Source organism: Carettochelys insculpta, chromosome 2 (assembly GCF_033958435.1).
Source record: "Carettochelys insculpta isolate YL-2023 chromosome 2, ASM3395843v1, whole genome shotgun sequence".
Classification (NCBI taxonomy): Eukaryota; Metazoa; Chordata; order Testudines; family Carettochelyidae; genus Carettochelys; species Carettochelys insculpta.
This window is the reverse complement of record NC_134138.1, coordinates 94,494,713-94,566,801: the sequence shown is the minus strand read 5'-3', so window position 1 is coordinate 94,566,801 and position 72,089 is coordinate 94,494,713.

Here is a 72,089-nt window from a genome sequence, read left to right as displayed (position 1 = left end):
TGCTAAGTTATTCCAGAAAAAGTGCAGGAATAGAGCAAGTTGAACTATCTGTCACAAATAATATACTTGTTATATGATGCCAGTTGAAGACTCAAGTTTGATTTTATTCAAATATATTTGTTATTCTTAAAGACTGGTTAAAAAGTTAAAATAACTGTCACATAGTAGACTATTAAAGTGTCCTCTTTGGCTAGTAATTTTTACTCATTTAAATCACATAATATTCACCTGCTCTGTTTGTTTGAATGAAGAGTTTGGGGGGTGGTTTTGTGATAAACTTTGTACTGAACGTCATAGAACTGGAAGGAACTTCAAGAGGTCATCTAGTCCAGTACCATGCATTCACAGCAAGACCAACCACCAACTAGACCACTCCTAATAGGTGTTTGTTTAATCTGCTTTTAAAATCTCCAGTGATAGAGATTTCACAATGTCCCTAGGCAACTTATTCCAGTTTTTAACCACCATGAGAGGATGTTTTCCTTAATGTGCAACTTAAATTTCCTTTGTTGTAACTAAAGCGCATTGCTTCTTGTCCTATCTTCAGAGGTTAAAGAGAACAACTTTTCTCCCTCCTCCTTGTAACAACCTTTTAAGTATTGAAAGCTATCATGTCGCCTCTCAGTATTCTCTTCTCTGGACTAAACAAACCCAGTCATTTCAATCTTCCCTCATAGTCTGAGGTTTCTAGACCTTTAATCATTCTTATTGTTCTTTGGATTTTCTCCAGTTTGCCCACATCTTTCGTGAAATATGGCATCCAGAACTCTAGTATTCCAGTTAAGGCCTAATGTCTCATGTCTTGCTTGTAATACTCCTGTTAGCACATCCCAGAATGATTTAATGATTTTTTTTGGTTTGTTTTTTGTGCAACAGTAGCAACCTGTTGACTCATCTTTAGCTTGTGGTCCACTTTGCCCCATAGATCCCTTTCTGCAGTACCCCATGAACTATGAAAAGCATGGAAAGATAAATGACTTATAGCTTGTATAGTTTTCCAAATACTAACTGCTTCACAGGAGCAATTATAGAATTATGGAATTTGTCAAACAGCTACAAAAGCAGATGATGCCATACAGATATTACATATTAGCCCACCCTAACAGTAAAAAAACGGAAGATATTCTGGAATTAGGGATAGTAGAGAAAGAAGAGGGTAGGTGGAATCTAGGCCTGGCATTCTTTGAGCTATCACAATATTTTATTCAACTGAATCAAGAAAGATAATCCAAATTTCTTCTAGTTCCTATTATTACTTTATGGCTACGTCTACACGTGAAGCCTACATCGAAGTAGCTTATTTTGATGTAGCGACATCGAAATAGGCTATTTCGATGAATAACGTCTACACGTCCTCCAGGGCTGGCAACGTCGACGTTCAACATCGACTTTGCGCAGCACCACATCGAAATAGGCGCTGCGAGGGAACGTCTACACGCCAAAGTAGCACACATTGAAATAAGGGTGCCAGGAACAGCTGAAGACAGGGTCACAGGACGGACTCAACAGCAAGCCGCTCCCTTAAAGGGCCCCTCCCAGGCACAGTTGCACTAAACAACACAAGATCCACAGAGCCGACAACTGGTTGCAGACCCTGTGCATGCAGCATGGATCCCCAGCTGCAGCAGCAGCAGCAGCCAGAAGCCCTGGGCTAAGGGCTGCTGCACACAGTGACCATAGAGCCCCGCAGGGGCTGGAGAGAGAGCGTCTCTCAACCCCTCAGCTGATGGCCACCATGGCAGACCCCGCTATTTCGATGTTACAGGACGCGGATCGTCTACACGTGCCCTACTTCGACGTTCAACTTCGAAGTAGGGCGCTATTCCCATCCCCTCATGGGGTTAGCGGCTTTGACATCTCGCCGCCTAACGGTGATGTTAACATCGAAATAGCGCCCGACACGTGTAGCCGTGATGGGCGCTATTTCGAAGTTAGTGCCGCTATTTCGAAGTAGCGTGCACGTGTAGACAGGGCTTATATGGCAAGAAGCTATTCCTTCTTTGGCAGCTAACTCAGCTAGGTCTGAATACCACTGGTCATTAATGAAGTATATTATAAGGTGCGGAATAAGATATCCCATGCTACAGGACTAACTGTTGGAGACAGAACACAAATTTGTGTTAAAATTTATGAAAGTGAATTCATGAGTTAGTTTGGGTCACTATTTCTATGCTTTTCCAAACTGCCATCAACATTTATTTAATTCAGTAATAGCTTAGCCAATTGCAGATGTAGTTATGCAAGGTTGGAAACAGGAACAAGATATCCTTTTAACTCAGGACAGATGAACAAGCAAAGAGCTCTCTCTCTCTCTTGCTCGCTCTCATGTCGAATTTGAATATAAAAGAGAGTTCCACACTCTCTCTTTGTAGGAGATCCTTAAAGCTCCTTTCCAGTAAAACACAGACGTTCAGGTCATTAACAGAATGTTCCACTGCATTAAAGTGCTGGCTGACAGGTTTGTGAAGTAGGAGCTTTTTGATGTCTGTTATGTGTCCATTCATTCTTTGTCGAAGAATGTTTACCATTTGTCCTATATACAAAGTACGTGGGCATTGTTGCCACATGATGACATATATGATGTTAGCTGAGGAACACGAGAATGTGCCCATGATTCTGTGAATCACCTGGTTAGGTCCAGTGATGGTATCTCTAGTACAGATATGTGGACAAACTTGGCAACGGGGCTTGTTGCAAGGAAACCTTTTAAAGGAGCCATTTGCAGCTTCTTAAAGCTGCCACATCCAGCTGCTATCTCTATCAATAGAGAAGCAATTACAAATTACAAATACAGTTCTCCACCTTTGATATTCATAGTAGCAGAAATATATCACTTTAAAAACTAACAAAATGATTTATTCGGTGATGAGCTTTCGTGGTACAGACCCACTTCTTCAGATCGTGGGTCTGTCCCACAAAAGCTCATCACCTAATAAATCATTCTCTTAGTCTTGAAGTCCTACATTCTGCTGCTTTGTTTGGGTGGAGTACAGACTAACACGACTAACTCTCTGTTACTATTTGATATTCATAGTCATCCCAGTCAAGCCATTAGCAGTAAATAATTTTTGCCCCACTTCTCCACCCTTTTGCCCCCTTCTGTTCTATGTAGCTGATTTGTCAGTTTTCATTCTCCTTTTTGTATATTCCCCCAGCCTCTGAGTGTGACTCACTCAGCCCCTCCAGCATCTGTGTGACCCCCAACCTCTAAGTGTGATCCCAAGCCCCCTCAGCCTTTAGTGTGACCCCTCAGCCCTTGAATGTGACTTCCCACCAACCCCTGAGTGTGACTCCCCATAGCACCCCCAGCCTCTGAGTGTGACTTCCCTCAGCCCCTGAGTGTGGAGTTTAAGCTGGGGGAGCATTCGGGGAGTGGTCTTTCCCCCGTGTAACCAACCAGGCTCGGGTTCCCCAGAAACGAGGCTGCACCCAGAAGGCAACTGCTATATTTGGTTTATTGAAAGCATGTGACACCCGCGACGGGAGCCCCGGAGACGCCGCAGTCACCAGCGGTGGAAAACCCAACGCGTCGGAGCTTCGTTTGGGGAGAGGCTCTGTAACAGGTCTCCTAACACTAGCTGATAAAGCTGAACTCATTAACATAAGATTGCCTAAAATTGCCTATGCATTCCTTATCGCTATTTCTTGTGGCCTACTGCCAGCGTAGCCTTGAAGTCTTGGCAAGCGTGTTTTGCTTGCAGTTGTTGCCATGGCAGGGTTAGTTGTTTTGCGGCTTTTCACCTTGCACAGACTGGTCTGTTTGGAATTCTCCTGAGGATTCACAGAGGGGTCAGACTGCACTCTCGACCATTACAATGTCTTTTCACACCCTACACCTCACCACAACTCAGATCAATTATAATAATAAAATAATAATTAACTACAGTAAACATAATGCTATTATTTTTTATTATTAATGTATTTCCCTGTTTCTATGAAATAACAGTTATGAATATATAAATATGAAGAAGCAAAATTTTATATTCTTGCCTCAGGCACAAAATTAGCTAGTTACGGTACTGTTTTCCCCTCTGCCTGCCCCGTTTTTTTAATTGCCTTGGGTTACCAAGTCTTTCTGAACTGTCAAAATGGGTCCCTGTCTGGAAAAGGTTGGGAACCGCTCGGTTATATGTAAACAAAGCTCTCTTCTGGCATTGGAATCTATAAAAGGGGAGTACAGGCTAATGAACTGTTTTATAATTTTGGCAGATTGTGAAGCTGAGTAGCAAATACATTGTGGGCTGGTAACTAAAGCTGCACATTTATTTCCTGTATTGCACCAATAAAGCATCTTGCACTGTTTTTGAGATGTCAGGTAAGTTACCTGGAAAGCAGACCAAAAAAGTCATGACAGAGGAGGAAGGGTCAAAAGACAAAGTGGAGTGAAGAGAAGAAATAGAAATGGAGGTGTGTTATAAGCCCTTGAGCTGGAATGCATAAAGGAAAGAGGCTGTATAAGGAAAGGAACAGCTACCACTGAACCTGGTTACTACATTTAATAACATTTAATAACACCTCTTACAATGCTTACACATGCATTCCATACAATGTACGTATTTTTCTATGTTTAGCTCCAGAGAATTAGGTATCGTAGCATTTTGTGATAAATCCATTCTCATTAATTCTTCACAAGTTAAGAAGGCAGTGGTTAGATAAGCAACGTAGTCTGCACTCTCTGAAGCAAGAAGTAACCACCTGGTAAAATGTTCATGCCCCAAATGCTCATTGGAACTGCAGAAAGCCATCCAGAACTACATCGTGCACCACACACACAAATGCATGCACGCACACACACACACACTTCAAATACAAAAATATCAGAAGACCAATTAAGGAAGGATAGGCTGTCACTGGCAAATCTTTTTATTTTTCCTCTGATTTACCTTTGAAGCAGAAGGCCTCTCTGCTACTGCTTCTCCCAGTCTCGAGGGTGTCTCTTTTGAGCATATTGTGAGGATGGCAGGATATGTACTGTTGAGCAATGTTGATGTCTGTGGTTCTAACAAGTTTACACACATTATACAACTTACATAAAATATCTTCCTACTCTATAAATATGGAACTTGGCAAATGTTGCCTATGGAGATTAACATTATGGGAGTGTTCTTTTCCCCTTGTATTTTATAGTGTAGAATTTACATGGACGGAATAGCTGCCTTTCAGTAGCAGGCTGTACCCAGTCTGTTCTCAGTTGCAGTGTTTTAGGTGTGAGAGCACCATCTCTGAAAACCAGTAAAGGATGTAGAATGCAGAAGCTTGCCTGCAACTGGGATTACTGAGCACAAGTCACCCTCTGTGCACCACTCACCACAGTGGTTTTATATAGAACATTGCACAGCAATTAAACTTGGTTATTATTACTGAAGGTTTTCAGTGATCTGGACCCAAAACAGCTGATCTTCCTTGCCAGGAACCTTCCTTGTTCCTCCTTAGCTCTGTTCCTGAGGAACAATGAAATATTGCACATTAATGGTAAAATGAACATGTACAGGAGACTGGGCTTTTTCTAGTGTCAGCTCCACACTATAAAATTCACCACTGCAGAATAGGAAAATTAGCACAAACTCCACTGCTTTCTGACTTTTAAATGAGAGTTCAGTGTTTCACACTGAGTAGTGATAACACTGAGGGACTGCGCCATCAGACTCTGTATACAAATATTAGAAATAGACTGTGTCTTTCATTGATTGATGCTTATTCATGCAGCTAAATAACAGATTTGCGACTGAGAATGAAATTACTTCTCAATTTATTAAGCAAATGTAGATAATGCTGGATTTGAACAGCATGGTAACCATGGATCATGCCATGTTTATCTGTTGATAAATATCAAGGTGAAATCCTGCTCCCATTGAGGTCAATAGGAACTGTGCCATCAACTTTAGTGGAGCCAGATTTCACCCTGGTCTCCACAGAGCAACAGCAATGAATGTAATGCCAGCCAGGTACTGGGAAGGAAGAAAGACCATAACCTATACTTTTCCCTAAACACTGCCTCAGTAGGACCTAATATTCTTTAGCAACATCAACTGTTAAGTGCTTGCTATTCTGCCTGGGAATATAACTAGAGAGGGTGTTCCTTTTTTTCCACATTCACTTGCTTGAAAAACACCAAGTAAATTGCAGTGACTTGCTCTGTGATTTATTGACTGAAAGTTGACCCAACAGACTATGACTGCTTCTGTAAGTCACTTGCTGCCCTGTAATGCACTGCCTTTTACAAAGAATGCTAATTAATATGATAGTAACTCTTTGCATACATATCCCCTTTCACCCAAGCCCTATTTCAAAATCACAGCTCTGCAACTCCTAATTTCAAAATACTATACAAGTTCCCTGAGGCTTATACAAAAAACATAAGAAAACAAAAACAAAACCCCCAATCTATTGGTACAAATAAAAATAGTTTAATGAGATGACCATTGTTTGAGTTCAAGAATTCTGATGCTAACTTGACTGTTTAATTTTCTGCCATCAAAACATGTCTACTATTTTTGTAATATAGAATAATGGGAAATATTTCAGGGCTTGTTTCTTATTCTGGTCTCCCATTTATCTAGCTAAATTGCCCAGTAAATCTGGCTCCAGTTTAGGAGAAACTATAATACCCACATATTTATTCATTTATCGCTTCAGCAATGGGAAGTGATCAAAAGATATTCTACCCTCTTGCTTTTTGCTGACTACTAATGTTCAGAAAACATCTGTTCAGCTACAGTCACAATACAGATAGCAATGGTCAGGCCCCAGATATACTATGAGTATTAGGCTGTAGAATCCTATTATTCCAGAATCTAATAAAAAGCTTACGGGCAGTCCTCAAAGATGCAAGCGTAAGCTTAAAAATATGATGACCAATAACTGATGCTGTGCAATCTCCCATAGTCTGCTGACAGCGTAAAATAGCTGACAGAGATGTGCCTGCTCTGGTTCTTCCCAACAGGTACTTTAGTCTGAAACTCAAAGATGACACTGTAAATGACAAAAATAGCTCTCACTGCTGGTCACTTCTGAGTAAACATCCAGTTAACCTGTTTATTCTGCAGTCAGAAACTCTTATCCATCCCTCCTCCTGTGCCAAAAGCAGCAGTCTATCCAGCTGTCAATGCTCCAACTTCCCTGATGAGGTTGTACAATGCAAGATATGCATTATCAATGTAAATATCTGGGACAAAATGAAAACTGGAGGTCTGGGGCACAACTTTGACAAGATACACACCAAAGACTTTGATCCTTATTGTTCCTTATTGTAGCTGTTGTTCTTAAAGATGAGACACAGCGGTGTATTCCATGTTGGCGTGTGCATCCTGCATGCTGAACCCAGAGAACTTCATCTAGCTGTGCATATAGGAGCATAAGGACCAGCATATAGGAAAGGCATCTGCCCTGTGGCCAGATCTCCTTTACTAACTACATAAGTGAGGTATCACCCTTCAATTCTTCACACTGCAAAGCAAGAGTATGAACTCTGATGCAGAGGGGATGTTTCAATGCAGAACACGAACACACTTACATAGAATACATGGTTGCATCTACTTGAAGAAGAATTCTATGGTGAAGCCTACAAACTCATGTAACCAGACGTTCCATGTATTCTAAGTCCACCCTGATGTTAGTAGACGAACATGAGAATGTGTCCATGATTCTGTGAATAACCTGGTTAGGTCCAGTGATGGTATCTCCAGAATAGATATGTGGACAAAGCTGGCAATGAGGCTTGTTGCAAGGAAAACTTCCAGGATTGGTATTATTGTGGTCTAGCCTGTGGTTGCTGGTGAGAATCCTCATAAGTTTGGGAGGTTGTCTGTAGGAGAGAACAGACCTGTCACCTAGGGCCTTCTGGAGTGTGGCATCTTGATTAAGGACAGGTTGTAGGTCTTTAATGATGCATTGCAGTGGTTTGAGTAATTTCTTTTGGAATTCCAAAGTGGGATCAGAGGAGAGAGGTCTGTAAAATGTTGTGCTGGAGAGTTGTCTGGCTGCCTCCTGTTCATAGTCTGACTTATTCATGATGACAAAAGCACCCTTTTTGTCAGCTGGTTTGATTATGTCTGGATTATAATCCAGACCATTATTTATTATAAATCCACCTTGGTGCCTAATTCAAAGGATTCAGTTTGGTAGCATTCCCATATGCAGAGACTTATCTGTTTTCCACAAGTTGTAGCAGCAAAGGTCCCTGGTGTATCAGCCAAAACAACAGCCATGACACTTGCTAAAGAACACATGGAGCCTTGACTACAAAAAATCAGTCCATTGTTTTCTTCAAAAGAGGGGCCAGTGCAGTGAGGAGGACGGACATGGGAGCAGATGGGGGTAGTGGGATGGGGAGGGTCCTATGGTGATGGTAGCTGGGGGGGGGCCTGAAAGGTGGGGAGGAGGCTCCTGGGGATATTAGGTCATTGCTCCACAGGGAGTTATGGTGACTCGTGGTAACAGGGAGGTATGAAGTAGTGGTATCCTTAACCACATTCTCCACACCCCACTGCCTTGTGGGTTATCCTGGGAAGGAGAAAGGCTAAGGGAGTAAACCCTGACAGATAATCCGGAATGGAGTCCGAAGGCAGTTCGGTGTCAACTTCTGGCACTGTCGCAGCAACTCCTGCAGCTGAGCTGGTACCAGACATGGAGGTTATCCTCTCCTTTGGACTATATCAGTAAAGCCGAGAGGGTGACACTGGTGTCTGGGCAGCCCAGAGTCTCCATAATAAGTGCCCAGGCTCGCGCCCGGAGAGGTACTCCAGCATTGCTGAACAGCATTGCATCAACACGGGAGGCAACAGATACCAGTTATAAGCTCTTGCTCGATTGGCGTAGAGAACGAGCGCCAGGGGTTGCCTTCGACGGTGGGAGAGATCCTCTCATCTCACTGGACAGTCACCGCCCAGCCAATAGGGTACTGTCCCGCCACAGTTCACCTGCCTCGCTGGGTGCGTGAGGCTTAAGGTTCTTGAACCTGACAAGTGACTGAAATTGGGCACCAGGCAAACCAATAAGAAAATCAACAAGAAATGAGAAACATCAACAATTTAAGCTTGCTTGCTGGAATGTGCAGACCATGCTGACCGGCTTGACTGAAGATCTTCAGGCCATCAGTGACACCCGAAAGACTGCTGTCATCAACGAGGAACTGAAGAGGCTCCGAGTTGATATCGCTGCACTACAAGAGACATGACTCGCAGATTCGGGATCTCTAAAGGAAAAGGACTACACCTTTTTCTGGCAGGGTAAAGCCCAAGAAGAACCCAGAAAGCATGGTGTTGGCTTTGCTGTCAGAAACACCCTCCTACAAATGGTGGAATTAGTCATGGGCGGATCAGAAAGACTTCTTCGGATCACGCTTCAAACTTGCGCCGGGCCTGTCCACCTGATCAGCGCTTATGCTCCAACCCTGTACGTCACACCAGAAGTAAAAGACAAGTTCTATGACGTGCTTAGTGCTGCTGTAGCGCAAATACCTGCTCGTGAACAACTGTACATCTTGGGTGACTTCAATGCAAGAGTTGGAGCTGATTGGGCCTCATGGCCTTCCTGCTTAGGACACTTCGGTGTGGGAAAAATGAATGACAATGGACAGCATCTCCTTGAACTGTGCACGTACCACAATCTGTGCATCACAAACACATTCTTCCAAACGAAGCCACAGCACAGAGTGTCATGGAGACACCCATGCTCGAAGCACTGGCATCAACTAGACGTGGTCATCGCTAGGCGTAATAACCTCAAAAACGTCCTTCTGACACGTAGCTATCATAGTGATGACTGTGATACAGATCACTCGCTAGTTTGCTCCAAGCTCAAGCTGAGACCCAAGAAGCTGTACTGCTCTAAACCTGCTGGAAGGCCCCGCATTGACGCCAGAAAGACAGCAAACTCGGAGAAAGCTGAAAAGTTCAGATAGACCCTCCAGGAAAAACTGCGCAGCAGCCCTCGGGGTGCCGATGCGACATCCAAATGGCAACATCTGAGGGATACAGTTTACAACACGGCCTTGTCGGTGTTTGGAAGAAGAGCTAGAAACATGAACGACTGGTTCGAAGCTAACTCCGATGAGATGATTCCAGTCATTGAAAAGAAGCGTGCTGCACTCCTGGAGTACAAACGCTCACCGAGCCAGAGTACCCAGAAAGCACTTAGAGCGGCCAGAAGAACAGTACAGCAGACAGCCAGGCACTGTGCCAACAACAACTGGCTCCAGCTATGCAGCAGCATCCAGACCTGTGCCGACTTTGGTAATCTCAGAGGAATGTACGAGGGTATGAGGAAGGCATTAGGACCCACCCAGAACAAGATGGCACCTCTGAAATCCAAATCTGGTGAAGTCATCGCTGACAAAGCCAAACACATGGAGCGCTGGGTTGAGCTCTACTCCGAGCTGTACTCACGCGAGAACATTGTGGTTGACGCAGCCCTCGATGCCGTCGAGCTCCTACCAGTAATGGACGAACTGGATCAAGAACCTACTGTGGATGAACTGAAGAGAGCCATCGACAGCATTGCAGCAGGAAAGGCCCCTGGTCAGGATGGTATACCACCAGAGGTAATCAAATGTTCCGCGGACACGCTCCTGGAACCCCTACATGAGCTACTGTGCCTGTGCTGGAAAGAGGGTGAGGTTCCACAGGATATGCACGACATTAACATTGTAAAGTATAAGAACAAAGGAGACAGAAGCGACTGCAACAACTACCGTGAAATCTCTCTCCTAAGCGTCACTGGTAAACTGTTCGCTCGCGTCATCCTTGGCAGACTCCAGAAGATTGCTGAGAGGGTGTACCCCGAATCGCAGTGCGGATTCTGTGCAGAGAGGTCTACCGTTGACATGGTCTTCTCTCTAAGGCAGCTGCAGGAGAAGTGCAGGGAGCAGAGGAAGCCAGTCTACATAGCCTTCATTGACCTGACCAAGGCCTTTGACTTGGTCAGCAGGGACGGTCTGTTCAAACTGCTCCACAAGATAGGCTGTCCTCCACGGTTACTTAAGATGATCCAGTCGTTTCACGAAGACATGAGAGGAACCATCCAATATGACGGCGCATTATCGGATGCTTTCAGAATCAGGAGCAGTGTCAAACAAGGATGCGTGCTTGCTCCGACATTGTTTGGGATCTTCTTTGCTCTCCTCCTGAAGCATGCCTTTGGATCCTCAACAGAGGGCATCTTGCTGCACACAAGATCTGATGGGAAACTGTTTAACCTTGCAAGGCTGAAAGCTAAGTCTAAGGTGCAGGAAGTCCTCATCAGAGACATGCTGTTCGCAGACGATGCTGCTGTAGTGTCTCACACAGAAGACCAGCTTCAAAAACTGCTGGATCAGTTCTCCAAAGCGTGCAAGGACTTTGGGCTTACCATCAGCCTAAAGAAGACAAACGTACTTGGTCAGGATGTTGCTGAATCCCCATCAATCAGCATTGACAACTATACGTTAGAGGTCGTCCACAAGTTTGCTTACCTCGGGTCCACCATCACTGACACCCTGTCGTTGGACACTGAGCTAAATAGGAGGATCAGAAAAGCGGCCACAACTCTGTCCAGACTCAGCAAGAGAGTGTGGAATAACAACAAGCTGTACACTCACACCAAAATGCAAGTCTACAGAGCCTGCATCCTCAGCACCCTCCTTTATGGCAGTGACACTTGGACCCTGTATGCCTGCCAGGAAAAGAGGCTGAACGTCTTCCGCTTGCGCTGCCTCAGGCGCATCCTTGGAATATCATGGAAGGACAGAGTGACCAACACCGCTGTCCTTGAGCAAGCTGGAATCCCAACCATGAACACCCTCCTCAGGCAGCGTCGGCTCCGCTGGCTTGGCCACGTCCACAGGATGAACGATGGAAGGATTCCAAAAGACATCCTGTATGGTGAACTAGCCTCTGGCAAAAGACCTCCCGGACGCCCCCAGCTGCACTACAAAGATGTCTGTAAGAGAGACCTCAGAGAGGTAGACATCAAGCTGGACAACTGGGAAGAACTAGCAGACGACCGCAGCAGATGGAGGCAGGGGTTACACAAGGGCCTTCAGAAGGGCGAGATGAGGATCAGACAGCTAGCAGAGGAGAAGCGAGCGCACAGAAAGCACACTAAGGACTTGCCAGACACCCACCACATCTGCAAGAGATGCAGCAAGGACTGTCACTCTCGTGTGGGTCTTCATAGTCACAGCAGACGCTGTAAATGAAGTCCTCAATTGAAACTGTAAAGAGCACGATCCATAGTCTGTGCAGACTGAAGGATGCCTACTTTTAAAAGCTAGAACCGTCTGGCAACAAACAAACCATTTTGTTCTGGAACAGACAAATTTAATTCCCGAACCACCAAACCTGAAAATAAAACGCACTTGCAGTTTGCACTTTAATAGGAAACATAAGATGAATGGTTAATTTGCTTTTTAGGCCAGATGAATATAGATGCACCTACAGTAAGGAAAAGAATTGTCAAAAGTGCCCTTATTGTCACAAAGACTGTGCTTGGCCTTGTGACTTTCCCCTTTGCAAGTAATATTGCTTGAGTGAGCTCCTCACTTTCTACTGCTTTAATCTGCCTGCTCTCACCCCTCCCAACAGTTCCATATCAAGCCTTTCCACTGAAACAGTGGATGGGTCTCTCTGATGATCTCATCAGCGTCAAAGATGGATCATTGCTGAGCATCACAAGCCACTCTCTTCTACAAAGAGGCTGAACCCACTGTCTCTCAAGAGCCTTCCTATCACTACTCAGTGAATCAGCAATAAGCTGTATTCCAGTTGCCTGTGTGGAATTGCAGAGCATTGCTAAGTCATTCAGCCAAACTGGTGACGCATTTTTATTTGGGCAGAAAGCCGGGTCATTGGTGGAGTCCTTTTGGGTGAGATGACTATCACTGATGGAAAGCGAGTCAGGTGGGTGAAAAGTTCATCCCGCTTCTTAATGTCATTCATATTAATTAGCCAGCACTTTTCAACAACACACGTCTTAGACCAAGAAGATGCTATGTCTTTGCCCCTGAGCCTTTGAGATGCACTTCATTATGGTTCTCTCAGGAACTACTAGTGATTTAGGGTGCCTCCATTTTTGGATGTCCTTTTGAGACACCTCAAAGGGGCCAGCTTTTCAGGAAGTGCTGAGCATCCTCACCCACTCTGAGTCACTGGCCTCCAACAGAGCTCGTGTTGTTCAACTGAAAATTGAGGCAACTAAATGCATTAGTCACCTCCTAAAATTTAAACCATGATAGTAATTTTGAAACCATTTCATTAAATTATCCAGTTCTAATGAAGGCAGTAAAACCTGATGGTAAAGCGTGAGGTAAAGTGATAGTTTGGAAGTCTGTACTGGTAGAATATTTAAAACCAGCATTTATCTTTGCCAGCTTTTGTCTCCTGTGATGCTCTATTAAAGAAAGGCTTCTGCCTCATTGATTTATCTCAGCATGTTCAGCTGGTCTTCAAATGTATGCCTGTGCTATTCCCTAGAAGCCCAGCTGTCAATTTCTGCATTCATTGCTCTACCCAACTCATTTTTATGGTCATGTTGTTCCTGTTCCAAAGCTTCCCACATTTTTCAATATTCTGTGCTAAGCAATTGCCACACTTGCCTCACCAGGGTCAACGTGATAGGTTAAATTCCCTGTTCCTTCTGCAACTCACCTGTATTCAGAGGCTGTGCTTTGGTTGGCTGACTTCCTCTATAATACTGTGTGTCTGAACCAGTGTCTCTCTTGCTTTCATAAAGAGGGCTATTACTGAGATATCTAAGCTTTTAATCTCACTCATTCTTATTACATCTCTCTCTCCTTCTCTTTCTCATTCACACACTCTTTCTTACCAAACACGTCAAGCCAATCACCACAAGACCCCAACCCTGTGGACTGCAAGCAGGAAACAAGAGCGCAATGATTTTTAATAATTAGTAGGATTGTCAATCACAGTTAACGGAAGCAATTAACCCAAAACAATTTAACTTGATTAGAAAATTAATCACATTTAATTATTGTTTTAATCACACTGTTAAATAAAATTACAAATATAAAATTAATAATGAATGTTTTTCTACATTTCCATTACAAGTCTGAATACAAAGTGTATAGGGCTTACATTATATTATTTTGGTTAAATATTCACCCTGTAACAAAATAAAAAAGAAATAGTATTCTTCAATGTACTGGAGTGCAAGCATAACTTACAAATGTACACTTTTTTTGTTTCATGACTCCTCTCAAAACCAAAACAATGTAAAATTTCAGATCCTGCAAGTCTACTCAGTCCTACTTTTTGATCAGCTAATTGCTAACACAAATAAGTTTGTTTACACTTACAGGAAATAATGCTGCCCACCTCTTCTTTACAGTGTCTTCTAAAATGGAGTGCAGGTGTTCAAATGGTACTTCTGTATTGGACATTTCAAGGGATTTTAACTGACTGATATGCTAAACATTCTATATGCCTCTTCATGCTTTGGCAACTATTCCAGAGGACATGCTTCCATGTTAACGATGCTTGTTAAAACAAACAAAAAACCACGTTGATTAAATTTGTGAGTGAACTCCTTGGGAAGAACTGTATGTCTCCTGCTCCATGGTTTTACCTGCATTCTGCCATATATTTCATGTTGTGGCAGTCTTGGGTGACTCAGCAGATGTTTTTCATTTTTAGAACACGTTCACCGCAGATTTGACATAACTCAAGAAGGTAGCAGAGTGAAATTTCTAAAATAGCTACAGCACTAGACCCAAGGTTTAAGCATCTAAAGTGCCTTTTAAAATCTGAGAGGCATATACTGTGAGAAACCTGATTTGGAAATTTCAGAACCCAAACCACCAAAAAAGAAAATCAGCCTTCTGTGGATGGTATCTGACTCGGAAGATAAAAATTAATGCATATTAGTCCACTCTGCTTTGGATGATTACAGAGCAAATCCTGTCATCAGTATGGAAGCATGTCTTCTGGAGTGGTAGCCAAAAAAAAAAAAAGAAGAGACATTCAAATGTTTAGCATGTTGATCACATAAATCCTTTGCAATGCCAGTGACAACAAACACCATGGGTTCGTCTACACTAGCCAGCTACTTCAAAGTAGCTGGCACAATGTCGAAATAGCACGCGTTGCATCTACAGGCGCCGTGCGCTATTTCAAAATTGAAATCAATGTTAGACAGCGAGATGGTGAAATCACTATTCCTATCCAAAGATGGGAATAGTGCCCTACTTCGACGTTCAACATCAAACTAGGGCGTGTGTAGACGATCCGCGTCCCACTACATCGAAATAGCGGGGTCCTCCGTGGCGGCCATCAGCTGAGGGGTTGAGAGACGGTCTGTCCAGCCCCTGCAGTGTTCTATGGTCACTGCATGCAGCAGCCCTTAGCCCAGGGCTTCTGGCTGCTGCTGCTGCTGCTGCTGCTGCTGTTGCAGCTGGCGGGGGGTCCATACTGTGTGCACAGGGTCTGCAACCGGTTGTTGGCTCTGGGGACCTTGTGCTGTGCAGGCCGAGTGTGTCTGGGAGGGACCCTTTAAGGGAGAGGCTTGCTGTTGCCCCAGAAGGGCTAGTTCAGCCTGTGACCCCATCCGCAGGCTTTGCTGGCCCCTTATTTCGACAGGGAGTGCTTGTGTGTGGGGACACGCCACATTTCCTTCCGGAGCGGTTCCTTTCAATGTTCCCCATTGCTACTTCGACATTGAACGTCAATGGCACCAGCCCTGGAGGATGTGTAGACAATAAGCATCGAAGTAGCCTATTTCGATGTTCTTACTTTGAAATAGGCTACTTCAACGTAGTGTGCTAGTATAGACATAGCCCACATGAATGCATATTCTCACTTTTGGTGACACAGTACATAAGAAGAGGGCAGCATCGTCACCTGTATATGTAAGCACACTGGTTTGCTTTAGTGATTGGTCAAACAAGAAGTAAGATTGGAGTTGATCTGAGGGCTTTGAAGTTTTACCTTATTTTGTTCAACTGCAGTTAAATAAAAAAAAATTAGATTTTTAAGTTGAGCTTTCATGCTAAAGAGATGGCACTGCAATACTTATAGGAAGTGAACCGAAAAATATTTCGTTGTATCTTTTTTACAGTGAGAATATTTGTAATCAAACTTATAGAGTAAGCACTCCATGCTTTATATTCTTTGTTGTGATGGAAATCAGTATATCTATAAATGTAGAAAACAGTCAAAATATTTTAACAATAATGCCACTTAATGTAATTAAAAACTGCGATCAGTCATGATTTTTTTAATCTTGACTAATCACAATTAGTTGTGTGACAGCCTTAATAATTAGGATTTTTCGCTAAGCCACATGGTTTCCTAACTTCAAAGCAGAGTTTTTCCCTCTGAGCTAAGGACATATTAACTAGAGAACATTTGTTCTCTCTTTTATAGCAGCCATTAGTCAAATCTATCCTGGTACCCATTTTAGATATGGGCCAGCTGCATCCCAACCACCTTGGACTGATTTTGTTTTCCCTTTAGAACCCAACACTCATGCAAACTGATGATGACCCCTTCCTATTCCTTAACAACACTACCCACAAATCACGTGTTCTGCTTCACATCTGTAGTTTTTAACTTTACCTGCTTGATCAAAACAAGTTTTGGAATAAACCCACTGTGCTGACAGCATCACTGGAAGAAAAAAAAATGAACCCCCCCCCCCAGTTTTGTGCTGAATGCATCTGTTTCCTTTATGTCTGTCACTTGCTGACTCTATTGACAAAGCCATATTTCTTAATACTGGTGGCACTGCAGAGCCTACAACATTACGGAAGAATGAATAGCACTCTAGTATTTGTGCCTTATCAATAAAATTGAAAGCTGTGTTCCAGATATAAAATCTTATTTGCTAGTGAGACAGAAGAGGCAAAATGATAATAGGTCAATTTTCAAAGCTTGAGTGGTGTTTGTAGCGCAGACTGACAAAAATTAAAACCTAAAAGCTTTTACTGAGATTTATCTTACAGATAAACACCAATTTTTGGTATCGTCTCTAGATCTCAGTTAACATAAGTGGCAGATTCCATGTACCAGTTTATGGCAGAAGCTGAAATGTATGATTTTATGGAAGTTTCAGAGAGGCATCAGAAACAAGACTTGCACATGAGGTGGAAGAAACTAAGATCTACAATCAAAAAGAAGAAAGGGAAGGGGACAGGGAATAAAACAGCGTTGGTAGAAATGAATAAACTACTCCTACTGAAATTAGGCTACATCTACACTATGATATAAATTTGATTTTATTAAATTTGATTCTATAATGCTGGGTTTTATAAATTTGATTTTGCGTATCTACACATCCCCACAAGTCCCTACAAAGTCACGTTAGTGCTGCCGCACTGAATTGCCAAATATTGACTGTTGTAGCAGTGCATTGTGGGAATCTACCCCACAGTTCTCTCAGACTCATAGCATTCTGGGTTTTTTCACTGGTGCAGTATGGGAAAAAATGCCCTGGTGACAGCCAGCCCCCCGAAAATCTTTCCCACCTTTGGAGCCTTCACCACACACAAGTTTTTATTGTATCAGAGGCTAGCCACATGATATGGTTGGGTGGGGAATAGAACCTGACTTCATGATGCCTGTGGGGGAGGGGGAGCTGCGCCTGTACAAATGTGAACCGCAGAAAAGAAGTTTCTCAGCCTGTCATACAAGCACAACCCCCAACGCCTTGCTGCCATGTGGTACGGTGGGGTGGGAGCGGGCACCAGCACTGAAAAAAACCTCAGCCTGTCCTGCTATATTCTGTGCAGAGAAGAAGCCAACACTCCACGCTGGGGCTATTTTTTCATGGGTAAATGAGATCTCCATGCTGATTATAAAGAGAGAAGTTTCTTGGCCTCTCTTACAAGCATGACCCCCCACAGAGCTTCCTGGTGCCAAATTCAATTTTGTGAACTTCCTGTTACCTACTTCCTATGCACCTGGATAGCAGCAGAGATGAAAGAGGCCACAGCAGACAAGCATGAGGCATTGTGGAATATATGTGGAACACCTCTGGAGGTCAATAAAGTTGATGTAAATAATTACGTTCCCACACTAGCATTAATCTGGCCTTTTAAATTTGAACTTGGCATTACACTGACTTGCTTTGTGGGTGTTATAATATCGACCTTTGAACTCCCTAAAATCAACCTATCGGCATTCACAGTGAAGACAGTGACATTGTATAATTGAGCTAAGTGCCTTAAAATCAGCTTTATCATGTAGCGTAGATACAGACTGAACTGAAGGAATGGGTGGTAATCAAATCAGTATCTCAAATGTTTGCATACAAATGTGAGAAGTACGGGGATTAAGCAGCAAGAACGTGTGACGCTAATAAATGAGCACAGGTATGCCATAGTTGCCATCACACAGACGGTGAGAGAACGCACATGACTGGAATATTGATCTAGAAGGGCAGAGCTTTCTCAGGCAGAATAGGCAGGGAAAAAAGAGAGGAGATCTTCCTTTACATATTAGAGATGCACAACCTTGGACTGACGTTGAGCTGAAAATTGGAGACAGACTTGTTGAGTCTCCGTATAAGAATAAAAGGTGTAAAAAATAAGTGACATATCATAGTAGGGATCTATTACAGACCACCTAACCAGGAGGAAGAAGTGGGTGAGGCGTTCTTTAAACAACTAACAGAAAGCTCCAAAGCACAGGACTTGATGGTGATGGGGGACTTCAGCTATGCAGGAATCTGCTGGGAAAATAAAATAGCAGGGCATAGATTATCCAACCAGTTCTTGCAATATATAGGAGACGTTTTTTTTTTAATTCCAGGAGAAGAATGTTACAACATGGCAGGCTTTTCTAGATTTTATTCTGGTGAGTAGGGAGGATCTGGCTGAGAATTTGAAAGCGAAAAGCAGCTTGTGTGCAAGTCATCATGCAATGGTAGAGTTTGTGATTTCAAGAAATGATCAGAGGGAAAACAGCAAAGTAAATATAATGGATTTTGAGAAGACAGACTTCAGCAAACTCAAAGTCAGTAGGTAAGAGTCGACAGAGAGCAAGTCTAAAGAGGAAAAACAATTGAAGAGAGTTGGCAGTTTTTCAAAAAGATATTATTAAGGGCACAAGAGCAATCTATTCCACTGCATATTAAAGATAAGCAGTATGACAAGAGACCATCCAGGTTTAACCAAGAGAACTTGAATGATCTAAAAATCAAAATGGACTCCTACAAAAAGTGGAAACCAGGTCAAAGAATTAATATAAACAAATAACAAAAGTATCCGGGGGCAAAATTGGAAATCTGAAGGCATAAAATAAACTCATTCTAGCTAGAGACATAAAGGGTAACAAAACAATCTACAAATACATGAGAAGCAAGGGGGAGACCAAGGATAGGGTAGGCCCATTACTCAAAGAAGAAGGAGAAACAATAATAATGAATGTAGAAATGGCAGAATTGCTTAATGTCTTTAGTTTGGTTTTCCCTGAGAAAGTGGTAATTGGATGCCTAACATTATGAATCCCAGAGAAAATAGCTTCAGAAGATAAAATAGGGAAAGAAAAAAAATAAAGATTACCTAGACTAGTTAAATGTCTTCAAGTCAACAGGCCCTGATGAAATGCATTCTAGAATACTCAGGTTGCTGACTGAGGAGGTATCTGAGCCAAAAAACTATTATCTTTGAAAAGTCATGGAAGATGGGAGAGATTCTAAAAGACTGGAAAAGGACACGTAGAGTGCCCATCTATGAAAAGGGAAATAAGGATAACCCCAGGAATTACAGACCAGTCAGCTGAAATTCTGTACCATGAAAGATAATAGAGCAAACAACTAGAGAATCCATTTGCAAAGTCAGGAAGATAAGAAGGTGATAAACAACAGTCAGCATGGGTTTGTCAACAACAAATCTTGTCAAACCAACCAGACATCTTTTTTCAAAAGTGCAACAAGTTTGTGGATGGCGGGAAAGTGGAAGATGGGCCATAACTAGACTTTAGTAAGGCATTTGATACAGGCTTGCATGATATTCTCATTAACAAACTAGGGAAATACAAACTAGATTGAGCTACTATTAGGTGGGTACATAACCTGTTAGATATCCATTCCTGTTATCAATGGCTCACAGTCATACTGAAAGGGTATAACGAGTGGGATTCTATAGGGATCAATTCTGGGACTAGTTCTGTTCAATATCTTCATTAATGTTTTAGATAATAGCATTGAGATTTCACTTATAAAGTTTGTGTATGACACCAAGCTCAGAAAGATTGCAAGTGCTTTGGCAACATAACAGTTTCAAAGTATCTAATATGTTGTTACAAGGAGGAGGAAGGAAAATTATTTTCCTTTGCCTCTGCTGATTGGATAAGAAACAAAAGATACATCTACACTGGGATGCTACATCGAAGTAGCTTATTTCAAAGTAGCAACATCGAAATAAGCTACTTCAACGTGTAGCATCCACGCATCCTCTGGGGCTGGTGCCATCGATATTCAATGTTGATGTAGGAATGTGCTACATCGAAAGGGGAGCATCTACACACAAAAGCCACCCAGATGGAAATACAGGAGCTAGTAAAGCCTGCGGACGGGGTCATAGGGAGGACTAGCCCTTCCGGGTCAACGGCAACTGCTCCCTTAAAGGGCCCCTCCCAGACACACTTGGCCTGCATAGCATGAGGTTCACCGAGCCAACAACAGGTTGCAGACCCTGTGCACGCAGCATGGACCCCCAGCTGCAGCAGCAGCAGCAACAGCCAGAAGCCCTCAGAGCCATCTCTGAGGCAGGGGCCGCCCTGCTTGGCACTGTGCAGGAGTTTGCCCAGCACCTCCTGGAAGAGGAGCCCTCCTCAGGGGAAGAAGGGGCAGCCCCAGACCATCATGGGGCCTTCCAGGCCCCATCCCACGGAGTGCGCCACCGGCCATGGAGGTATCCCACCAGCGTGGAGTGGTGGGAGCGCCTGGTCCTTGAGGAGTGGGATGATGACCAGTGGCTCCAGAATTTCCGGATGAGCCAGAAGACATTCCTCAAGCTCTGCCAGTGGCTCACACCTGCCCTGCAGCACCAGGACACCCCATGCAGTGTGCCTCACCATCGAGAAACAGGTCGACATCGCTATCTGGAATTTGGCCACTTCAGACAGCTACCTATCCATAGGACATCAGTTCAGCATGGGTAAGGCCACCGTTGGAGTAGTCATCATAGAGGTAAGGAGGCCTGGGAGGGGACCTCAGGGGCGGTGGGGGGAGCGCGGGAGGTAGGGGGCTAGCCTGGCGGCAGCTCGGGGGGGCAGGCACATCTTGCAGACCCCTCAGGGGTGCTCATGTCCTCCCCACGCAGGTGGTCCATGCACTGAACACTCGGCTGCTCCACAAGCTCATGCAGCTCAGGGACCTGGATGCAGCCATCGCAGGGTTTGCTGGCATGGGGTTCCCCAACTGCTTCGGGGCACTGGACAGGACCCACATCCCCATCCATGCCCTGGAGCACAGCGGAGGACACTTCCTGAACAGGAAGGGTTACCACTCGGTGGTCCTCCAGGCCAGGGTGGACAGCCGGGGCCACTTCCAGGACATATACGTTGGCTGGCCTGGCAGCACCCACAACACCCACGTTCTTAGGAACTCAGGCCCGTGTCGCCGGCTGGATGCAGGGACCTACTTCCCCCAGAGGGACATCCCTCTGGGGGACACCACCATGACCCTCTGCCTTGTGGCGGATGCGGCCTACCCCCTCCAGCCCTGGCTTATGCGTCCCTACACAGGCCACCTCAGTGCCAGCCAGGAGGGGTTCAACACCTGCCTGAAATATGCACATCAGGTGGTCGAGCAGACTTTCGGCTGCCTTAAAGGCTGCTGCTGGTGCCTCCTCACCCACCTGGATATGGGGATCCCCAACATCCCCCAGATTGTGGGTGCATGCTGTGCACTCCACAACCTGGTGGAGAGCAAGGGGGAGGCCTTTGTGCAGGGCTGGGCTGGCACTGCCTACCCCCAGCCAGCCGCCACTCTGAGCCACCAAGCTGACCACGAGGGGATCCGGGTCCGGGAGGCCCTGTGGGCCCATTTCAACCAGGCTGTGGGGTAAGCGCCAGTGTGGCCATCCCTGGTGGGCCACTCACTGCCCCCCAACCACCCACAACATACTACTGCCCCCACACCCATACTACTGCACCCTAAGAGCACATGACATGTTTATTTTTTAAAAATAGCCCTGAAAATTATTTAAACCAACAAAAACGATGCAATATTTTAAAACAGGAACGGGGGAACTATGTACATTGGGGGGGACAGCTACTAAGGGGGGTTGGGATACAACTATGTACAATGAAGTGGGGGAACTATGTACAAAGGAAGGGGCCTGAGTGGCCCAGTCCTTGGCCCCCTTACTACTGTCCATTGCCCAGTGTGGGGGGGCATGACCCACGCCTGGGCCAGAGGCCCCGTCGGGGCTGGGTGGGTGCCGGGAGGACCAGCAGGTATGGCTGCGCTGACTCCTGAGCTCCGCAGTCCTCCTCCTCGGCAGGCTCCAGGGCAGGAGGAGGGCGGCTATGAGGGATAGCGGCTGGAGCGGTGGGGGGCGGCATGCCCTCAGTGATTCATTCCAGGGTCCTGGCAATCCGCTCAAGGGTCCTCATGAAGGACCCCCCCAGGCCTCCTGGCACCAGGCCAGCGCTCACTCCTGCAAGTGGAGGCAGCGTTCCTCCATTTGCAGGCGGCGCTCTGCCACCTCCACCTGGTGCTGAAGGACAGCAAGGAGCTGGGGGTCAGCAGCTGCCCGCAGCTGGCGCTGACAGTGGTGGGCTCATCCCAGGGCCGGTCCCTGCTCCATTGCTTGGCTGCCATGGCACGATGTCCCTGGCAGGCTGTCCAGCACGACAGACAAAGCGCCAGTGCTGTCATGGTCCTCGGATGGTGCGGCTGCGGAAAGCCGCGTCTACACGTGCCGGCTACTTCGAAGTAGCCGCGCCAACTTCAAAATAGTGCCCACCACGTCTACACGTGCTGGGCGCTATTTCGAAGTTGAAATCGACGTAAGGCGGTGAGACGTCGAAGTCGCTATCCCCAACAGGAGATGGGAATAGCGCCCTACTTTGACGTTGAATGTCGAAGTAGGGCACGTGTAGACGATCCGCATCCTGCAACATCGAAATAGCGGGGTCTGCCATGGTGGCCATCAGCTGAGGGGTTGAGAGACGCTCTCTCCAGCCCCTGCGGGGCTCTATGGTCACCGTGTGCAGCAGCCCTTAGCCCAGGGCTTCTGGCTGCTGCTGCTGCTGCTGGGGATCCATGCTGCATGCACAGGGTCTGCAACTAGTTGTCGGCTCTGTGAATCTTGTGCTGTTTAGTGCAAGTGTGTCTGGGAGGGGCCCTTTAAGGGAGCGGCTCCTGTTGCCCGGGAAGTGCTAGTCTGCCCTGTGACCCTGTCTGCAGCTGTTCCTGGCACCCTTATTTTGATGTGGGCCACTTTGGCATGTAGACACTCCCCTGCAGCGCCTACTTTGATGTGGTGCTGCCCAACATCAACGTTGAACGTCGACAGCACCAGCCCTGGAGGACGTGTAGACGCTATTCATCAAAATAGCTTATTTCGATTTCGCTACATCGAAATAAGCTATTTCAATGTAGCATTCACGTGTAGACATAGCTGAAAAGAGCAGGGAAGAGTGAAGACTGCTGTTAGTCTGGGCCCTGACCCATGGCCCACACCCCCACCCCTCTGCTGCTGGGCCCCATCCTCTGTCCCCCAGCATGGGTGTGGTGTCCCTGTGGGTGACCCCCTTCGGGGGTTCTGCTCCCCCGTACACCCAGGGTTGGGGTGTGGCACTGTCCATGGGGGGGGTGCTGACAGGCTCTGGAGGCCATGCTGCTGCTGTCCCAGGGCCATGGTCTGGCTGGGCCGTGGCAGGCCGGGGTCAGCTGTGTGTGTGGAGGGCCCTGGTCATGTCCCTTGCCCCCGCCCCTTAACCCAGGGTTGTGTGCCTGGGGGGTACATACCTGAGGGTCTGCTCCCATGGTCAGGGGACACGCGGCGGGTGGATGCCCTGAGGAGCTGTGGGAGGGGAGGTCTATGTGGAGCTCCCTGTAGCTGGAGCCCTCCTCCTCCACTATCTCAGGGGTGGGCTCCTCTGGGGGACCCTGGGGCGCAGGGCTGGCCTCCAGGCCAGACTCCAGCTCTGAGGCCTGCTGGGGCTCCTCGGCCAAGATGTCAAGGGTGGCCGGGGGGCGAACCGGGAGCCCAGGATCTCCCTGAGCTCCCTGTAAAAGGGGCAAGCGGTGGGGGCAGCCCCAGACTGGCTGGCCGTGTCCCAGGCCTGGGCGTAACCCTGCCGCAGCTCCTTGACTTTACTCCTTACATGGTCAGGAGTGCGGACAGGGTGACCCCGGGCGGCTGGGCTCTTGGCCAGCTGGGCGAATGCATCTGCGTTCCGCCGCTTGCTCCCCATTACCTGTAGAACCTCCTCCTCACCCCAAAGCCCCAACAGGTCCTGTATTTTGGAGTCCATTCAGGAGGGGCCCCACTGCCTCTTCCTCACCTGGCTGGACGGCTGGGAGCCCTGGGTCCTGCTGGGCACTGTGTCCTGGGGGTGCTCAGGGGGCTGGCTGACTGCCGTGGGGGCCTATGGAGGGTGTGCAGGGCAGCCGTGTGTCTGTGCTGCTGCCTGCACGCTCTCAGCTTCCTGCCACAGGATATCTGGGTGAGTGGTGCTTTAAGGGCTGCTGCATGCGACTACCAGAGAGCCCTGCAGGGGCTGGACAGTGCATCTCAACCCCTCAGCTGATTGCCACCATGGAGGACCCCACTATTTCAAAGTAGCGGGACACGGATTGTCTACATGCACACTACTTCAACGTTGAACATCGAAGTAGGGCGCTATTCCCATCTTCTTATGGGGGTAGCGATTTCGACGTCTCACCGCCTAATGTCAATTTCAACTTCAAAATAGTGCACGGCACATGTAAACACGACATGTGCTATTTCAATGTTGGGCCGGCTACTTCGAAATAGATGGCTACTGTAGACGTGGCTGAAGGGTTTTAAATTGCAGCCAGGGAGGTTTAGGTTAGACATTAGGAAAAAATTTCTGTCAGAGTGATTAAGCACTGGAATAAATTGCCTAGCGAGGTAGTAGAAGTCCCATCTTTGGATATATTTAAGAATCGGTTAAATAAACACCTCTCAGGTTATTTAGATGGTGCTTGGTTCTGGCATGGCTGCACGGGAATTGACGTGATGACCTCTCGAGGTCCCCTCCACTTCTGTTATTCTATGATTCTTAATTTATTCTACTGCCAACCTAAATATCATTCAATGATCCAGTTTATGGTCAATGTTACATAAACTCTCCAAAACTCTCTAAGTGATAAATGGAATACTGCTGGTCACTGGAATGTCACTGTTCCAAGTTTTTTTGACTGTAGAACAGCATTAGTGATCACAGTAATAGATATTTACACATTACTTTAAAAAATAATCAATACTTTCAGTAACTACAGATGGAACCGCTGTAGTTCAGCACTCTTTTGTCTGGCAACATCCGTAATCCGGCATGATTTTAATTAGCCAGATGTCCACTTCTCATGGTTGTGGCCAAGTTTGTTCTGGTCCCATAAAGTTTGTTTCCAGGCACCAGTCCTGGCTCTCAGTGTTCTGTGCTGTTATGTAGCTATAATTTACCCCTAAGTGTCTTCCAAGAGCCCAGTAAGCAGTGGAAGTGTTGGTAATGCTGCTAGACAATATTGATCTGCCACGGTCCCACAAATTCTCTCGTTTGGCATCGGTCGGGTGTTGAGGGTGCCAGACTAGAGAGGTTCAACCTGTACTTCAGATTGCAGGTATGAGTTTTTCAAAATGCATAGGCTCACTAACTCTTCCCTCCATATAATGTAGGTGTCCTGCTATTAGGTGCAATTGTCTTGTATAAGCAACTATACCTTGCCTCCCCACCAAAATAAGTGTCTGCATTTTTCACAGTTGTTAGCTGGACACTCTGGTATACTGGAACTACACTTCTCCCTTTGTATCTGGAGTCTTCTGTGGCAGTGGAGAGGCAGAATTTGACTTCAGAAAGGGGAATTAAATTAGGGGACACTATGTCATTTTTATGGCTTTCATTGTCTGAGTATGAGCCCTCCTGACATAAGTAATCAGTTGAAATACCATCTAATCTGCCTTCTTCACTCAGCTAATTAGAACATCTAAAAACTACAAGCAAAATGCAACTTTTTTGGTTTTCTTTTTAAATATTCTGTGGTTGTAGATCTGATGGCTTTCTTCCAAACCCAAACTTGGACCAGAACTGTATAAGCCAGACACTTGGTAATTTTTCAGCATTACAATTCACTATTAATCATGCAAGTGAGCTCTATTCCTGTAAACTTAACTCATTCATTTTCTCTTTTCAAAAGTAAGTGGTATAATGCCCTGTGACAGAGTCACTTCTAGGATCATGAAAAAATATTGCCATGCTCCCACTGAGGAGTGCAAAAAAAAAAGTTTTCAGTTGGCTGTCACCACTTTAGCTAGGGTTATTAGCTGCAGCCCCCTATTTCTACAACCACAGGCAAGTCACTGTGTGTAAACCCAAAACCATTGTCCCATGTCCGGCCTACAGCATGCAGGCAACACAAGTCAGTTCTTGTCTGTAGCTAGGCTTCTTTCACAGATCACAGCGGGCGAGCTGCCCTTTCTCCCAGTCAGCCCTCTGCTGAGCTAGATTTTGACCTTTCAATCCCTCCCTCCAAGCATGACACCAACTGCTGTATGGATGGCCAGAACTGACTGAGTCCATAACAGTACATTAATCATTTCCAGGTGAGTGTGCAGTTTCTATACCATATACCACAAGCCCAGAATAAAATGTCTTTTCTGAGATAGCAGTTATAAGTTAGTCTCAGTTTATGAACATCTTTTCAAGCCAGGGCATCTCTCCCATGCTCTTTTTCTGTGAGTCCTTCTCAAGTGTCTGACCTCTAGTTGATGTTTGATTCCTGCTTCAGAACAAAACACACTCACTTGGGAATTTAATACTAGAGTTCCAAGAAGAAAATGTTTGTGTTTTCATTCATCTTATTTCTGTATCCACTATTTCCAAAAATACACTGCTGCTGAAAGTATACTTTAAAACAAATAAAAACAAAAAAGCAGTAAAGTAGCACTTTAAAGATGAACAAAATAATTTATTAGGTGATGAGCTTTCATGGGACAGACCCACTTCTTCAGACCATAGCCATACCAGAAGTGGGTCTGTCCCACAAAAGGTCACCTAATAAATTATTTTGTTAGTCTTTAAAGTGCTACTTTACTGCTTTTTTGTTTTGATGGTATATAGACTTGCATGGCTTTCTCTCTGTTACTTTAAAACAAATAAGATATAAAAGGGAAGAAACCTCTAGCAATGCAGAGGTCACTCAACTTAACTACATACTACAGTTTGAACCTCTCTAGTTTGGCACTTTCTTGTCTGGCAATACCTATGGTCCAGCATGATTTTAATTAGCCCGATGTCCACGTATCATGGGTGTGGCCAAGTTTCCAGTGATTCTATAAAGTTTGTTTCCAGCCACCACTCCTGGCTCTCAGAGTTCTGTTCTGTTCTGTTATTTAGCTGTAATTTACCCGCAAATGTCTTCTAAGAGTCCAGTAAGCAGTAGAAGTGTTGGTAACATGCTAGACAATATTGACCTCCCGTGGCTCTGCTAATTTTCTCCTTTGGCACCAGTGAGGTCCGGAAGGTGCCCGACTAGAGAGGTTCAACTTGTAGTAAGAGTCAGGAGTAATAACAGCAAAATCAATGGAGTTATACCAGCAATAAACTGGAGTGAGATCAGAAACAAGACAGTTTGTTCTATGAAAACTTGGGAAGATTATATAAGACATAAGCAAAATGCATATTAAAAAGTGTTTGTTTCTCTAAGATCATTATTGGAGAAATAAAAATATGCTACCTGTTTAATGCGAGTAGCCCATATAATTGAAAAATACATTATATCAGATTTTCTTGAATTGACTCCCATACAAGAATGACACTACACAATTCACTGAAATCAAAATTTTGTAAAAGCCAGTCTGACTTTGAAAAAAATCTGAGTATTGTAATAAAATGCACACCTTTACTGCCTGAGGACTCATGAATAAAACACAAATATTAAGTTTCTTCACACCAGGGCCGTGTCTACACTAGCCCCAAACTTCGAAATGGCCATGCAAATGGCCATTTCGAAGTTTACTAATGAAGTGCTGAAATACATATTCAGTGCTTCATTAGCACGCGGGCAGCTGCGGCACTTCGAAATTGACGCAGCTCACTGCCGCGCAGCTCATCCTGACGGGGCTCCTTTTCGAAAGGACCCCGCCTACTTCAAAGTCCCCTTATTCCCATCAGCTCATAGGAATAAGGGGACTTCGAAGTAGGCGGGGTCCTTTCGAAAAGGAGCCCCATTGGGATGAGCCACGCGGCAGTGAGCCACGCGGCAGTGAGCCGCGTCAATTTCGAAGTGCTGCGGCCGTTCACATGCTAAAGAGGTGCTGAATATGTATTTCAGCACTTCATTAGTAAAGTTCAAAATGGCCATTTGCATGGCCATTTCGAAGTTTGGGGCTAGTGTAGACGTAGCCCAGGAGAGCAAAACCTCTGCCACTGGAAACACAACCTCAGCAAAATCATTTTCTTTTTAATATTTACCGGGCCTTGAATTGGATGTTCTTCATGAAGCACTGCAGTGCAGCAAGAAATTCCAAAGAAGCATTTTACGTATTTATTTAGGGTCTTATGTATCAATTGAATGACTATGGCTACGTCTACACGTGCAGCCAACATCAAAATAGCTTATTTCGATGTTGCGACATCGAAATAGTCTATTTCGATGAATAACGTCTACACGTCCTCCAGGGCCGGCAACGTCGATGTTCAACTTCGACGTTGCTCAGCCCAACATCGAAATAGGCGCAGCAAGGGAACGTCTACACGTCAAAGTAGCACACATCGAAATAGGGATGCCAGGCACAGCTGCAGACAGGGTCACAGGGCGGACTCAACAGTCAGCCGCTCCCTTAAAGGGCCCCTCCCAGACACAGTTGCACTAAACAACACAAGATACACAGAGCTGACAACTGGTTGCAGACCCTGTGCCTGCAGCATAGATCCCCAGCTGCCGCAGAAGCAGCCAGAAGCCATGGGCTAAGGGCTGCTGCCCACGGTGACCATAGAGCCCCGCAGGGGCTGGAGAGAGAGCATCTCTCAACCCCCCAGCTGATGGCCGCCATGGAGGACCCAGCAATTTCGACGTTGCGGGACGCGGATCGTCTACATGGTCCCTACTTCGACGTTGAACGTCGAAGTAGGGCGCTATTCCTATCTCCTCATGAGGTTAGCGACTTCGACGTCTCGCCGCCTAACGTCGAAGTTAACTTCGAAATAGCGCCCGATGCGTGTAGACGCAACGGGCGCTATTTCGAAGTTGGTGCCACTACTTCGAAGTAGCGTGCACGTGTAGACGCAGCTTAAATGGAAGAGAACCCATTTCTTAAAACCATTTCTGTACTCTTAAATTCACTAAAGGTGACAAATGTGAATTCTATCCACCCACCACAGCACCAGCACAAAAGGACAATTTGGCCACATCTGCAAGTTAGCAAAAGAACATCATCCACTATATTCTTCACCTAGAATAGCTGTCAGCAGAGAACAATCCCACTTTCAAACGACACTCTGTTAAATGCACTTGCTCTCGGGTGTGACTGGCCTTCAGTGCCCTTTTCTGGCTAAATGCAGCATTACACATATTCACTGCAGCCTCCATTTCCTCTTTCGGGAACCCAGTAATACCACTTCAGGCCCTCTTGACTCAACAATACGCCCTTAAGGCTGGTTTACTGTAAAGACTCATTGCAAACAGTTCAGAACAGAAGTCCCAAACAAACACCTGCTTCTTCTGGCTTTGGGGATTTTGCTGAGCCCTGCCCTTTGGGTCCTGTTCCTACTCCTCTCGGGGTTACCTCTCAGGCGCTGTCTCTCTCCTTATAGCAGGAGCCCCAGCTTTTCTCCTGGACCCAGGCTGTAACTTAGCCCACCGTAGGCTCTTTGCCAGCATTTCCCTTAGATGGCTTTTTAAATAATTAGTCCATAGGTACCACATGCCCATCCTCCCCTGCTGGTTTCTCGCCAGTTCTGAGGAGCAAGATGCAGTATGTGTGCAAATCCCAACCTCCCCGTTCATTCCCAGTTGGCTGGGGAACAGGAACATCCTGTCCTCTCTGCAATGGACCTGGACTCAGGACTTAAAACAGGGGTAAGGAACCTTTTTCAGGTCAGGACCACTGACCTATAGACAAATTAGTTTGCGGCCACACAAGTGAGAAGCAAAAAAAGTGGTCCCCAACTGTATGGCGCTAGGGCAATGGGGATTGGGAGGGAGGAAGGGTGCAGGAGAAGCCTGGGAATAGAAGGGTCTGGGCAAGAGGGAAGGTCCTGGATGGCCTGGGATTGGGTGCTCTGGGGTGCAGGAGCAGGCTGGTGGTGTGGGTCTAGGTGTTAGGAAGGGTGCAGGAGAGTTTGGGGTGTGGGGTTTGGAAGGGAGGGGTCAGGATGGGGTGTGGTCTGGAAGGAAGGAGGAAGGATCAGGGTCCAGGGGGTGGAGTCTGGGTGGGAAGTGGTGGAGGAGGGGGTGTGGGATCTGAGAGGGAGGGGTCAGAATGGAGGTGGGAGGGAGGATCTGGATGTGAGGGGGCACAGAAGCAGTTGAGGGGCACAGGGTCTGGGCTCCAGTGGTGCACTTACCTGCCCACCCCCAGACACACATGACTCTGCATCCCCACCCTCTGCGCCCAGGCACCACCCTCTGCGGCACGGGCTGGCCAGAATTCCAGCCAATGAGAGCAATGGTCTGAAGCCTCCAAGCAGCTGGCTGAAGCCACTGCTGCTCCCCCTACCCTTCTCCTGGGAGGGGGAACAGCAGCAAGGGGCAGCAAAGCCTCTTCCTGCCCCCGGCCCAGCCCACGGTCTGGATCCAGCCCAGGAGGCTCAGGCCTCCACACCCTCCACCCTGCCACAGGCTGGATGCTATGGAGGGAGCCCTGAGCCTTGGGGACAGAAGCCATGGTTCAGCTCTCAACCATGGGCCAGGAGTTCCCCACCCCTGACTTGAAAAATACAGTTGCAGGATTTCCTCCCTAGAATCATTAATTCCCAGGAATGTTTCCTCTCCATCCATCTCCCTCAAGTCCCTATTTTACATTAGACCTTTTAAATCCTTTGAGCACCATGTCATATGTCAGGGAGAGCTGACAACCAGGTGCTACCGGCACAAAGGGGCAGACTACCCCATCACAGAGCTATCCCACCTCACAACCTTCTTACTCAATCTATTGTGGTGAAGCTGAATGGGCCAGATTCAGGCCGTAGCCTGCTCTGGTGATAAAAACAGAAGTAGAAAGCCACTGGATTTCTCCGGCTGATGATTCCTCCAGTGCTGAGACTCCCTATCAGAGTCACTCAGCAGCTATGCCAGGCCCTTGCAATGACTGAGCAGGGCATGTGAGGCAAGGGACAGAGACGGAATTGCCTTTTGTTCCATCCATTTCCAGATCATAATACTGCCGGGAATCCACTGCTATCAGGAATAGCCTACAGCAGTCCCAGAGCCACTTAATCCACTGGAGCCAGACAGCAATGGAGAACCAGCATGCGTCTGCCCCTGCTGGAGCTGCGCAGCTCCACTGAGAAGGAGGCAGTGGCTGCGAGGAACAGGGGCAGTGTGCACAGCTGGAGGAGCTTGTCAGCTGAGGCAGGTTAATCCTGGGGTCAGGGGACAGGTCTGGGGGTAAGCCTGTGGATGGGGGTGGGATGGGGTGTAAAGCTTGGGGATGGGGGGAAGATTTGGGGCCTGAGGTGTGTAAAGCCTAGAGATGGGAGAGGTGAATCTGTGGGCCAAGAGGGGTAGAGCCTGAGAATGGCGTGGAGGATTGATGCCAATATTGCTCCTTCCTGCTTAAGAACCTATCCCCAGGCTCCGAATTTTCCTTGTCCTCATTTGCTCTGCAATCCAGGGGTGAAAGTAACTCAAACTTTCTGACTGGTACAAATCATTGTGTGTGCACTGTTCTTAAAATAGGGGTTACAAAAAGTACCGTTTGATGGCTTTTATTAAAGACTCTCTCGTATTCAGATGTATTGTGGCTCTTGAAGGATTGATTTTGTAACTGAATTTGAAAAAATTGAATCTTTGCTACTCTGGTTGCGGACTCCTGCTCTCGTGTAAGCAAACTTAAGTACGGTTTCCAGAGCAACCGCAAGTCAGCAAGCTTGCAATATACGTATATCCTGCAGGCAACTCTTGTTTCTTGCACACAGCTACAGTAAATTCTCCCAGCTACTCAATGCTGAGTCTTGGAAAGATCAGATTTTTAAATGTCATTAAATGTCAATTTTGCCACACACAAACCAATAAAAATGTTTCCATCAATAAAATTTGAAATTTACCTACAGGGAAAGTAAGAGATCTGATCAGTGCTTTTTTTTGTTCCTGTACTTGCTGGTACTGAGTACTAGCATGGGATTGTCTGGGGGGAGGGGGAGAGGAGCTGGCTGAGTACCAACACCTCTTTCTTGTTTTGGGGGTTTTTTCTTACAAAAAAGGCACTGGATATGATACTTGAGAACTTCCTGGAGCCTATTTCAGGATATTTTTAATATATTTTGAACCACGATATTGACAATTTGTGTTTTAATGGTTATAAAGTTTGAACTTTTTGAATCTCAGCACCTATTGTTATTAAGTTAAGGGCTGACCTGCAATTGTCCGATTCCCCCAAGATTTCCCACATCTGTGAAAATTTAAATGTACGTATATCGAAAAAATGCTTAAATGTAAATAATTGATATTATCCATCGAAGTTATAGAATTATACAATTGAATCCCGCTAAGCCTGCCAATGCTTCAGAATGGTTCTGCAGCTGCTTCTCTAATTTCAAGACTGTAGCAGCCAGAGACTGGCTGGACTTCCTACAGAGAAAACTCAACAATTGGATCTACACAGTTATGAATTTCCCAGGTATGTCCCTGTCCACTCTCTCAATCCTCTGTCACAGTACCAAATGGACCCTCCCTCTGGAAGACGGCCAATATAACACCAATATTTAAAAAAGGCTCTAGAGGAGATCCTGGCAATTATAGACCGATAAGTTTAACATCAGTACCAGGTAAATTAGTAGAAACACTAGTAAAGAGTAAAATTGCAAGGCACATAGAAGAGCACGAATTGTTGGGCAAAAGTCAGCATGGTTTCTGCAGAGGGAAGTCGTGTCTGTCTAATCTATTAGAATTCTTTGAAGGGGTTAATAAACATGCGGACAAGGGGCACCCAGTGGACATAATATACCTAGATTTCCAGAAAGCCTTTGACACGGTCCCACACCAAAGGCTTTTATGTAAATTAGGTGGTCATGGGATAGGAGGAAAGGTCCTTTCATGGATCGGAAATTGGTTAAAAGACAGAAAACAAAGGGTTGGAATAAATGGTAAATTTTCACAATGGAGGGGGGTAACTAGTGGTGTTCCCCAGGGCTCAGTCCTGGGACCGATCCTGTTCAACTTGTTCATCAATGATCTAGAAAATGAGGTAAGCAGTGAGGTGGCAAAGTTTGCAGATGACACCAAGTTGTTCAGGACAGTCAAAAGCAAAAGGGATTGTGAAGAACTACAAGGAGATCTCAGCAAACTGAGTGATTGGGCAGCAAAATGGCAAATGAAATTTAATGTGGGTAAGTGTAAGGTAATGCATGTTGGAAAAAATAACCCAAATTACACGTACTACATGATGGGGTCAAATTTAGCTACGACAGATCAGGAAAGGGATCTTGGAGTTATAGTGGATAGTTCTCTGAAGACATCCACGCAGTGTGCAGCGGCAGTTAGTAAGGCAAATAGGATGTTAGGAATTATTAAAAAAGGGATCGATAATAAGACAAAAGATATCATACTTCCCCTATATAAAACTATGGTACGCCCACATCTCGAGTACTGCGTGCAGATGTGGTCTCCTCACCTCAAAAAAGATATATTGGCATTAGAAAAGGTTCAGAAAAGGGCGACTAAGATGATTAGGGGCTTGGAAAGGGTCCCATATGGGGAGAGGCTAGAGAGACTGGGACTTTTCAGTTTGGAAAAGAGGCGATTGAGGGGCGATATGATAGAGGTATATAAAATCATGAATGGTGTGGAGAAAGTGAATATAGAAAAATTATTTACCTTTTCCCATAATACAAGAACTAGGGGACACCAAATGAAATTGATGGGTAGTAGGTTCAAAACTAATAAAAGGAAATTTTTCTTCACACAGCGCACAGTCAACCTGTGGAACTCCTTGCCCGAGGAGGCTGTGAAGGCCAGGACTCTATTAGGGTTTAAAAAAGAGCTTGATAAATTTTTGCAGGTCAGGTCCATAAATGGCTATTAGCCAGGGATAAAGTATGGTGCCCTAGCCTTCATAACAAGGGCAGGAGATGGATGGCAGGAGATAAATCACTTGTCTTCTGTTCTCCTTCTCTGGGGCACCTGGCATTGGCCACCGTCGGCAGATGGGATGCTGGGCTTGATGGACCTTTGGTCTGACCCAGTATGGCCATTCTTATGTTCTTATGTTCTTATGTTCTCCCGCCTCCACACACACAAGGATGCACATGCTATACCTTTTCCCCTTGTAGAACAGGCCTACACAGGCTGTGTCTGTGGCCTTCTTGGCTCTTTCTAGGACAGGAGAGCTTAGCCTGAAACCATCAAAATATCAAAATTATGATCATGCTGCAAAGGACCAAACTACAGGTGCAGTCCCATTGATGCTTTGTGCCGGGAACTCCCATCAAAGGACATGAGTCATCTAAGCACAGAAGGATGTCTGGTGTGGGCCCTTCCATGGCATTCATCATTTCCTGACTTCTGTGCATGTAAAATCTCAAGCACAATATTGCACTCACACAAGGGCCAGATTCACCACCAAATGAGATTAAATAAGCGTCTTTTCACTTCTCTTGAATTTTGTATCAGTTCCCAGGGGAATACATTTCATCTTTAAAAATACGCACACACTAGCATGTAAGTAAATAGGAAGTTAGTACATCAGAGGTCTGACTTTTGCCAATATATATTTTCATATGAGCACTAATTGCTCGAATTGGTCTGAGTGGTCAAATCCTGGATTCTATACGACTGTTTTCCATTGCACGTGTTTCTCTGTCTTTGACGATGTAGGCAGTAGAAAAGCATAAATACGAAACAGACCCTCTGTAAAATCAATTATACAGTAATTCATGCATAAAAGACTTACAAACCCTCCCAAAGCAGGGATGAATAGGTATGATGGCCATAACATCTATTTAAACAAACAGAAAGACTAGATCACAGTTCTCCAGCTGCAAACAAAGGGATCTCTCCATAGCACTCTCCTCCCCACCCATTCCTGGGATCCCAAGGAGGCCAATACCTGCAGAAGCAGGTATAGTGTGATCACTGGGCAGGCCTGCATTGGCTGAAAGAGAGTCAGAAGTGGACCTTGTGACATTCAAGCTGTGGGACTGATTCTCCACTTACCTTGGTGGAATGTTATTGACATCAGTGGTAATTTTTTCAATTTCCATTAGTGCAAATATGAGGAGAATTTGACTCTTTTTCACCATACCAATGCCATGGAGATAAAGCAAAACCACAGCAATATTATTTTTCCAGGGAGACCATCTGTGATGTATCAGTGGAACCTGCAGACAGCAATCAAAGGCAGTATGCTGAGAACCCACAGCCAACAGTGAGATACAGTTCCTATGAGCAGCAGACCCCAGTCTACCAAAGGGTATCCAGGATACAAGAAGTGTAGGGTCTGGAACCCAAAACCCTGATGGAGCAAAATGAGGAAAGTGGGAGCAATGTGACCCTGAGTAATTTTCTAGAGAAAACCTTTTGCTTTCAAAATAAAAGTCTTTAAAGATATCAGTCTAAGAACTTAATATCAACTGCATTAAGAAAACACAGCAAACACTAACTTCTCCGGGTCATTTTCACTGAAGGTTTGAAAAATTTCAATTAAGGCAATACATCTGTGATATCAGTTTGAAGCTATATACTTGACTGGTAGTTGGAGCAAATTAATAAAATTTAATTTTAAACTTTCAAATTTTGTTCAAATCAGAAGTCAAAATCAACAAAAATTGAACATCATTAACTGTCCCTTACTAAGTGCTAGATACATAAAATTAACCAATGGCTAAAAATCATAGAAGGCTGCATCCAGTAAGTTCATCTGCAACAGCTTTTATTAACATTTAGACTATAGGGACATGCTGAAGTCATTTTATAACTAATTTATTCTATGTATAGCCACTTAGATTGCTGCCCATTTATAACCAGCACAGATATTTTACATTAAACCTACGTATGGCACCAATATGTGTCTTAGTCATAATATTATCATAGCCTCCAAAATCTGCATTTTCCCAGTATGAACAATGGTGTATAGAAACGGATTACAGTTATCCCTCATTATGGCTATTTCGATGAATAACGTCTACACGTCCTCCAGGGCTGGCAACGTCGATGTTCAACTTCGACGTTGCGCAGCCCAACATCGACATAGGAGCAGCGAGGGAACGTCCACACGCCAAAGTAGCACACATCGAAATAGGGATGCCAGGCACAGCTGCAGACAGGGTCACAGGGCGGACTAGCGCTTCCGGGGCAACAGCTAGCCGCTCCCTTAAAGGGCCCCTCCCAGACATACTCAGCCTGCACAGCACACGGTCTGAGAAGCCATAGGCACACAGACCCCGGGCGACGCAGTCATGGACCCCCAGCAGCAGCAGCAGCAGCAGCAGCCAGAGGTCCACCCAGCCCTCCCGGCAGGAGCAGGGCTTGCCCTGCTCCATGCCATTCGGGAGGCAGCTGAGCACCTCCTTGCTACACCGGAGGAGGAGCTGCCCCCAGGGCAGCAGGGCTCAACCCCCAACCCTCCAGCACCCCGCCCCCACCCCCGCCTCACACGCCGATGGCTGTGGAGCTACCCCACCAGCACCGACTGGTGGGAGCGGCTGGTGCTTGGGGAGTGTGACGATGACCGCTGGCTCAGGAACTTCAGAATGAGCCGGCAGACATTTCTGGAGCTGTGCCAGTGGCTCACCCCCGCACTCAGGCACCAGGACGCCGCCATGCGGCGTGCCCTCACAGTGCAGAAACGGGTCGGCATCGCTGTCTGGAAGCTGGCCACTCCCAACAGCTACCGATCCGTGGGGCAGCAGTTTGGTGTCGGCAAGGCCACCGTCGGGGCTGTCCTCATGGAGGTAAGAGAACCCACGGGGGGAGGGCAGGGCAGGGGAGGGGACGGGAGACCAGGGCAGGGCAGAGGAGGGGAGGGGAGGGCGGGGGAGGCCAGGGGAGGCCAGGGCAGGGCAGGGCCACGCACACCCTGCTCTCCCCTCATTGGTGCTGTCCCATGTGCTTTCTCTGCAGGTTGTGCGTGCCATCAACGCCATGCTCCTGCACAGGCTCATGAGGCTGGGGGACCCAGATGCCACCATCGCAGCCTTTGCCACCCTGGGCTTCCCCAACTGCTTCGGGGCTCTGGATGGGACTCACATCCCCATCCGCGCCCCGCATCACAGTGGAGGACAATACCTCAATCGCAAGGGCTACCATTCTGTGGTCCTCCAGGCCTTGGTGGACAGCCAGGGACGTTTCCAGGACATTTATGTGGGCTGGCCTGGCAGCACCCACGACGCTCGGGTTTTCCGGAACTCGGGCCTGTGCCGCCAGCTGGAGGCGGGGACCTACATCCCCCAGCAGGAGAGCCCTCTGGGGGACACCACCATGCCCCTCTGCGTCATCGCAGATGCGGCCTACCCCCTCCGGCCCTGGCTCATGCACCCCTACACGGGCCATCTCTCCGCTAGCAAGGAGCGCTTCAACCAGCGCCTGAACCACGCGCTCCAGGTGGTGGAGCGCTCATTTGGCCGCCTGAAAGGACACTGGAGATGTGTCCTGACCCGCCTGGATGCAGGCCCCAACAACATCCCCCTGATTGTGGGTGCCTGCTGCGCCCTGCACAATTTGGTGGAGAGCAAGGGGGAGGCCTTTTTCCGGGGCTGGGCTGTGGAGGCCAGCAGGGCCGACGTGGAGCCACCCGCTGCCCCCAGTCGGCAGGTGGACCCAGAAGGGACCCGGGTCCAGGAGGCCCTGCGGGCTCACTTCGATGATGAGGCCGCGGGGTGAACTCTGCCAGGCCCCCCACTGCCCGCCCCTTCCTCCACCACACTCCTGCCCCAACGCCCACACCATGGAGCACCCAACCGCACCCCCATCCCACTTTTCCTGGACAAATGACAGCACGCACTTGTGGCTGAACTTAAACTGCTTTTTCTTTGAGAACTTTTTTTTTAAACTATAAATATATAAAACAAGAACAAACTATATACAACATGTGGAACCAAAGTAATATGTACAAATAAAACAATAGTAAGAAAAAAAGTGTCCTCATTAATAAAAAGAAAACCAGGGAGGATAAAGGGGAGAACTATTTACATGGGGGGACGGGGCAAACGGGGGGCACAAAATAACAAGTTCAAACTATATACAAGGGGGGGGGCACATCCCGGGCCCCTCGCCCCTAAAGTCCGGCGCGTGGGCGATAGGGAGCCCCGCCGCGGCCGCAGCCCTGTCTGGGGCTGGCTGGGGGCGGGCCGGACCGGAAGATGTGATGCCCGGCGAGTCTCAGCTGGTTCCAGGGGTCCCTCGGTGCTCTGGCCCTCGGCGGTGGGTTGCGGGGCGACGGCGGACGGGATGGCGATGGGCGGAGCAGCTGGTGGTGTGGCTGGTGGAGCAGGCACGTCGGGCGCTGCGGCGGCTGGCGTGGCATGGGGGGCCAGGTAGTCCACCAGGCGGTTGAAAGTCTCCATGTAGGCCCCCCGTGCCTCTTGGCGCCAGGCCAGCGCCCGCTCCTGCAGCTGCAGGTGCTGCTCTGCGACCTCCAGCTGCCGACGGTGGATGGCCAGCAGCTGGGGGTCCGTCGCCGTCGGCTGGTGGTGGCGCGGGGTCCACTGTCTAGCCCGCCGTGGGGCTGGTCGGTCCTCGGCCGAGGGGCTGGCCTGGAGCGATGGTCCCGGAGGGCTCTCCGGCGCTCTCTTCCGGTCCTTCTGATGGTGCAGGTGTGGGACACAGGAGAGGAGGGGGGGAAGAAGAATGCAGACAGGCGTTAGTGTGGGCCCCGAGCCGTGGCCTTTGTCCCCCCAGCCCTGTGCTGCAGGTTCCCCATCCCCGTCCCCGGGAGATGCTGCTGTGATGGATGGGGTTCAGGGGTCCCCCTGCCCTGCACCCCGTCCCCTGGTGGGAGCGACTCTCACTTCACTCCGCAGGGTCTGACAGCAGGAGAGGTTTCTTAGGCCACAGATGCCCAGTTTCTCCCAGGAGTGACAGCACCAGCTGTCGGAAGAGACAGTCCTTCCAACCCATCCTGGGGAGAAGACCCCAAGGGGGGCCCCTCTGGGATGCAGCTTTCCCCCTCCTCAGGCTGGCTGCCTTCCAGCTCTCCCTTCCCCTAGCCTCTACCTGTGGCCCCCGCCCTCCCCCACCAATTCCAAGCCAGCTCGGCTCCTCCCTCCTCTTTGTTCAGGGCAGAGGTGTCACCTGCCAGCTGTAGCCCCACGATCATCCTTTGCTCCTGGGAGCTATTCGGCTCTTGTTGCTCATATCTAGCCTGAGTCTCCCTTTTGCACTCCCCCCACTCCATCACATGCTGCTGCTGCTGCTGTTGCTGCTGCTGCTGCTGCCGGGTGTCCCACCCCCTCCTCCCGGGGGCCTCTCGAGGTTCCGCTCCCCCCTGCCCCGGGGATGGGGCATGGCACTGTCGTGTGGGGTGGAGGGGGGGCAGGGGCTGATGCACTGCTGTGAGGGCCATGGCCCTGCTGTCCTTGGGGCCATGGCCATGTGAGCATGTGGGGGGCCCTGGACACATATCTATTACCTCCCACCCCTCAAGCCCAGGGGTGTACACCAGAGGGGGGTACATACCTGTCGGTCCACTCCCACGGTCTGGAGATCCCCGGGGGGCGGAGGCCCAGCTGCTGCTCCGGGATGGCAGGAGGAGGATCTGCAGCCCGGATTCTGCAGAGGAGGAGCCCCGCCCCTCCTCCTTCTCCTGCCACGATGTCCAGGGGGTGGGCTCCGGGGGAGGCCCCCGGGGTGCGGGGCTTACCTCCGGGGTGGACTCCGGCTGCAGGGCCTGCTGGGACTCGTCGGCCGAAGTATCAAGGGTGGCTGGAGGGGAGGAGGTGTGCCGGGGGCCCAGGATGTCCCTGAGCTCCCTGTAAAAGAGGCAAGTGATGGGGGCGGCCCCAGATCGGCTGGCCACATCCCGGGCCCGGGAGTAACCCTGCCGCAGCTCCTTCACCTTACTTCTGACGTGATCAGGAGTGTGGGCAGGGTGACCCCGGGCAGCCAGGCCGTCGGCCAGCCGAGCGAACGCATCCGCGTTCCGCCTCTTGCTCCCCATTACCTGGAGCACCTCCTCCTTGCTCCAGAGCCCCAGCAGGTCCCACAGCTCGGCCTCCGTCCAGGAGGGGCCCCGCTGCCGCTTGCCAGCCTGGCTGCCCGCCTGGCTGGGCTGGCTGCCCTGGCTCCCCTTGGGGGGGTCCCCTGGGGGCGCTGGGGGGGGCTGCCGGGCAGCCATCGCAGCTGGGTGGGTGGCTGTACTGGCTGAGGAACATGCAGGCTGGCCGCATGTCTGGGCTGCCGCCTGCACGTTCCCTCAGCTTCCTGCACAGGAAGGGAGGGGGAGGGGACCTTTAAGGGGCCGCTCCATGCGGCCACCATTGAGCTGAGGGGCTGGAGAGAGCGTCTCTCAACCCCTCAGCTGATGGCCGCCATGGAGGACCCCGCAATTTCGATGTTGCGGGACGCGCAACGACTACACGGTCCCTACTTTGACGTTGAACGTTGAAGTAGGGCGCTATTCCTATCCCCTCATGGGGTTAGCGACTTCGACGTCTCGCCGCCTAACGTCGAAGTTAACTTCGAAATAGCGCCCAACGCGTGTAGCCGTGACAGGCACTATTTCGAAGTTAGTGCCGCTACTTCGAAGTAGCATGCACATGTAGACACGGCTTATATCAGCACAACTGGTTCCCAACTTTCTGCTCATAGTCAGAAACTCGTAAGAGGGACCCTAAATTCCCATTAAAATACACTTAAAAGTCCCTGATTCCTTCCAGGTGCACCTAACTGTATAAAGGAGTGGCAGCATGTGGTGCTGCTTTTGAAAGGTAAGTGAACCTTGGGTTTGCAGTGGGGTTGGAGAGTGTTAAATGCTGGGGGGAGTTTGGGGCCATGAGTGGGAGGGAGGGTTAAAACCTGGTGGTGGGTTGGGTCCATGGGGAGCGTGGGGTGTGAAGGGTTGGCTCTGTGGGGCAGGCGGATGGGGGGCATTAAGGATGTTTCAGACTGGGTCCATGGGGCTGATTGGGGGGGTTAAGGCCATGGCAGGTTGGGCCTGTCAGAATCATAGAATCACAGAACAATAGAGCTGAAAGAGACCTAAAAAAAGCCATTGAGTCAAGCCCCCTGCTCTAAGCAGGACCAAACCCATCAGATCAGCCCCACCAGGGCTTTGTCGAGGTGAGACTTAAACACCTCCAGGGATGGAGACTCCACTACTTCCCTGGGTAGACCATTCCAATGCTTCACCACCCTCCTTGTGAAAAAGTTTTTCCTAATGTTCAACCTGGACCTTTCCAACCATAACTTGAGACTATTGTTCCGTGTTCTGCCATCCATGACCACTGTGAACAGCCTCCCTCCAGCCTCTTTGCAGCCTCCCTTCAGTAAGCTGAAGGCTGTTATCAAGTCCCCCCTCAGTCTTCTCTTTTGCAGACTAAACAGTCCCAATTCCCTCAACCTTTCTTCATAAGTCATATGCTCCAGCCCCCTAATTATTTTGGTCGCTCTCCGCTGGACCCTCTCCAGTGTATGCACATCCTTCCTATAAATGGAGGCCCATAACTGGACAGAGTACTCCAGATGCAGCCTCACCAAACCCGAATAAAGAGGAATAATCACTTCTCTGGATCTACTGGCAACGCTCCTCTTGATGCAACCTAATATCCCATTAGCTTTTTTGGCTACAACGGCACACTGTTGATTCATGTCCAGCTTCTCGTCCACTACAACACCCAGATCCTTTTCTGCAAAACTACTACCGAACCAGTCGGACCCCAGCCTGTAACAATGCTTGGGATTCTTCCAGACCAAGTGTAGGACCTGCACTTGCCCTTATTGAACCTCATCAGATTTCTTGCAGCCCAGTCTTCCAATTTGTCTAAGTCAGTCTGGACTCAACCCCTACCCTCCAGCATATCTACCTCTCCTCCTAGCTTAGTGTCATCCACACACTTGCTGAGGGTGCAATCCAATCCCTCATCCAGGTCATTGATAAACATGTTGAAGAGAACAGAACCCAGAACCAAACCTTGGGGCACTCCACTAGAAACCGACCGCCATCCCAACATCGAGCCGTTGATCACTACCCTCTGGGCCCGACCTTCCAGCCAGCTTTCTATCCATCTTACCATCCATTTATCCAATCCACATTCCTTTAACTTGGCGACAAGAATATTGTGGGAGACCGTATCAAAAGCTTTGCTAAAGTCAAGATAAATCACATCCATTGATTTTCCCCTATCCACAGAGACAGTTATCTCATCGTAGAAGCTAATCAGATTGGTCAGGCATGACTTGCCCTTCATGAATGCATGCTGACTATTCCTGATCACTTTTCCCTCCTCCAAGTGCCTCAAAATGACTTCCTTGAGGAGCCCCTCCATGAATTTTCCAGGGACTGATGTAAGACTGACTGGCCTATAGTTCCCTGGATCATCCTTCTTCCCTTTTTAAAGATGGGCACTACATTTGCCTTTTTCCAATCATCCAGGATCTCTCCTGATCTCCACGACTTCAAAGATAATGGCCAAGGGCTTGTCGACAACATACGCCCCCTCTCAGAACCCTAGGATGAATTAGGTCCAGGCCCATCAATTTATGTACATTTAGCTTTTTTAGATAGCTCCTAACCTGTTCTTTCCCCACCAAAGGCTGTCCACCTTCATCTCACAATGCATCACTTATCACATTAGTCCAGGAGCTGTCTTTGTCCATGAAGACAGAGGCAAAGAAAGCATTAAGTACTTCAGCTTTCCCTACATCATCTGTCACTGGGTTACCTCCCTCATCCAGTAGGGGCCCCATGCCCTCTCTGATCACCTTCTTCTTGGTAACATGCCTGTAGAAACTTTTCTTGTTATCCTTCACATTCCTCGTGAGTCACAATTCCAGTTGCACTTTCGCCTTCCTGATAACTGCCCTACATTCTCAAGCTATACGTTTATACCCCTTCCTAGACATCTGTCCCAGTTTCCACTTTTTGTAAGCTCCCTTTTTGTGCCTAAGTTTTCCAAGGATTTCCCCATTAAGCCAGTCTGGTCTCTTACCTTATTTACTTCTCTTGCTGCGTATCAGGACAGTTTCTTTCTGCGCCTTCAATAGGGCTTCCTGAAAATACTGCCAGTTTTCATGGACTCCTTTTCCCTTCATGGTAGCATCCCAGGGGATTGTCTGCTTTTCTGAAGTTCAAGGTGTGTAATTTGCTACTCTCTTTCCTTCCTTTGGTCAGAATCCTGAAGTCTACCATTTCATGATCACTGCTTCCCAGGTTGTCCCCCACCTCTACCTTCCCTATTAGTTCCTCCCTGTTTGTAACCAGCAGGTTGAGCCGCACATGACCTCTGGTTGGGTTCTTCAGCACTTGTACCAAGAAGTGATCCGCAACATTCTCCAGAAATTTCCTGGACTGCTTGTGTACCACCGTATTGATCTCCCAACAGATGTCAGGGTAATTGAAGTCCCCCCCAATAAAGAGAGTCTGCGATCCAGAAACTTCTCTCAGTTGTCTAAAAAAAGCCTCTTCTACCTCATCATCCTGATTTGGCGACCTGCAGCAGACACCAACCACCACATCCCCAGTGCTGCCTACACCACTAAGCTTGACCCAGAGATTCTCAACATGCTTTTCTCCCTGTATTTACTGGAGTGCCAAGCAATCATAGTGCTCTCTTACATACAGTGCAACCCCTCCTCCTTTTCTCCCTTGCCTGTTCTTCCTGAACAGTTTATACCCTTTCATGGCAGCGCTCCAGTCATGCGAGTCATCCCACCAAGTCTCTGTTATTGCAATCAAGTCATAGTTCTTGGACTGAGCCAGGGCTTCTAATTCCTCCGGCTTGTTACCCAGGCTTCTGGCATTGGTGTACAAACACCTTAGATAACCAGTTGATCTCCCCACCCTCACTACTTGAACCAAGGGTCCACTTTTGTTGTACATTCCTCTTTGCATTTCTTTCCGGCCTCCAACTTCCTTTCTACCCACAGGGTTTCGGACACCTTCCCCCAGCGAACCTCGTTTAAAGCTCTCCTCACTAAGTTTGCAAGCCTACTTGCAAAAATGCTCCTTCCTGTCTTGGTTAGGTGGACCCCATCGCTTCCCAATAATCCTTGTGACTGGAACAGCATCCCATGATCAGCATCTCCCACTGTCTCCGACACCACCTATGTAACCATGCATTTGCTTCCTTAATTCGACGGTCCCTACCTATCCCTTTCCCTTTAACAGGAAGGATGGAAGAGAACACCACTTGCGCTCCAAATTCTTTGACCCTTCTTCCCAGCGCCACATAATCTGCAGTAACCTGCTCACGGTCATTCTTGGCTGTATCATTAGTTCCCACATGCAGAAGTAGGAAGGGGTAGTATTCTGAAAGCTTGAGCAGTTTTGTAAGGCTCTCAGTCACATCCTGAATTCAAGCTCCCGGTAAACAACACACCTCATGAGATTGCAGGTGCAGTCGGCAGATGGATGGTTCAGTCCCTCTTAGGAGGGAGTCCCCTACCACCACCACCCGTCTTTTTCTTCTGGGGTTGGTAGTCATTGTACCCCCACCCCAAGGACTACACATACTCTGTCCCTTAGTAGAAGCAGTTCTCCTGCGATTTTCTCCCTGTGAGGCTCCTTCTAAAGCATTCACCACCACAGAAGCAGTGGAGAGTGCCTGAAAGTGATTACTTACCTCTATATCAATGGGGGACTCGTGTACCGGCCTTCTTTTTCTTCTAGAAGTTACATGCTGCCAGTTCTCCGCTTCATCTCTTACCACCCTCCCCGGTTCTTCCGCCTGCCTTGCTTGCAAGATTAAATGCTCCCTTCTGTCAAGGAAATCTTCATCCTCCCTGATTGAGCATAGGGTCAACACCTGAACCTCCAGTCCTCTAATATTTTCTTCTAAAATGGAGACCAGCTTGCACTTAGTGCAGACAAAACCCCTTCCTTCCTCAGGGAGGAAGACAAACATGGTGCATCCCGAGCAGGTAACAGCAGCAGACCTGTCACTATCCATGTCTGCCATCCTAGAACAGTGATTTAAAAGAAAGGCAAGGGTCCCTGGCCCCTTCGGCTCCCTTCCAAACTCCCTCTCTAAACTCCCTGTTTGCAGTCCCCTGTTCACAAGCTCACCTGTTCACTTGGACATTGCTTTATAAAGCCCTTAACTGCCTCAAAGTCCCTCCCCTTACTGAGGCTCAGCCAATCAGCAGAGGCTTCTAGATAACAAGCTTATTTAGAAGCCAACAGATTCCAACCGCCAGTCCCAGTCCACCCTCCATGTGGGGGTGGGGGGCAGGGAAAAAAAAACAAAACAACTAACAACCACTCACCACAGAGCAGAAAAACACCACAGCTACAGCCATAAGCCCCAAACACAACACTCACCCAGACAGCCTCTTATTTAAGAATCCTGTTTTGGCTTCTCCTTTACCTGCCTGGAGAAATTCCTCTCTAACTCCCTGTTCACAGCTCACCTGCCTGGACACTGCTTTATAAAGCCCTGAACTGCCTCAAAGTCCCTCCCCTTACTGAGGCTCAGCCAATCAGCAGAGGCTTCTAGATAACAAGCTTATTTAGAAGCCAACAGATTCCAACCGCCAGTCCCAATCCACCCTCCATGGGGGGGCGGGGAGCAGGGAAAAGAAAAAGAAACAACTAACAACCACACACCACAGAGCAGAAAAACAGGTAGCGTTTCAGGTTGCAGCAGGTTGGGGCCGTGGAGCCAGCGGCGGCGGAGTGAGGCAGGGGTCAGGCTGAGGTGGGTTGGAGCTGCAGGGCTGGCAGGGGGTCAATCTGCGGCAGGTTGGTCCTGCAGGGAGAGGTGGGAGGTACATGTGTCCCTCATTTTACCGAGTACTCGTAAGTAAAGTACTCATTTAACGAGGGATAAGCGTACTTGATCATTTCTCTCAATGATGTACAATCGTTCTAATATTATACACCCGATAAAAAGAAAACAGTGTTTTGTGTGAAAAACAAATATCAAAGCCTTCTTTTTCCAGTATTTCCTAATTCCTCCAAATCCTTTGCCATGTCACCCTGGCCCTGTCATCTCTTCTACATTATTACCTGGTCCCTGAGACCAGATTTAGAGCCAGACTTTTATTTTGTCATGTCTATGGCACTGCCTATAAACTGCAATGGTCAGCTGGGGCCAAATCTAAGAGAAGGTGATGCCAAAACTGTTGTTGATTTCAGCTGATCAGGATTTGACTTAGGAATTTGAGCCTGTAAGGAGCTGAGAACAACTACTTCAAACTGGTTTCAGTTCAGGAAAGCATGCCATTTCAGGACAACACTTAAGTCACATGTTTAGCTTTAAGCATATGCTTTCATCTATTGATTTGAACTCATGGGAGTTAAGCACATGCTCAAAGCCAAAGTTAAGCATGTTCCTGAATGACTTCCTAAATAGGGATGGACTAAATACATATTTAAGTGCTGTACTGAATCAAAGTGTTCAATGGGGACAGAGGACACTTCCTGGGCACTCACCACCTTAGGTGAGTGTTCACAGCCTTCACAGCTCAGTGCTAAGCCATGGAGTGGAAGAAAAGGCTAAGCATTTTTTTCCAGGAGACATTTAGCTTGACTCATGATCAGGGACTAAATGCAGGTAAATAAATAATAAACACATATTATCTGTTTGCTGGCATCAGCCAATTATTTCTTTTCAGAATGAGGAATAAAAAAATACTTACTCCACACATCGCATACAGGTTGAACCTCTCTAAATTGGAACTCTCTTGGCCAGAAACATCCATAATCCAGCATGATTTTAATTAGTCAGATGACCACTTATCATGCATGTCCCCAAGTTTCCCGTGGTCCCCACAAAGTTTGTTTCCAGCCCCCAGTCCTGGCTCTCTGTGTTCTGTGCTGTTATTTAGCTGTAATTTACCTTAAATGTCTTCTAAGAGCTCCATAAGAAGTGGAAGTGTTGGTAATGCTGCTAGACAATATTGACTTCCTGTGGTCCAGCAAATTCTCTCCTCTAGCACCGATCGGGTCCAAAGGTTGCCAGATTAGAGAGGTTCAACCTGTACTGAAAATTGCAAAATAAACACTGGCAAAATGAAATATTCATATTTATACCATTGTAAGCGAACGATTCTCAGCTGGAGTAAGTTAACATAGCTCTGTGGGCATCAAAGGACTGATGCTGATTTATGCTAGCTAATGAAATGACCCATCATATTTAGCGTGTTGTAATGTGTGAAAAAAATCCCTAATGTCTCAACCAGATCTGGATAAAAGCAATAAATGACTGGACACTACAGCTTACTGCTTTGCCAGTGATATCTCTAGATGACCAAAAGAGAGTCTACTTCTGCTTTTAGTGGAATTGAATGGGATTTTTCTACAAGCTTCACAGGGAACAGAATTGGGCCATCAATGTTACCCAATTCTTTTAGTACCCTAGCAGTTATAATTTTAGCTGCAGTGATAAATGCAAAATTCTACATCCTTGTTTTCCACATTTTTCTTACTCTAACAAGCACTGAAAGTTGACTCATTTTTGGCAAGGTTTATGGATATCCAGTATAATTTTTTCTCTCAGGTGAATTGGAAGATTTATTTCAGCACTGTAGAGTTTGGTGTGTGAACAAAATTCTTACTCTTGCAAACTGAAAAAAAAAGTTACGCTTTACTAAGGAAAATGTACTGCAGCAAAATGTTTGCTGATTCCCTCGTGTTTGCCCCATAGTGCTCCTTTAGATTAGTGCTGCTATAGTGACTCCATTCCACCTCACAGGATAATGTGTCTTGATTTTATTTCTGATCCTTGCAAAGGCTTGTATTGAAAGATAAATATCTAAAATTCAAAAAAAAAAAGACATTGACTTGAAAAATTATTAAGGGGCTGTCTACACAGTGGGAAAATGCACTTGATGGGGATGTGATTTCTAAAATGTAGTAATGTCTTGTACATTAATGAGTCCATGAAGATCCTTGCAATTGCACATTGGAAAGTTTCATGGTGCACATTAATGTATCATGGTTCAAATGGGGCTACACTGAAGCACACCAGCAGGGTCTGCTCAGACCCAATGCATTGTGCTTTGGGTTTTACCCATGAAAGCTCATGACCTAATACACTTGTTCGTCTCTACGGTGCCACAGAACTTCTTATTGTTTTTGAAGTTGCAAACTAACACAGCTATCCCCCTGAGACTCCCACAGAGAGCACAATACATTACTGTGTAGACAAGTTCTGAAGGGTACTGGGTGAAATTTTTGTGTAAAGAACATTTTTTTTCTATCTCCCCATTGTCTGACAGAATTAAATTACATTGAAATTAAACTGCATAAGAAAATTCAGACACATTTTCCATTTCTCACCGAGTACAAATGGGCTATAGTCCTTTACTACCAAAAAGACTTATCTCAGAGAAAGGTTTGGTCAATTGATCTGAACATGGGTCTGAAAGTTGGGAACTCCTGGTTTCTATCTGTTGCTCTGGAAAAAGGTTTACTTTGTGGTCTTAGAGAAGTCACCTGTAATACTGGGACTACTCGTGTTGATCTGGGCTTTAATTACCCTCTGCAGTGAAGCTGAACTTTGACAGAAGATTTCAAAGACAGGTGAAAATGATGTCTACTAATAGAAGATGTCTAAAAATCCCTCAACATTCCTGCAAAGCAAACCCCACCCAGTACTTACTTTGACTGCAGGCTCTTTGGGGCAGGGGCCCTGTTTTTGTTGCATGTTTGTATAGCACCTAGGCTAATGCTGTCCTGGTTCATGAATGGGAGCAGCATCAAGCCCTACCTGCAGCATGGAACCAAAACCACTTCTGCACAATTCTAATTTATATCTGGCATGAATGGGTTCATTGTTCACCATTGATGCACCTTCTCAGGGTTTACTGGGGGATTAGCTCACTACTGGTTGGATGGCCCTTCCTGTGGTTGCTCAATTCTTTCTCTCACTCTCCAGGGCTCAGCATCATTTTTTCTTTGTGACTTCACCCTCCAGCCTGGTCATTTTAGTTGTCCCCTTCTCTGGACAAGCTGCCACTTTGCTGTTCCAGGCACTCCTCCATTCTGCACCCAAAACTGTGCCTCCTCCCCAGTGGCTGGTACAGGAACTCACTCCCATCCTCTCCTTGAGGTCCCAGCTCAGGGATCCTATGCTCTGCAGCCAGGTCAATTTATTCCCAGATCTGTTTGGTACTTCCCTAGACTCTGTCTTCCTTCTTTCCTCTGGCACTTCTGGGCTCCCACCTATCCAGACTTCCTCTTCTCCCTGTGGCTATTTCCCCTGTTGGTTTCTTGCCAAATGTTTTAATCTTGAACAAACCTCCCTTCTGTCAGGGAGTGACTGTAGACTGTTTCCCAAGCAGCTCCTTTCTATTGTCAGCTTCCTTGCTTTGTAGAAGTCGCACCTCCTCTTGCTGTATCTGGTTAATCTGCCCAACTAGCCCCCTTCAGAAATGGTATGGGTGAACAACAAACACATCACAATGGCCAATGAGCTCTCCTTGCATTTGTGGCAAAGGGAGAGCCAGGGTCTTCGAGTCCTTGATACTAATTGACCTAGTTTGCTTATCTGGTGCCAAAGATCTGCTGCTTAAGCACTGAGCTGGCCCCTCACATTTATAGTATTGTAATTTATTGAAAAGTCCAAAACCTCACAACAGGTAGAAAAGTAATAATAGTGAAAAAAGAATGTGCAATGCTTGCTTATAATAGGCATGGCTACAGAATTAATTTAGTTAAATCGTAGCAAAGCTGAGGATGTAGTTTCACATCCTTGCTACCATCATTTACTGAAGGATCACTGTGCATTATAGTCACAGCTCAGTCATGGAAGTTTTCCTGATCAACACAGAAGCAGACTAGACGAATTAATCTGAAGGCCTCAAAGATTATTCTTTTTCATTTGCCACAGAGAAATACAACTTCTTGAGTAACTATAAATTGGAACCAATCAAAACGAGCTTGGTCACATTCTGCATTTAGGATTCATCCTGATCCCATTCAAGACAATGGAGAAGTTCCCATTAACTTGACTGGGCTTAAGAGTACCACGTCACAGGAAAGTCTGCTGACTATTGTTAAATCCAGTTAAAATTAATTCCCGATCCAAAGACCAGAGCCCTGCAAGATCCAACTCTGAGGCTGTAATAAGTGCTTCAGAAATGCCATTAATAAATCTAATGGTGCTGAAAAGGAGAGTTCACTTCATCTTTCTGGTCAAGAAACTCAGAAATTAGCTGACTGCTCAAGGGGCTTGAGGACAGAAAAGACAAACAATAAAGACAAAAGGAACAAAATGGAGGCAAGGAAAAAAATAAAGAGCAAGAGAAGAAGGAAATACAAGCCACGTCTACACATGACGGCTACTTCGAAGTAGCTGCGCCAACTTCGAAATAGCACCCACCACGTCTACACGTGGTGAGTGCTATTTTGAAGTTGACATCAACGTAAGGTGGCAAGACATCGAAGTCGCTATCCTCATGAGGAGATGGGAATAGCGCCCTACTTCGACGTTGAACGTCGAAGTAGGGCACGTGTAGCCAATCCGCGTCCCGTGACATCAAAATAGCGGGGTCCGCCACGGCAGCCATCAGCTGAGGGGTTGAGAGACACTCTCTCCAGCTCCTGAGCTCTATGGTCGCCGTGTGCAGTGGCCCCTTAAAGCTCCCCGCCCCCTGCCTTCCTGTGCAGGAAGCTGAGAGAGCATGCAGGTGGCAGCACAGCCACGCCGCCAGCCTGCACGCATCCCTGCAGCCCAGAGACACCCCCCCATTGTGATGGACACCCGCCAGCCCCCCAAGAGCCCCCAGGGCACCCCCCCAAGGGGAGCCAGGGCTCCTAGGCTGGCAGCCAGCTGGGGAAGAGGCAGCGGGGCCCCTCCTGGATGGAGGCCGAGATCTGGGACCTGCTGGGGCTCTGGAGCAAGGAGGAGGTGCTCCAGGTAATGGGGAGCAAGAGGCGGAACACGGATGCGTTCACTCAGCTGGCCAAGGGACTGGCCGCCCAGGGTCACCCTGCCTGCACTCCTGACCACATCAGGAGTAAGGTCAAGGAGCTGCGGCAGGGTTACGCCCGGGCCAGGGATGCGGCCAGCCAATCTGGGGCCGCCCCCGTCACTTGCCCCTTTTACAGGGAGCTCAGGGAAATCCTGGGCTCCCGGCACACCTCCTTCCCGCTGGCCACTCTTGACACCTTGGCCGATGAGCCCCAGCAGACCCTGGAGGCGGAGTCCGCCCCGGAGGCAAGCCCCGCACCCCAGGGGCCCCCCCAGGAGCCCACCCCTGGGATGCCAGAGGAGGAGAAGGAGGGGGTATCCTCCTGCAGTCACGGGGGGCTCCACATCACGCTGCCGTCCTGGAGCTCCAGCAGGGCGTCCGCCCACAGGGTGTCCCCCAACCATGGGAGCGGACCGTCAGGTATGTACCCCCCCGGTGCACATCCCCGGGGTTGAGGGGCGGGGACAACAGACATGACCAGGGACCTCCACATGCCCAGATGACCATGGCCCCAGGGACAGCAGTGGCATGTCCCTCAGAAGAGTGCATCAGCCCCTGCCCCGCCCCCCCAGCACGACAGTGCCATGCCCCATCCCCGGGGATGGGGGGAGCGGAACCTAGGCTCCCCCGGAGGGGGATGGGACACCCATCAGCAGCAGCAGCATCTCCCAGGGACGGGGATGGGGAACCAGCAGCAGAGGGGTGGGGGAACAAGGGCCACGGCTCGGGGCCCACACTAACGGCTGTCTCCAATCTTCTTCCCCCCCGTGTTCCGCAGCTGTACCATCGGAGGGCCTGGAGAGCGCCGGCGAGGTGTCAGTGGTCCCAGAGAGCCCACCAGGGCCATCGCTGCAGGCCAGTCCCTCTGCAGAGTACCGACCAGCCACAGGGTGGGGACGATGGCGGACCCAGCACCACCACCAGACGGCAATGGACCCCCAGCTGCTGGTGATCCTCCGGCGGCAGCTGGAGGTCTCGGAGCAGTGCCTGAGGGTGGACGAGCGGCACCTCCATCTGCAGGAGCAGGCGCTGGCCTGGCGCCAGGAGGCATGGGGGCCTTTATGCGCATGTTTGAGCGCATCGCGGACTACCTGGCCCCCCATGCCGCGCCGGCCGCCGCTCTGCCCGCCCTGCCTGCTCCACCTGCTGCTCCACCCGCCATCCCACCACCGTCCGCCACCGAGGGGCCTTCCGCCGAGGGGGACCTGGGGCCTGCTGACACCCGCCGGCCGTATCTGCCGGTTCACCCAGCCCCCAGCCAGCCCCAGCCAGGGCTGAGGCCGAGGCGAGGGTCGCACCCACCAACCGCCAGTGCTGGACATTAGGGGGTGCGGGGCCCAGGACATGCCCCCCCCTTTGTACATATCCCTTTTATGTTGTATATAGTTTGTATTAGACCCGTTATTTTATGATACCTGTCCCCCCATGTAAATAGTTCTCCCCTTCCTTGTGTTCCACTGTTTGTTTATCATATAATATATAATATTTATATTTGTAGTAATAATATAATAAGAATTCACCGTTTTGTGGTTTCATGAACAACAGGTCTATTTTTATTTGCAAGAAAAGTGGGGGGGTGCGTGCTCTTGGGTGCTCTGTAGTGTGGGTGTAGGGGCAGTGAGTGTTGTGGAGGATGGGGGGGTGCAGTGGGGGGACTTCCAGCGTTCACCCCGCAGCCTGGTCAAAATGGGCCCGCAGGGCCTCCTGGACCCAGATCCCCTCGGGGTCCACCTGGTGACTGGGGGCAGCGGGTGGCTGCACGTCAGCCCTGCCAGCCTCCACAGCCCACCCCTGAAAGAATGCCTCCCCCTTGCTCTCCACCAGGTTGTGGAGGGCGCTGCACGCGCCCACAATCTGGGGCCCTCATCAAGGCAGGTGAGGAGACACCTCCAGCGCCCTTTGAGGTGGCCAAATGTGCGCTCAACCACCTGACGCGCGTGGTTCAGGCATGTGTTGAAGCGCTCCTGGCTGGCTGTGAGATGGCCCATGTAAGGGTGCATGAGCCAGGGCCGGGGGGTTACGCCACGTCTGCGATGACGCAGATGGGCATTGTGGTGTCCCCCACAGGGATCTTCCGCTGGGGGATGTAGGTCCCCACCTCCAGCCAGTGGCACAGGCCTGAATTCCGGAATACCCGGGTGTCGTGGGTACTGCCAGGCCAGCCAACATAAAATTCCAGAAAGCAGCCCCGGCTGTCCACCAAGGCCTGGAGGACCACCGAATGGTAGCCCTTCCTGTTCAGGAAGCGTCCTCCGCTGTGCTCCGGAGCTCGGATGGGGATATGGGTCCCATCCAGAGCCCCAAAGCAATTTGGGAAGCCCAGGGTGGCAAACCCCGTGATGGCGGCATCCGGGTCCCCAAGCCACATGAGCCTGTGGAGGAGCAGGGCATTGATGGCGCGGACGACCTGCAGGGGAAGGACATGGGAGAGCACCAATGAGGGGTGTGCAGGGTGTGTCTGGCCCTCCCCTTCCAGGGCTCCCCTCCCCTCCACCCCCAGGGCTCCCCTCCCCTCCCCTCCCCTCCCCGTGGGTCCTCTTACCTCCATGAGGACAGCCCCGACGGTGGCCTTGCCGACGCCAAACTGCTGCCCCACAGATCGGTAGCTGTCTGGAGTGGCCAGCTTCCAGACAGCGATACTCCAGACAGCGATGCCAACCCATTTCTCCACGCTGAGGGCACGCCGCATGGCAGTGTCCTGGTGCCTCAGTGCAGGGGTGAGCCACTGGCAGAGCTCCAGAAATGTCTGCTGGCTCATACGAAAGTTCTGGAGCCAGCAGTCGTCGTCCCACTCGCCGAGCACCAGCCGCTCCCACCAGTCGGTGTTCGTGGGGTAGCTCCACAGCCGGCGGCGTGTGCGGCGGGGGCGGGGAAGCGGGGGGCAGCAGGGTCTGGGGTTGCTTCCTCCTCCCCTGGGGGCAGCTCCTCTTCCACGATTAAAAGGTGATCAGCGGCCTCCTGCATGGCATTGAGCAGGGCGAGCACTACTCCTGCAGGGGCGGCTGGGTGGACCTCTGGCTGCTGCTGCTGCTGCTGCTGCTGCTGCTGCTGCTGGGGGTCCATAACTGCTTCGCTGAGGTCCGCGTGCCTATGGCTCTGCAGACCGCGTGCTGTGCAGGCTGCGTGTGCCTCGGAGGGGCCCTTTAAGGGAGCAGCTAGCTGTTGTCCCGGAAGTGCTAGTCCGCCCTGTGACCCTGTCTGCAGCTGTTCCTGGCACCCTTATTTTGATGTGGGCTGCTTTGGCATGTAGACGCTCCCCTGCAGCGCCTACTTCGATGTGGTGCTGCCCAACATCGACGTTGAACGTCGACGGCACCAGCCCTGGAGGACATGTAGATGCTATTCATCGAAATAGCTTATTTCGATGTCGCTACATCAAAATAAGCTATTTCTATGTAGCATACACGTGTAGATGTAGCCACACTGTGTTAATGCTGAGCTAACTGACTAAAAGACTGAACAATCTGCTTAGCAGACATGGAGATTCCCACCAATTTAAGTTTACAGTTAGGAAGTTTGTTGTTAGCATGGTAGAAGTTAAAAATATTAACCAGATACGGGTCAGAATTCAGGGACAGTCTTTCTGAAGCTGTCAGAGGATATATGCTGTGAGGAGCAAGAAGAGTTAAAGCCCCTTACTATTGTTATTGTATGTATATTGGAAGTTGATTAATTATTAGTAATTATTGGAACACTGGTCTTCACTACCTAAGAATCCCTTCTCCTCGTATGTAATTGCTATCTAGCTGGCATACATTCTGTCTCACTGCTGAACAGTGAATGTTTCTGCTCCTTTTATTCCTTCTCACATTAATCAAAAAGGATTATTGTATCATTCCTCGCACCATTTCACAGAAATAACAATGCTGCAATTATTCAATGTATCTTGAAATGTTTGGCATTTTTATAACTGCAAATCTGCTAAATTGATTTTTCTTCCAATTTGTGTGAAATGCAGTAATTCCGGACCCAGCACGACATTTTATATGGAATGCTTTGCCCACAGGACACTTTTACATCCGTGTTAGACTTCTGAAATATAGTACGAGAGACCTGAACTCTAAAAGCAGGATGAGCAACTTTTTACCACATTGCCGATACACACAGTGGACAGTAATATTGTATCCTTTATACTCGTTCTTCCAATGAAAACTTCATTTATCATATCCAATCAAACAATGCTCACACCCTGAGCTAGCAACAAGGAGGACAAGGAGACCTGCATCCCTTTTATTTCTCTTGCTTGCATTCAGCCAAGACTCCATTTAGTCCCAAATGCAAATTAGAGCAGCCAAAAACTTTGTCTCCACTATGCAGTGGATTGATTCCGCAGTGATCAATCCACTGGCTGTTGATTTATCGCATCTGCCTAGACATGATAAATCAATCTCCAAGTACTCTTCCATTGACTGCAGTATTCCACTAGGATGAGAAATGTAGCTGGATTTGACAGGAGAGTAGCCACAGAAAGCATGTCAATTTCAGAGATCATAGGGTAGATGGACAGTGGAAAGGTGGGGAGAGGTTAGCATAGACAAGAGCCCGTGTATTATATGGCACAGGATGCTTTTTCCACAAACACAAGAGTTGGATTTATACAGCTGCTGGAATTATGACAGACGTTACCCTCCACACAATGCAGTAGTGTGACTTCACCTTGCTTCCTTCATCACGAAAATGCTAACTCACAGAAGAAGGAATAAAGTTGCCCAAGACTCTCTTCTCAGGAAAGTCTGAGATACTTCACATTCCCCAGAAATATCAATTTACTTGTGGGTAACTAATAATCTTGGGTGTTCCAAATTACACCAATCTGTATCAGGCACAACATTTTTCTTCAACATTAATTACACAGAACAAAATCTACAATTAATTACATTTTATTTTGCAGCTGCCTCCATAAACTTTGGCTTGACAATTAGCATTTCAAAGAAGAAAATTATCTATCATCCACCAACACCAATCAGTATGTTGAACCACAACATAACAAGGTTAATGATATAAAGCTAAATGGGAAGATGAAATATACCTGCCTTGAAAATGCTTCCCTAGCAATGATTTCAGAGATGAAGTTGTAAAAATCACAAGTCCCTAAAGTTCTTGTATCTGCGCATTTAGTCATCTAGCTAATCACGTGTGGATGCCACACAGTAGCTGCGTCTACACGTGCACGCTACTTCGAAGTAGCGGCACCAACTTCGAAATAGCGCCCGTCGCGTCTACACGCGTCAGGCGCTATTTCGAAGTTAACTTCGACGTTAGGCGGCGAGACGTCGAAGTCGCTAACCTCATGAGGAGATAGGAATAGCGCCTTACTTCGACGTTCAACGTCGAAGTAGGGACCGTGTAGACGATCCGCGTCCCGCAACGTCGAAATTGCTGGGTCCTCCATGGCGGCCATCAGCTGGGCGGTTGAGAGATGCTCTCTCTCCAGCCCCTGCGGGGCTCTATGGTCACCGTGGGCAGCAGCCCTTAGCCCAGGGCTTCTGGCTGCTTCTTCGGCAGCTGGGGATCTATGCTGCAGGCACAGGGTCTGCAACCAGTTGTCAGCTCTGTGTATCTTGTGTTGTTTAGTGAAAGTGTGTCTGGGAGGGGCCCTTTAACGGAGCGGCTTGCTGTTGAGTCTGCCCTGTGACCCTGTCTGCAGCTGTGCCTGGCATCCCTATTTCGATGTGTGCTACTTTGACGTGTAGACGTTCCCTCGCTGCGCCTATTTCGATGTTGGGCTGAGCAACGTCGAAGTTGAACATCGACGTTGCTGGCCCTGGAGGACGTGTAGACGTTATTCATCGAAGTAGACTATTTCGATGTCGCAACATCGAAATAAGCTATTTCGATGTTGGCTGCACATGTAGACGTAGCCAGTGTGTGCTTTTGTAGGGTGTAAAGAACAAACTGTATCGTGAAGAGCTAGCTTCCACCTATTGTATCATTACGTCAGTTATCATCTGGTGGTGCTTCCAAGTTCACTTTCCTAGGGTTCAAGAAAATCCAATAGCCCTCCCTGTTACTCACACTTAACCCCAGAAGCATATGTCTCCAGGTGACTAAGTAAGCTACATTCCTGGAATGCTAAGAAGCATCAAAATTGTTGCCTTTGACCCCAAAGCTATATTATGTGAGCAGATTTTTTGGCATGTTCAGACAGGCAAAAATATAATTCTGTCTCTTTCTTAGAACTGGCAGGACCATCAGCTCCTGAGAGTCATACCATGCCACCAAGAAGGCAAGATCAACACCCTAGAGAGAAAGCACAGGCAGACAGAGAAAGCTACAAGAAACTGCTTATAGGCATGAACAGGAGAAACCTGGAGCAATTGCAATTTTTCACAGCTCTGGAAAACAGCGGAAGGACTGATTCATGGAGATGGAGACATGCAATAGGGATGTCACATTGCTTAGAATGATGCATGACTGCGAGTACCAACCTCAGGGCAGACTCAAAAACAGAGCAGACATCACAAGCTGTTGGTGTGATCTACAATTGGATTTCATGAGCCAGTCACAAGTGTGAATTTCTGGATTACTGTAACAGCCCTTACTATGGAGTCACAGAGATTCCCCTTAGACTCACCAGTCTTATCTTTCCACCCAGGTTGGACTTAGAGATAAACAGTCACGTACACGAAAAAAAGATCACAGCATGTTCAGGTTGCTTCCTGGCCCAAAGGGCCGGCCACTTATCCTAGATCACTTGGTACCCTAGACTTTACACTAAAGACGACACTTGTAGCCAATCCCAAAATAATCAGTGTAAAGGTTTGTTAATTCAGTAAAAGAACTAAGAGTTGTTTACAGAATTAAAGCAAACATAGGTGCACAAATGAGTTGCCAACTAAATCCCAAGACTAAGAGTTGTAATGATTTGTTGATTCAAAATTGTTTTTTGCTGCAGACCTAGGAGGCAGTCCCTGGGAACCTCTGGCTTTAGTTGAGTGTCTGGTCCAAAAAAGCCAAAAAGATGGAAATTTTTCCTGTGATCTTCTTTAATTTCCTTCATTCAGTGTCCAAGGTCCCAGGAAGATCTTTCTCTCCAATAGCACTTCTTAAGTGAGATAGAGCCATTAACCAATCCTTTATATTGTGATGTTCCTTAATGGCCCACCTGATTTTGATAGCCCTTGATGGGTAGGCACGGAGGGAGGGTGATTCTCACACCTGAGTTCACGAGTTCAGAGGAAATATTTTCAAAAAATTATTAAGCAAAACTTATGTATTTTATGATAGCATGGAATACAGAAACTATAAGATTCATGTATGCAGTACCTTACAAATTATTTCACAAAGTCTGACCATTGAATACATTCAAATAAGACTAATATCTGTTCTGAGCAAAACTAACACACAGGTGAACTGGTCTGGTCTCCAGCTATGGGTCTGTTATTTCTTAGCTTATTTCTGTAGCCTGGGCAAGAGCGAGCATCTGGCCTGCCAGCATCCCAAGGGAAATGGGAGCGTTTCCTAATGGAGAGGCGCACTGAACTGGGCACTGAAAGAATGGATATCCACATGCTGCTGAAGCTTCGGAACCAGCCCATCAGTTGCTCCTTCAGCTGCCATGCAGTGTGCTACTGAGCCAAACAATGGTGTTGCAAAACAAAAAGCAGTCGAGTAGCACTTTCAAGACTACCAAAACAGTTTATTAGGTGAGCTTTCGTGGTGTTGCAATAACCCCTTAGAGGTAAATGCTGAGCCAGCAGGAGTGGCAGAACACTCGTCACATATCAGCTCCCAAACCCTTCTCCTGATACATCTCTCGTTGCCTCTTAGAGTTATTTTCTCTTTTCATTCACTCCTTCTCGTGAAGATGGGAAGGTGACAGGTGCAAAGACATTCAGCTGTACACTGCGTTCTTGGTTGTGAGCAGTTATTTTGGTAAAATATTTTTTTCTGATTTAAAAATCTTGCCATTAAACCTTCTACTTCATCATTTAATAAATATTTGCTATGTTTAACTGAGCCTTGGTCCTCTTCCTAATGATGAAGGTTTTCTTTGCTGTTGTTGTTTTTGAATGTCCCAGAAGCTTCCCACCTCACATATAGAATTCTATGTAAAAATTTGGTGCTGCCATCATGCAATCACCATGAAGTCTCCTCCCCAATCCCTGACAAGGTTCAGAAATAGTTTAAGTCTTGTGGATACACAGATGGGGACAGTGCAGTATATGTGTCATGTGCATTAATAAGCACTTCTATTTTTTGTGTAGCAGCTCTGTAAAACCCAAAATGGTCGATATATCTCTTAATAACTTGACTGACCGTATTAAAAGCAAAGAACAATAACAAAGAACAAGGGAACACATTGGCAGTAACAGCATCTTCCTCCATTCACCCAGGATTATCACTCGTTCCAAAACATTCAGCAGTTTCAAATAGAGTAGAACTCAGTGCTCGGTAACAGCCACTAATTGCACCTAGTGCCACCGACAAGTCAAAAAACACAATGGCTGCTATACTCTGCTGCAAAACCAAACCATCATACACTTATTTAAAAAGTGGTAACTGCTCCGGAAGAATGATGTTTCTCAAGAAGCGTGAACAGTGAGAGCAAAAACACTGCACAATAACATAAAAATTCAGCAGCCACCTTCAGAGCACAAACCCAGCGGTTGGTGGTAACCTAATGGAGATCTCACTTCTTAAACCCTGAACTCCAAGTAGAGCATAGGGCAGCTACAAGTCTCCACCACTTCATTCTGTCTTGGAAGAAAACTTTAAACTGACTCCAGGAGTACCCCACTTGTAGCCCTTCAGTATCAGTAGACCTTCTCTGTATTGTCTGAGGTCTCCCTCTTTCGCGTTTTCTTTGCGGGTTCCATTTGAGAGCTTGACAGACTGTGCTGGATGATGGTTTTCTGAGAGTGTGGCCTAGCCACACCCATTTGCCTCTCTTGATTTGAACTTCTAGTGGTTTTTGTCCTGCTCTGTTCCAAAGCTCCTCATTTGTGACAAAGCCTTGTCATTTGATGCAAAGGATATACCTCAGGCATCTGTTTATGAATGTCTCTAGCTTGCGATTTGAAGACTTTTTATTATGCCAGATCTCACATCCATACAAGAGCACACTCTTCACATTTGTGCTGAAGATCTATAGTTTCATCTTCACAGATAATTATTTGTGAACTCCTTATGGGATGAAGAGACTTGAATGCAGCTGTTGCTTTCCCTATCCATGGCCTATCCTCCATCTCTGCCCACAATACTCCCTAAGTAGGGAAACTGTTCTTCAAAGTCATTCCGTCCCAATGTGATTTTGTTGTTGGACTGGCTGATCCTCATTGTCTTGGTCTTGCCCTGTTAATGCTCAGTCCAGTCACTGAGGCAGTTTTGTCTATTGCTGCAACCTTTTCTTTCACGCTTTCATGTTGGTGTGAAATCAGGGCGACATCGTCAGCAAAACCCATGTCCTCTAGCTGTTTGTAAAGTGTCCACTGAACCCCCCATGGATGGCCATCTGTTGTCCTGCTCATAATCCAGTCCACTGTGATCAAGAACAGGAAATGTGACAATAGGTACCCTTGTTTCACTCCTGAGAGTACACTGAAGGATTCTGTCAAGACACCATTGTGAACAACTTGGCATGTGGAGAGTTCATATGCTGAATGGATCAGGTTAATCATAGTGGATGGGACACCACAGTGTAGCAGCAGTTTCCACAAAGTGTTTCTATCAACATTGTTGCAGGCTTTTTTAAGTCTATGAAGGTTATGAACAGAGGGAAACTCCACTCAAGCGATTGTTCTATGATCATTCTAAGAGTTGCTATTAGGCAGTACATGATCTCCTGCTTTGGAAGTTGGCCTGTTCTTCCCTGAGCTGTCTTCAATTTCTGTCTTCATTCTCTCCAAGAGAATCCCATTGAACACTTTTCCTGGGACTGACAGTAACATGATGCCATTCCAGTTCTTGCATTCCTCCAGGTTGCCTTTCTTTGGAAGCTTGATAAGTTAGCCACATTTCCAGTCTTGTGGGATCTCTTCAGTGTCCCAAATAGATTATACATTATGTTGACTGATGTTTCACTACCTGCTTTGATTACTTCTGTGGAGATGTTGTCTGGGCCAGGCACTTTTCTGCTTTTCAGGTGGGCAGTGGCTTTTCTGATTTCTGCCTTTGTAGGTCTGTTGCTGCTAATTTGCAGAGGTATATTTGCAGGTGGTAACTTGGGAGGTTCCATGTGGGCAGGGTGGTTCAGTAGCTCTTCAAAGTTTTCCTTCCATCTACTGAGCTGCTCACTTGGGTTTGTTAGCACATGCCCCTTTTTATCCTGTATTGGCTGATCCACTGCACGACGTGACCCAGCCAGCTGCTGTGTGATGTCATACAGCTCGTTCAAGATCTTTGGCTATAGGAGAACATAATATGCAGCCCATACTATGTACTGGTATTCCCTCATGTGTCTTTCCAGCAGATGTACAGGATATGAAGGTATCTGTCAGTACAGGGAAATGTAATTCTCTGCTTCTAGCTGTTCCAAGGTTTGTGCCTATCTGGCATCCCTGATTTCCCCAGCCTGCTGGCAAGCAGGACCAATATGTATGTGGGTACCTGTAAAGAGTTTGTAAACCAGACTTATCCTGAACCAACTCAGGATGGAAAAGCTCACCTGCAGCATCATAAGTGCTATGTAGTACACAGCAGGCAATAATGGTATTTGCCACACTGGCATCCAGAGGAGCACTAAAGCAGGTCCACCAAGCTTTGAATGCACAGCTTGTACATGTCATGACCATTCTACAACTACTTAGCTCATAAATGAATTCCATTTTTCTTAAGTCATTTATGTTGGGGTACTGTTCCATGTGGCTAAGCAGGAGCAGATATGTGGGGTCCACAACATAACAGTTGGCACAGAAACTCAAGACAGAACCATGTCATTTGTGGGAAATAAAGTCCCTTTCTTCATCCTCAACGTACAAGTTTGAGCTACACAGCCCTCTGGCATCATGAACCTTTTTGGTGTTTCCCTGACTGGTAATCACAGATCTGCCTGTGTGGTCCACTACCACAGGCAGAACAACTGAATAGTAACCAGGCTGGCTTTCATGTTGACTTGACCCTTTTTCTGGGAAAAACATTGGTATGAGACTTCCATCAATAGCTCCTACATGGTTTAGAAACTCCATCTTGTGAGATCCAGGTATTATTTCGGCTGTTTTTTTTTTCTTATTAGTAATATTGTATTACTACTTCTGGTTACCACCACCCTTTGGTAAATCACAATGTTTATTGCCCCACAAAACTTCATAAACACAACCCTGACTGTAGACTTTGAAACCACAAAGTGGTTTGCAATAATCCCATAGTTGTCTGATATAGCCATCATCCACAGGGCAATAGCAAGCCACTTCTAAATCAGTTTGGCTTCACTGAATTGATTGTTGAGTCGGGCCTGTTACACAGCACCATGTGGATCCGTTTCTTTATTTGGAAGTTCCAAATCCCAGGTTTCCAAAATGATGTGATTCCACAACACCCTGCTGGTTCTCCAGCACCAGAAGAGATGGTCAACCAAAAAGCCACACCAGGACAATGCTGACATTCACGAGATATGTACAGTTTGAGTTAATGAATTGCCATTGACCTTCATGGTCAGCTACCTTCAATGTGTGAGAAAGCACCGCCCAGATTCCATCCAGAATCTTGCCAATAGGCCTACTTCTCTGCACAAACATTTGTCTCACAACAAAGAGCAGGCGCAAAAGTAGATCATCCAGTTGCTCCATGGCTTCCACTCAGTTTTTCAGGGAATAAGTGCAGGACAACATAATCAGGAACTGTCAACAGCAAATGTTTGAAGGCAGGGGACAGTACCGAAAACACACAGCAATGCTCTTCCTGTGATGCTCAGAACCCTGGGATACTATGCCTAAAGTGGCAATGTTAATGTCACATAACAACAGCAGCAGTATCGACAGTGGTATATGTAGAGTTATATGTGGAATCTTGGAGGCAAGCATGGGATGCGTATGGGAGCATTTGCATGATCACTCAGTTATGCGTACAAGTGTAATCCTCTGTATTTGTTGGGTCTGAGTCTGGCAAGGTTCTGGGGAGAAAGGAAGATGTTTGACCCAAGGGAGAATTTTCCTCATCGCACTCTGTGAATTAGACATTGATGTTGGGCTGACATTCCTAGAAAGATGAATTGCACAACATGCTGTTTGACCATTGCAATGCAGGACCAAGGTATGCATATAAAGATAACAAGTTATGGAGAGTATGCCCAGGCTCTACATCAGTGATTCCTGCTCCAGGGGTAAGACAACCTGCAAGACCTTGTAAATCATCACCACTTGTCAAAGAAGCAATTCAGGTGTCAAAACAAGATAATGGTGTTAGACAAGGGAAGCAATACACTGAGGAACAGATCTCCATTACAAATGTAATCTAAACAACTATAAAAATCTGTGTGTACAGACTGAACCTCTCTCATCCAACACCCTCAGGACCTGACCAGTGCTTAAAGAAAATTTGCCGGACAACCAAAGTCAATATTGTCCAGCAGAATTACCAACTCTTCCCCACTGCTTATGGGGCTTTTAGAAGACAAATAAGGGTAAATTACAGTAAAATAACAGCACAGAACACAGAGAGCCAGGATGGGTGGTTGGAAATAAATTTTATGGGAGCATGGGAAATTTGGTCACAGCCATGACAAATGGTCATCTGGCTAAATAAAATCATGCTGGCTTACGAATGCTGAAGGACAAGAGATTTCCGAATCAGAGAGGTTCTACCTATATATATAAAATATGGGATATCCAGCACTCTAAAGGAGAGTACTGGTTTCACTGCAGGTAGGCTATGCTAATGCAGATGCAGTCGTGATGTCTAAAGAGATGAGAAAGGTAAAGCAAGCAATTGAACTGAGGTGAACATATTGGTGGAGAAAATATGAGATAAGGACAAATGAAATGTTGTAAAGTTACAGAAAAAAAAAAGCTCCTTTCACAAACTCTGTGCTCATTTATACATTTATAGCCATGTCAGTGGTTAAACTGAGGCTTGGATAGGACATTTAAGACTTTCTCATTTTGATACTGATGTCTGGGAAGCTCTAGATGTCTACGATCTAAGAGTTTGTGAATGCAAATGACAGCACTGTCTGAAAGTCTCATCAGAAGGAACAACTTTTCTGTGTTACGCAGGCAGAACATGCAAATCAGTTTCTGCAGCCAGGATTGGGTTTATTATTACAGAATCTACTTTGATAGAACATGATACTAATCACCTTCATCAAGAAAAGCCATCTTCTCTGACCTGGTAGAAATCTAGCATGGGGTTCCCATGAATTTCTCCAGGTATCTGGGGAAGTCTGTTGAGTTTGACCCACTCGTCCTTTCCCTGAGCAGATACTGTTCTAAGCAAAACGTGATGTGGGCACAGGCAGGTTTGGGGCCTGAAAAGTGAAAGAATGACAGAGACAGAAATCAGAGGAAGAAATGCCATTAGGTTACCTAATCTGATCTCTGCCTTTACAGGGTTGTGCAGATATGAGGAGACCATACTCAGCTATTGCTCTTAACACCTTCTCACGAAAGTCTGTGAAGCTATTACATTTAATTTGAATTCCAGTTATTTTGTCAAAATCTGTGCATTCTATGTTCAAATACTCTAATACTGTACACTACACAGAGAGGTTACCCCTACGATTCAGAATTGCTAATAGCTGCTGCCACGGCAGCATATGAGATGTTATCGTTTCTCTCAATAGTAGTAAATAATTAAGCACTGCCTAGCATCTGTTTACAAATACTGTTTTTTTAAATGGCAGCCATTGACTGAATATTCACTCTCATATCCTGCTGTGCAAGTCTTTATGTTTACATTTATGCATGAGGCTTATGCATGACACTAATACATAATAATGAATAATGTACTGGTTGGACTGATCTTCATGAAAAGCGTTCTGAGGATCTGCTCTCCCCTAGATCACTTAGCAGACCAGCAAACAAACAAATATTCAATACCTGGGGAAAGCAGAGGAGCATAATGTAAAATCAGAGCTGTTTGTTGCCGATTACTCATTTTAAAAGCCTGTTACTGAGGTAAGGATTATAATAAAGGAAATTCTGCTTATTACAGACATTGGAAGGAAAGACTGAGAATTGTTCTAATTATGCAGCTGTTTTGAAACACTGCTGGATGCATATTCAGGTCCAGATTGAAGCAATGAAAAGGAGGATAGTTGCTAGGTTCCTCTGAGGCACCAGATCAAGTAAAATTGTGCTGATCAATCATATTAGAGGATTTCTTATCTAAAAATTCTCCCATGCAGCTTCCCATTTCAGTACCTGCTGTTGTGAAAAAAGAAAAAAAAAAGCTGTGCAGTGCCAAATTCTGGGGGCAAAACTCCAATTAAGTCTTTCTGTTCAGTTCTGAGCTGTAAAATTGTTTTATAAAATGCAATGAAAGAGTGTAATATTTTAGATATTGAAAAGATTTTGTAAAAAGAAATAAATATACACACAGGCACAAAGAATCTGCTTGTTAAATTTAATTAATATTTTGGAATGTGAGGGAGGAACGATTAATATTAGAAAATGAATCCTACTGAAACATCTGTGATATACTGGAGGCAATCACAGGACAAGCTTCCTTAAAGTTACAGATATTCTTTACCCTCACATATCTCTAGACCACTTCTTGCTTCCTCTTCCTTTTCAAAAAGGCTCTGCCTTGACTTTGCAGCTGCTCACATCCGCACGTATAACCAAACCTTAAAAATTAAACTGAATTATTTATGTCACCTTTTTATGACTAGCTGCTGTCATGGGATTTAGCAATCAACATAAAACATTTACTGAGCAGGGCTTACATTGGAGTAACTACTCTGTCCATCCAAAAAAGCCAATCATCACACCGGCAGGCCACTAGAAATTCTGTAGATGTGCTATTCACACACAGGTGCTTGCCACTAACCTATGACAATATTAACAACCACCTACTTTCAGCAGCTGCTTCAAGGGTGGAGTCTTTGACTTTATCCATCCCAGTCAGAAAATAGGCAAATGAGCTGTGGAGAAGTTGTAGTGGGTATTAATGTACTCTCTCAGTAAGGCAGCTCCTTTTCCAGGGTGTTAGCCAGAGAAGAATTTTAAATGAGCCATACCACAAAGCAGGCCCTCCTTGGCAATTCATTTCTAGAGGTTAGCTAATCAGAGGAGCTTAGAGGCCAGCTGGTTCTGACCATGACCACTAATGACTACCAATCAAATAATATTTACAAATACTATTGAAAGTAAACCCCACTGCTTTGCAACACTAGTACTTGCAATGCCCCCCCACCGCCCTTTTGTTTATTTGTCAATGTTTGGGTGAACAAGTTTTTATTTGCATGAATATTTGCAGAAAGTAAAAGCATAGCAAATACAAGTTAAATCTCTCTCAGCCAGCACCCTTGGGACCTGACCAGTGTTGGATGAAAGAATTTGCCAGCCCACATGAGGTCAATGTTGTCTAGCAGCATTACCAACACGTCCACTGCTTATTGGGCTCTTAGAAGACATTCAGAGGTAAATTACAGCTACATAACGGCACAAAACACCGTGAGGCAGAACTGCTAGCTGTAAACAAACTTTATGGGACCACAGGAAACTTGGCCAAACCCATGATAAGTGGTCATCTGGCTAATTAAAATCATGCCAGATTATGGATGTTGCCAGACGAGAGAGTTCTGAATTAGAGAGTTGCAACCTGTATGATTATGAATAGGTATTTTTACTGAAGTTCTTTTTCTCTTATGTAGGCAATAAACCAAACATTTTTAAAAGTTCAGAGCTAATTTGAGAACAGAAGAAGGAGATCATCTTGCTCATGAACGGTAGGTCAAAATATCAGGGGACAGAAACGGAACCATTTTACTGGTATGATAAGTTATACAGTTTGCAGAAAAAGTGAAGAACATTGAATAATCTGACCAGTTTGTGAACAAATAACAGTTTAAAATTTGTCAATGGAGACAACTCAAGCAATTCTGAATAATGAATAGAAATGTGACCACAACCTATCTGGGGGTAATTCACAGAAAAAAGATGAACTGTTCACACTGAGTAATTTGAAAAATTTTACTTCTAAGTACCTGCCTAAGGAACTGGCAGGGCTAGTACTCATCTGTTTTATTGAATAGGAAAAAAATGGCAATTATTTCCGATTTAAGATCAAAGAGCAATGTGCCATATCATAACTAATGAACAAAAGAAAAGGCAACGGACCAATGGCGAAGGAAGTTATGGACTGCAAGAGTTAATTTATTCTATGCTTTCTTCTCCCTCTAGGGCTGCATCTATATTACAGTTCTGTTTCAAAAGAACATCTTTCAAAAGAGAACATTGAGTTAGGGAAGCCCAGCTCCTGGGATCCCTGGATGGCATTGTCCAGGTCCCCAGTGTGAACCAGCTACCTCCAGAGCACCTTGTTGATTGCCACACACAAAAGTGGGGACCAAAGGTTTGGCCCGTTCTTTCAAAAGGCCCCCAGCACAATTTCAAAAGAGAGCATCCACACGCACCAGGGCACTCTTTTGAAAGAGCAGGGGCAGGAAGTGCCACAGGCAGGGTCACATGGTGGACAAGCCCTTCTGGGGCTGCCGCCCGCCATTCCCTTAAAGGGTCCCCCCCCCGTACCTCAGCCTGCATACCCCAAGGTACAGCAACCCTGTCCTCAAGCAGTTCGAGAGTGTGAGAGAGAGAGAGAGAAAGAGAGAGAGCAGAGGTGGCATCCCGGGCCCCCATGGACCCCGAGCAGTACCCCCCTGCATCGCAGCTATGGCCAGTGCTGTGGCCGCGGTCCTGGCCGCCTTGCTGCAGTGGCTCCAGGTGGCCAACACAATAGCCACCCTCCTGGATGCCATCCCCAGGGCGCACTGCCCCCGGTCATCTCCTGCCTGTGGAGCTTCCCCACAAGCAGCGACTGGTGGGACCACCTGGTGCTGGAAGACTGGGGTGATGACTGGTGGCTACAGAACTTCAGGATGACCCAGGGGACATTCCTGGAGCTGTGCCACTGGCTCACCCCAGTCTTCCAGCACCAGGACACACATCTGAGGCCGGCGCTCCCCCTGCACAAGAGGGTGGCCATCGCCCTATGGAAGCTGGCCCCCCAGACAGTTACCAATCCGTTGGACATCAGTTCAGGGTGGGCAAAGCCACCACTGGGGCCGTCCTCATTGGGGTAAGCTGTGCCCAGCTCACACCTAGACTTCATGTGGGGGACAGGGGGCAGCCTGGCGACAGGCACCATTGGGAGAAGAGCAGGCACCCTGGGGACAGGGTGGGGATGGGGACGGGCATGGGTGGGCGCCCCAGGGACACGGATGGAGATGGAGATGGGCACAGGCGGGCAAGCTGCACCCCACCCCATGCTCATGAGCACGTCCCCTGTGCCCTGCAGGTTATCTGGGCAATCAACAAGGTGCTCTGGATGTAGCTGGTTCACACTGGGGACCTGGACAATGCCATCCAGGGATTCCAGGAGCTGGGCTTCCCTAACTGCTTTTGGGCCCTGGATGGCACCCACATTGCCATTTGGGCTCTGGAACACAGCTGCAAGGCCTATGTGAATTGCAAGGGCTACTACTCAGTGGTCCTGCAGGCCCTGGTCGACGCCAACGGCCGGTTCCAGGACATCTATGTGGGCTGGTCCAGCTGCGCACATGACATGAGGGTCTTCCAGAACTCAGGGCTGGGCTGTCGTATGGCCAAGGGGACCTTCATCCCCGGCAGAAGCTCCCCATCGAGGACACGATGATGCCACCCTGCATCATGGTGGATGCGGTCTACTCCCTGCAGGGCTGGCTGATGCGGCCCTACACTGGGCACACCCAGCCAAGCCAGGAACTTTTCAATGAGCACCTGAACTGCACCAGGAACATCGTTGAGTGGCCATTTGGCTGCTTCAAGGGGTGTTTTCGATGCCTCTACACCAGGCTGGAGCTGGGCCTCCCCAACGTCCTGGTGGTGGTTGGGGCCTGATGCACCCTCCATAACCTCGTGGAGGCGAAACACGAGCCCTACATGCAGGGGTGCGCCACCGAGGTGGGGCGCGGGTACGAACAGATACCTGCCGCCCCGTGCCACCAGGCCCAGCAGGATGGGGTACGTGTAAAGGAGGCCCTGTGCCAGGCCTTTCAGTGGGGGCCATGGTAACCCCCCACCCTGAACGCTCCCCCTCCACCCGCACCCTGCACACACACGCCCACCCACCAGCACCCATGCACAAGGAACAAGGGTAAACATAAAATAAACTATTTACTTAGCAGAACTGTGCCCCTCATTTTCTAGGGGGAAATATATACCTGTGGGGAGAGGGTAAGTGGGGAGAACTATTTACATGTGTGGGGGGAGGGTGAAAAGGGAGAACTATTTACATGGAGGGAGGGTGAAAAGGGAGAACTATTTATATGGGAGGGGGGAGGGTGAACGGGGAGCCAGGGTGGGGGGGGCCTCACCCCTCCATGGGGCTCGATGGCCAGGAGCCCCGTTGCCTATGCCTGCCCCTTCCTCCCTGGGCCCGGGCACCCTCCTGGGGCTGGACCTGGGCCGGCAGCACGGGGAGGTAGGGGCACGGCTCGGGCGTGGTCCCCATGCCTGCACTGGGCTCAAAATGGGGGTGTGGGGATGGTAGAGGCTCAACCTCCAGGTGGCTGGCCCTGGCCAGCAGGGTAGGGGCCAGGTGGACAAGGCTGCCTGGAGGGAGGTGAAGAGGGAGCAGGGCCTCAAGGTCGGCCCCGGGGGGTGGGGGGCAGGGGCTGTGGGATTGGAGCTGCGGGGGGAACTGCCGGGAGGGAGGGGAGGGGATGCACAGGCGAGGGGGGCATGTGGGATGGTGGGGGGCCAATGTGGGGTGTGGGTGGGGGAGTGGCCCGCGATGGAGTGGCGGCAGGGGCCTGGTGGCCAACCACAGTCAACGCCACCTGGTCCCATGCCTGCCACTCCATGGCAAGCCACTCCCACACGACGCCTGTCAGCTCCCTGAGGGCGGCCATGTGGGTTGTGTCTCCTGCCTCCTCCTCCTCAGCTTGCTGGTGCCAGCAGGACTGCATCCAGGGTTCCCCGTCTGGGTTGCGGGAGCACTGGCTCTCCCCTGCCCCCCTTGGTCCCTCCGTGGCCTGGCAACCTGTGGTACTGCCCGGGCCGCATGGTACTGAGTGCCACACGTTGGCCCTGTGAGGCCGGGGCAGTGGGGCCATCTGCCCCACTCATGCCATGAGGCTGATGTCCCCGTGGTTGGGTTGCAGCCACCCTAGGTGGGATTGTGCACCACCTCCCCGGGCCCTGCAGACACCCACATGCACTGTACATACCTGTGCATCCCTCCAGGAGCTCAGGTGAGGCACGATCCAAGGGGGCTGGGCTGGATGGGCCTGAGGGAACCTCGTCATCACTGGTGTCCGGGATCTGTGGTGGCCACCTGTGGGTGGCTGGAGGTGTGGGTTGGTCCTCACCCTTGGTCCCCATCCGCTCCAGCTCCAGCTCCATCAGGGGATTCTCCGTTGCAAGGTACATAGCCGGGGGTCCCAAGGAGGTGGTCAAGATCTTTAAAGTAGGGGCAGCTGGTGGGCGCTGCCCCTGACTGTCCGGCCGTGTCCTGAGCCCGACAGTAGGCCTGCTGGAGCGCCATCACTTTCAACTTCACCTGGTCCGGGGTCCGGGTGGGGTGACCCCAGCCGGTGAGGCCTTTGGCGAGGCGCTTGAAGGCGGGCACGTTTTGGTGCCAGACGCCCATCTGCTGCAGGACTTCCTCATCTGCCCAGAGGGCAAGGAGGTCCTGCAGCCCGGCATCGGTCCAGGAGGGTGTCCGGTGCTTGGGGGGGGGGGGCTGGCTCCCCTCCTGAGAGGGCTCCCCGGTGTCCTTGGGGGGGACCCTAGGGTGGGAGGGGGTTGGGGTGCTAGCCATGGTGCCAGGGAGGCCGGTAGGCGGGCTGGAGCATTGCCCTTTCTGGATGGCTGTGCAGTAGTGTAAGCTCCCTGCTGCCTGCATGCTCTCAGCTTCGTGCCTGAGGGCTTCTGGGAGCCTGTATCCTGAAACGCATCCGGACGCTGGAGCCATAGAGCTCTGCTTGCACTGTGAGAGGCGCCACCACCTACCAGCTGATTGCATCCACGGAGGACCTGCTCTTTCAAAAGAGCAGGTCGCGGAACATCTACACTTGCTCTCTTTTGAAATACTCTTTTGAAAGAGGGTGCTTTCCCATCCTGGGAGTGGAGGACCAACTTCGAAAGAGCGCGGGAGTTCTTTCGAAGTTAATTTCGAAAGAGCACCATGTCAGTGTAGATGCTCCATGGCTTCTTCTGAAAGAATTCGGTCTTCCAATCCTAATTTTGAATGTACTTGCTAGTGTAAACGCACCCTAGGTGGCTCTAAACCCTTCTGGCATTCATCTTGAAGAATTGCAGAGATTTGGATGTCTGTGCTCCTTGGCTAGGTCAGCCTGCTCTGAGGGGACCAGAATTTAAGTGCCCAGAGAAGCCTCTAATAATTATACTGAGCCTGAAGATGCAAAATACCTTGCAGTTAGAAAGAATACAACAAAACAACCTGAAATTTCAAGGTATTAAGGGCAGTGATGTGCAATATATTTTCAGACACAAAGATTTCTTATGTGTCCCTCTTACAGAGATTGGTCTGAGAAGTGCCAGTCTTGAAACATGGGAGGTTAAAGGGCATGAAGGGTGGTTACACTTTCCAACCCTTCCTCTCTCACTAAGGAAAATAGTCTTGATTTAGTA